This window comes from Cupressus sempervirens, chromosome 8 (assembly GCF_028749045.1).
Source record: "Cupressus sempervirens isolate cs-2001-9-10 chromosome 8, ASM2874904v1, whole genome shotgun sequence".
Taxonomy (NCBI): Eukaryota; Viridiplantae; Streptophyta; class Pinopsida; order Cupressales; family Cupressaceae; genus Cupressus; species Cupressus sempervirens.
The window spans coordinates 842646604-842718692 of record NC_143125.1 but is presented as its reverse complement, the minus strand read 5'-3'; the positions used below and the strand labels follow the sequence as shown (position 1 = coordinate 842718692).

At 33.2% G+C, this 72089-nt stretch overlaps 1 protein-coding gene across 1 annotated transcript; it reads left to right on the top strand.

Moving 5' to 3' along the window:
* The first annotated feature begins 55656 nt into the window (after positions 1-55656).
* LOC149545045 (uncharacterized) lies at positions 55657-57715 on the top strand. The gene is made up of 2 exons (XM_089795545.1): positions 55657-55979; positions 57293-57715. Exons 1-2 carry the CDS (start codon positions 55745-55747, stop codon positions 57535-57537), a joined length of 480 nt encoding a protein of 159 aa, XP_089651671.1. The 5' UTR covers positions 55657-55744; the 3' UTR covers positions 57538-57715.
* The last annotated feature ends 14374 nt before the right edge of the window (positions 57716-72089 follow it).

Sequence of the window (72089 nt, the reverse complement as noted above, 5' to 3'; positions counted from 1 at the left end):
CTAGATCTAATAATGGATTGTGATTCACCAATTTGAATTGGCTATTTCCATTTGATTCTATTCTTTCTTCATCAAATTAAGCTTGTGTAATATATTTCCTCCTTGGTCTTTTCTACACTCCTCCTTCTTGATCTATAGGTTTGGTCTTCTCTTTTTCCTTTTGTGCAGTGATGCATGCACTAGCCCTTGCAGTAGGTGTTGTAGGTTTTGGCTAGCTTGTTTTGACAATTTTCTTGGACCTTGTTACTAGTTGAGCCTTAGCCTTTCTCTTCTTTTGATCAGTGGAAGTAGGTGCTTCCTTAGCTTCTTTCTTGGCACCTTCAACAACTTTTGTCTCTTCCTCTGGCTAATCTTCTCCCATTCCTTGTGTTAATGCAAGTGGTGTGTGGGTTTGGGTGTCTTCTTCCTCTTCCTACTTGACACCTTCACCCAATTTAGCTTTTAACTTCTTTACCAACTTCTACTTCTTCTTTATGACAAAGGAAATCTTTAGTTCCGTGGTAATCTTGGATTTAGCCATCTCATAATTTCCAAATGCTTTGGCATTTTTATCAATATCTTCTACCAATAAAGCTGTAATAGCTGCAAAGGCCTCATCCACATTTATTTCATATCCTAATGGTCTCATCCATCTTACCCTTGGAGTTGTTCCTTGAAAAAAAGTATAGTCAGCATCAACTAGGAAAAAAATCATCATAGTGCTTTTCCACTAGTGATACTACAATTCTCAATCTTTTCTTCCTAAACTACTTAAAGTCCTCAAAGTAGCTAGTCATAATTAACTCAAAGTTCTCACCCAATTGTACAATGAACTCACCTATTTGTACTGCTACTAACCTATTTGTCTTCCATCCCATAGTACCAAATGTAGGGAATGTGTTTTCAACATAAAATAAAATGCATATCAAAATAGAACCAAATTTGCACTGAGCACTTTTTATCTTCCTTATTGCTCCTAGGTTTTCAATCAATTGTTGTAATTGTAGCTCTACAAGATCATATGTGTAATCCTTCTTCACGATCTTGTAACCAACATCTACTACAATATATGGCACACTATTTAATCTACTTGATTGGTAAAACTTGTGTGAAATCACCCTTACTGCCAAATCTATCAATGGATTTGAGATGGTGTCAATTTCCATTCCTCTCTTATTCCACACAGCTCCTGTATTCTTTTCAATAACCTCTTTTGAATCACTCCTCAAAGTCTTAGACTGATCTAGGGTTGGATACCCTATTACCTTATGGATTATCCTTTTGGTTATTTTGATAGGCCCGTTGTCTAACCAAAGTGAACTATCATGAATCCTACTCAATACAATTTGTATCCATTTAGTTTTGAATACATTTGGGAAATCTAGGGCACGATTTAACCCTTTCTTCTCTACAATTTTAAATTCTTCCCTTAACACACCATTCTCACAAAGTCTATCATATGCTTGCCTAATTGCCATATCTCCAATACTTCCAATCTTACAGTTGTGACATTTCCTAACATCCTAAACCATTAAAACTTTTGGTGGTATCATGGATAACGCATTGGAGGGGTCTTGTTTATATGCAATATCAAGTATGGCTTTGAAAATTGGTTGTTTGACCTCATTACTAACCAGTTGAATGTTCTGAAACCTCCTTACCCTCTACACCCTTTGAACTAGATTCTATTCTGTGAAACTTGGGTTTATGAAAATATAAACAACATAACTCAGCACTTGGTAAATACCTTGCATGATCTGATGAAATGGTGTTGAATCGCTGCTCAAATCTTCTACAATTTCTTTAGATGAATTTCTAGATTGCCTCTTGTTCTTCTTGCTCTTTCTCAATTTTGAAATGATGTGAAATGAGTTGAATATTGATCAAATACCCTATGGAGTACTATAATTAATGTTGAGTGCTTAGATAGTTATAAGCTTAGCATCAACCAATTTCAGGCTCACTCAACATCCATTAGCATTTCATTCATTCGGCAACCATTATGAGCTCGACATCAACTAGTTAATCTATTAGCTTAGCATCCTATAGCATTTCACTCGACAATTAGAGGAAACTTTTCATGCTCGATAGTGACATGAAAAACTTAAAGATTTTTCTTGGATTCCTAATAACATCTTGCATCTTTGTTCATGCTTACGTAATCTTTTCAGTACTAAATCCTTTGGAACTGATGTATGATATAAGTTTTAAATATCAATCCCACGTACCTCATGATTGCTTAGTTTGATGAGGTGTGATCACCTGACCCATTGGGTGAAGTGATCCCTTCTCCATTTGATGTATTGCAATCATCCTTTTTCTTCCATGTCGTGTTCACTTAATTTTTGATGTTTTTAACATTTGCCTTGCCTTTTCCTTAATCAAACTCACAACTTGGTACCTTTTGACCTTTTTGGGCAATATCCACTGATGTGACCAGTCTTCAAACAACTAAAACATGTGGTTTGACTCAACCACCTTTGGTAGTCACTTGTGAAGTGTGCTCTAATACAATTCTTAGTAACATGTCCATACTCTTGACAATAATGACAACTATATCTTGTATTATAATCCCAGTTATAAGAGTTGTCATTGTTCCTTACCTTTTTTTGTCTATTTGATGATCACATGGATTTGGATCTATGCTCAAAAGCTCTATGTCCATACTTCTAATAGTTATAACAATGTCCTTCAAATCTTTGTGTATGCATGGTCATAGTTTTGCATTCATGTGCCCTATGACCTTGTTTGTTGCACTTATGGCAGTGAGCCATGCTCTTATGCTTGATATTTTTTTCTATAGTTTTTCTCCTACACACATTAGTAGTATGTCCTTTCTTACCACAATTATGACAAGTAGGTTTGAAATTCTTACCTTTGTTGCTCCTTTCTTTAGCACTTTTGGACAACTTTCCCTCTCTAGTTCTTTTGTATCCCAGTTCATATGTATCATTGTTAGGTCTAGAGGATCTCAATAATTGCTCAAAGTATTTGATGGCTTCACTTGGTTTATTGAAACTTTCAGAAAATTCTTTTTCCCTTTTTAGGTCAGTATTCAATTATCCATTCTGCAATTTCAATGTTGTTATCTCAATGTCCTTGACATTCAGCTCTTGGCATTCATCATTTGACTCAAAGTATCCAATTGCATGTTGGAAATCTCGGTTAGCTCTAATGATTTTTCTTCTAGTTCGTTGCTCAAAATTCTTTTATCTTCTACACTCATGGATTTGTCTTCCATAGCTTTCTTTTTCTGTTCAGTCACTTCACATAGTAGTATAGCTTGTGATTCTTACTCTAACTTGAGATTTCTGATTTCCTCAACTTGGGTTCTATTCTTTTCCATTAGATCTTCAACTACTGCATCGAATTGATTGGAGTCTCCATTAGCAAATAGCTTAGTAGTGTCCATCTCTCTATAATGTGTGTCATTCTCCTCAATAGAAATTTCCTTCCTTCTATTCAAAGATTTCTTTAGTTCTTCTCTTGCTTCATTTAGTTGATGTAGAATGAGATGTATTTCAATTCCCTGATTCTCAATGATCTTTCCCAACTTGTAGACTTCCATTTTCAAGATCTTTCCTCAAAGATGAAAATATTCTCTTTCAGAGAACAAGGCTCTGATACCAATTGTTGGAATTACAATAGGAAAGGTAAACTTCTTGGGGGGGGTGGTGAATCAGTAGTTTAAACTTTGACCCATAAAAATATTCACCACACATCCATTTCATACATTCAATAAGTAAACTGAAATACCATGTAAAGCATGTATATCTAAATCATGTAAACAAGTAAACAGTCACACATGTATGATGCCAGATATGATTACCCAGAAACCCTCCAATGAAAAGGTAAAATTGGGCTGGGGATAACACCCACAAATCTTCACTACTATAGTAATAGAGTGTATCCAGTAAAGGTTACAATGTTTGATCATGAGACATGATCTACCCTCTGAAAGGTATGCCCTATTAAAGGCTTACAAAGACTATTAGGTCTCACCCTGTTAGAAGTGTTCCTTGTTAAAGGACTTCAACTCACAATTAAGTAAGTGCCTTGTTAAAGGATTTCAATACAGCCCATTAGGACTCCTTTATTAAGAGATTTAACTGATTCACCTACTAGAATGATTCAACAATGATCTTGCAGTTAGCACTTGGCTACTTGATGATAGATCACCTCTAAACTGATATATTCTTGATTATTCTTGATCAAATGTCTCTCTTTTGCATGCTATCCCCTTTCCTTTGTTCTCCTTTAATTGATTTTGCAATGTAATTTTAGATCATAACTCCTTAGTCTCCATGAATGCTCTATTTTGTGCATGCAAACTTCTCTTTTCACTCCTTCATACACCTTAGAGAATTTAGGGTTTGACATCCTTAAGAAAACTTAGATGACTTAGGGTTAGGTATGAATCAACTGTTGTGATTCATCCATTTTTTTGCTTAAACCTTCCCTTTACCTAATTGTCTGCATGTAATGCATTTGGGAATCCAACTTAAGATTTTTCCTTATCTCCAAAATATGATAATTCAATCCTTAAGTCAGCACAAAAATGGTTCACATAGTTGTTTGTGCCATTACAAACAATTGTGTCAAACTTGTCTCACTCGGTATCTAAAGTCTTTGATGCTCAACATATACTATTTTCTTTGCTATGACTCTACATCTGTATTACTCGACATGCATTGCTTTCTCGACTTCTGTATCACTTGACATACATTAACTACTTGACACATGAGTGACTGGACACATGAATGCTTGATGCTCACTGTGGACTTGACATGCCCTATTATATACATGTTGTGCTCGACATGTACTACTTGTTCAACATGAACTAAGTAAATGACTTAAGTGTGTAGACACTCACTAGTCAAAACCAATCTGAGATCAATAGAAAGAAGGTCCTCAGTTTTCTAAGGATAAATTCTCTCTATTGCATGATAGGATGAGATTTGCATAAGAGAAATAATGCCACAGTAACGGAAACATGTTGAGCATCAATATACCAGACCTGATGGGACAATCAATGCAGATTAGTGTAAGGTAGAGATAGAAAACATATTAGCCTTGGATATTGTAAGTTCTCTATCTGATGCTAAGTTTCTCGATATTTTTTATCTTAGTACTGTACATCAAGTTTGTGAAAATCTTAAGTCTTTCTATAGTGGAGATGTTCATGTTCAAAGAGCTAGGGTTGAAAGTTCAAAAGGAAAATATGATGACACGAAAATGGTAGAATTTGAAAATATTTCTCAATATGGCTATAAGTTAAAATATGTGATTGCTATAATAAAAACTATTAGTGGAACCATAAGTGATGAAGAAGTGTTAAGTAAAATATTGATAACCTTGTTGCATATTTGTGCCATTAGATTTTTTTATAATTTATGAGTTGAGAACATTTGATTTTCCATTGATGAATTAATTGATATGCTTACTACATTTGAGATAAACAATTATGATTATAGTATTCCCAAGGTTGAGACATCTTTTGAAGCTGAAAAGGAAAATACATTAGAGAGATTGATACATTTCTTGATTAAGAAATAATACAAGATGAGTTGGAATCTCTACCTACAAGAAAGTTTCCTAGAGGTGACGATAAGTACAATGGTAAATTACCTTTGAAAAAAATTCATGCAAAAGGATTGGTCACATTGCCGCTAGATGTCCTAATATTGATGAAAATGATAAAGAAATAAAATTTCAGTGAAAAGGAAAGAAGAACTAATATATTCCAATTGATGAAGGAGTGATAGATGACAAATTAAAGGGTAATGAAGAAGAAGAAGAAGAAGTGAATTTTTTTTATTTTTTTAAGGAAGAGACCATAGAAGGTGAAGATGAGAAATGCTTAGTCTCACATATAGATCAAATTAGTGACAGGGTCATCAACAATGGATGTTCACATCACATGGTTAGTGATAGAAGAAATTTCATCAAGCTTGAAGAGTTTGATGGTGGAGTAGTCAAATTCAGTAACAATACTCCATGTTTGGTAAAAGGTAAAGGATCTATTTATTTCCATGAATGGTAAAAGTAATGTTGATGATATGTATCTTGTTAAAGATTTGAAGCATAATTTTCTTAGTGTTGGTTAGCTCAATGATAATGGTTATCATCTAGAGTTCAAGGGAGATAAGTGTTGGATTCTAGGAAACTCAGGAGCTTTGATTGCTAGTGGGAGACATGCCAAATGTAACTTATACTATTTTAGAACTATTATTAATTGTCGTTTGGTTGCTAAAGTTGAAGATAGTTGGTTATAACATAGAAGATGTTTCAATGTGAACTTTGATTACTTGTTTAAGATAAGGAAGACTAATGTAGTTAGAGGATTGTCTCCATTAGTAAAACCAAATATTGTTATGTTCAAAGAATGTTGACTAGGTAAGTTGATTAATACTACTTTTAGTAGGAAATCTTATTCATATGAGAATGTCTTGGATTTGGTACATACTAAATTTCATGGTCCTATGAGGACTAGGAGTTATCATGGTGTTAATTATTTTATCTTATTTGTTGATAATTTCTCTAGAATGATGTCTGCAACCTTCTTAAAAGACAAATCAAAATATTTTCATAAGTACTAACTCAATCAAAAAAACCTTATTAATTAATTTCACATAAGTACTAACATATATATAATAATTGTTTCTTGTTTCTAGTTCTAAATATTTTTAAGTAAAAATAAAGATTTAAATTTGATTAAAGCTATTAATCATTCTATTTTATTTTTTAATTATCTCACTTTGTTTTCATTTTATAAGATTTTAAAAAAAAAATTAATTTTTTTTTTTTAATCTTTTATATTATGATTATTTTTATTATTATTTGATAAATAAGAGGCAAATGCCCATCATATTAATTTCAAAAGTATGTACGATTTTACATGACCCCATTCAAGTGCAGGCAGCTGGTGGGGGGAAGAACGAGGTGAAGAAAACCCTTGGTATAACCTTGGACCAAAGTTTGGATTCCATATAGTTGCCCAACTTGGGACTTGAATAGTGTTAGAATTTTTAGAACAACTAAGGAGGAGCAGGGGAGGGGGGGGGGGGGGGGGGTTGAATCAGTTATCCAAGGTCTAGATGTACCAATTGAATAAACAGACACTTAAATAACTTTAGATCTTAACATTCAATAATTCAACCTCTATAGTAAACTTTCAATAACATAAACTAGCAGTCCATTGTCCTAAATATAATAGACTTATAGAATGTAAAAATTAACAAGAAATCATCACAAATAACATCCATACAATTTTGACACTAGGATTTAACGTGGAAATCAAATTTGGGAAAAACTAGCAGCAACATGTCACCAATCTTTTCACTCTTTTGAAGTGAGCTCTATTAGGAACCAAGCCTGAAAAAGGTTACAAAGCACAGAGCTAAATGTGACCTTGTTAAAGGATTTAATCATGTTGTTAGGAGTGGCCTTGTTAGAGGAATTTAGAACATTCCATTAGAATTCCACCTTGATTAAATGATTTACATATGACTCTTAGGTCAACCTTGATTAAAGGATTTTAATACTGATACAATGGTTAGTAAGTAACATCATGTTTGACCTAGAAAATAAAACTCACTTTGAAAATATAGATCTTAGTTTGGCTCAAAAGATAATCCATTGACTAGCTTTCATTATCATCCCAGTCTCTGATTCGCTTGGCAACCCTTCAAGCAATCACTCTTCTCCTCTTCTCAAGTCTTCTCAACCTTCTACTCATGTTCACCAATCAGTAGCATCAACAACTACTAAAACCTTGTTAGGTTAGTTTTTGTACCTCCTTAAATAGGTAATTATGATATTTTACCAATTAAACACCACTATAGATCTTATGGTTAGTTTAGATTCATCGAATCCTTCCAACATTTCATCTCCTCTTTTCTATTATAGAAACTTATCCAAACTTCTTCTTGAATCCTTGCATAGAAATACATAAACATGATTTCCCTTGATTTAAATGTTCCAAGTCACCCATCATTATCTTCAATATGCTTTCCATATCTCAAGAAATCAACTTTGTCGACTGGAATTTATGTTTTCTCATAAACTGTTTAAATGTTGTCCTAGCCAACATTTTGTTTTGACACTCATTCGTCACTAGATTACTCAGTTGCTATCAAATTTTCTATTTGACACATATGTTGTCACTCAATCAATGTTGATGCTTGGTCAACACTATTTATGCTTGGCTTGTACTAGCACTTGGTTGACACTAACATCACTCAGTATATACTTCAAGTTCCTTAATCTTCTACTCTGTTTGTTAGTCACGCATATATTTGGTCAATCTTTGATCATTTCTTCAAGGCTTCAACACAATGGTCTTCTTCACTTGTAACATGATTTAAACAATCACTTTATCTTGTCAAAGTCTAACTAATCAAGTGTTCATTATAGTTTCTCCTTATAACTTAACTTTTCCTCTAGGTACTTTTCTTATGACCAACTTCCCAAATCCTCTTTGTCAATCATCTAGATATGACACTCAAATTAGATAGCAAACTATTTGATGCAGGAGCATCAAGGCCAAGGTTGAAGGCATGAGAAGACATTAAGGTCACAAGATGGCAACATGACAATATTGGGTCATTAAATGTAATAAGACCTTGTAAAGGTCCTTTTTAATATGTTTTGTACTCATTTTGTTAAAGTTCAAAATTGTAAGTCATTAATGGCATGATGAAAGGACAAGGGATGTACCTAAGTGATCTGTTAACTAGGATTTAAAAGTTTTATAACTTAATCCAAAATACAGATTTAAATTCCCGATCCAGGCAGTAAATGTGTGGTTATGTATCTTAAACCATTGAAATTACAAGGAGATTTATGCATTAAACACTTAAAATTAACAATGTCTTTAATAACATAAAACAAAGAACATAACAAAAAATGAAATGAGAGAAATAAGAAAGAGATGGAAGAGACACAAACAATTTGATACAGAGTTCGTCCGGGTAGGACTACGTCTCTGGGTCCACTTCTCAATCGAGGGACCGCTCTATTAATTCTGCCAAGAATAATACTTTGTTACAGAATCCAAGCTTCAAACATTCACAGTCTATTCCATGCACTTGAAAGCACTATACAATGCTTTTGTGCTTACAATTTCTCTCACAAGGAAAACTATTCCTTTACAAAAAAAAATCTCCCTGCAAAAATTCTCCAAGACTATTATTTTTCTTGCCACAGACTAATTCCCCTCCCAAGAATTACAAAATTTCTCCCCAAGAATTTACACAAATTCTCTAATACTCATTGTCCTTGCAAGAGAGAAATAACCCCCTTTTATACAAGCTTATTTGCCTATTATGGTTAAAACCATAATATTTGACAAATCTTCCATTTTTACACAAAAATCCCTCCGTTACAACAAATTCTTACAAAATAATATTATTTCCAAGGAACAAATGATTTATAAGTAGATCATGAAATCCTTCTCGGATTTATCTACAACAATAATAAATCATTTTAATATTTGATTAGCTCCCTTAGAAATAGATTTAATATTTTAAGGATTTGTTTCCTTAATTATAGCAGAGAATAAAGCTTGCTATTTTATAGGGGTTCATAATCCAACCCTTTAAAATAGAGATGGTAAATGACATTTTTAAAAAAAAAAGTTTGTGGCTAATTTGTTAGAAAATATAAACCCACAAAAATAGGGGCACTTGAACATAGGGAACTCCTTTTTCTAAGGTAAGAGTAGTTCTGCAATATCTTCCACATTTTATCTCAGATTTTGATGAAATAAACACCGTTGGAAAGCTCTTAAAAAACTCTTCACAATGATACCAATATTGACCATTTTCCATGACTTTATTTTTTTTACCTTTTTTCGAGCCCTCTGATTTGTCAATTTCACCAAACCTTTGACTGACCATGACTTCTACATATGAGATCCTTTTGACTCATACCAAGTTATGTCAGGTATAATTTTTTGAGATCTTTGGAATGATGTCATTTTTGAGAGAGTTTGAGACTGCAGAATTTTCAAGTTCTCTAGATCAACCTGTATCACTAAGGGTCATTAATGTGATGTAATGAAGTGTCATGGGGATAGAGTCCTAGAATGTACTAGGTTGATAAATGGGATCAAAGAGTCATAAAGTGCATATCAAATGAAAATAATTACAATGTAATTGGAAAAATATGTCAAATTGTCAAAATGTTAGTAATAGGCCACATAGGGCACTATGATGGAGTCAAGGGTTAAGTAAGGGTTTATAAGTCTTTTGAGCATAGGAACATCCATTTACATTAGTTTCAAAAGTTTCATGGATGTTTGAGTCTTAGAAGTTTTAAATAAGCAGTAAAGAGTGGTTTTTAAAAATTAATTAAAGGTTATTCAAAATTGTCACAGACAGTTAGGGAGTTGTAGTCGGTTCTTGGGAGTTGAACAGTTTGGAAAGGGGAAAAGGAGTTTATAAAAAAATTGTAATCAATCATTTTAAAATAGAGGGGGAGTTGGTGGTAGTTTTGAGTTGAAAGGAAGACATGTAACAAAGTTTCATGCAATAAAATTTTAATTCTCTAAAAACTACCAAGTTGCTGCCCTGAGGGGAAAATCCTCTTTTCGGGTTGTTAAAACTCTTTTTTTCAATGAAAATGTGATCAATAATGCATTAAATTGATGGAGGATTAGATTAATTTTAATTCCATGCAATATTGTATTGTTTTGTGAGGTATAAAAGCAAGAATCTGAGTCATTTGTTGACTGTCCTTGTACAATACTGTGTGCAATCAGCAAATTGGTTTGGAGTTTTCATGATGCCCTAGGCTCTCCCACTTTCTGTGGTGATTTTGTCTTGTGGGAGAGACCTAATTCATATTTTATATGTTCCATTAAATGTTTTCATGTAGGGATGTCAAGATAATGGTGAAAAAGATCTCTGAATGAAGAGGATATGCTGATTGAGGGCATTTGATAGTTTGTTGACAAGATTGCTTAAATGAATCCATTTGAAGGATTGAGGGACATTGGGGATGTTTTCTAAGATGTAGAGCCTATGATGGCACAAGAGAATGGTATGTGCACTCTGATAAGTTTGAAGTTGATTGGATCAAGGATAATGATCCTATGAAGAAGCTTGTTTGTGTTGTGAGAACACTAAAGAAAGTCCCTCTGATTATAAATAACTGAAAAGTCCACCTAGGTCTCTACATCACTATCTCACCAATAAGGTTTGACATTAATGACAACATAACAATTATTCCAATTGTAGTTGCCAATAATCTCCCTCTTTGGCATTGATGACAACACCTCTAGTTACCATACAATCGAAAATATGTACTGAAATGAGAAAACTTCATTTGTGTATAGTATTAGATCTTTATTAATATCCTTAGTTTCATTCTGATTCTCATCTTTGTGTCCAACAATCTCTTTCTTTTAGTTTCATTATGATTCTCATCCATGCAAATCTAATATGCAACACACAAGCTCCCTCTATCATTTTAGATCATGAAATCAATTAGATTCTTTTGTATTGTTGATTCTCCCTCTTTGTTATTCAATCTCTCCCTCTTTTTGATCACAACATAGATAATTGCTTCAATATTCTCCTTCTTCATGGTAACTAAACTATAACTTCTCCCTCTTTGACAACAATGCAAAAGATGCTCTAACTCATGCATCTTGATCATGTAGATGTCTTAATGTCAGTACTGAATTCATCATCTGTCATCTGTGTATGAATGATACACCACTATGTCCTTCTTTTTCCACTACTACTTTAGGGAACTCCTAAAGTAGGATTGTCTCATCAACTTGTAAAATATTATGATCAACACATTTGATGTAGAGAACCATCTCAAGTAGCTTTGTCTAGGGGAATCATCCCTAATTTACCTCTTGGATATTCACGAGCATCCTTAGCTAATGCTTTAGTGAAAATATCATATTTTTTCTCCTCAGTATTCACATACTCCAATCCTACCTCTTTGTCTTGGATTAGCTCTCTCAAGTAATGATACTTGATAGATATATGCTTAGTGTTTGTGTGCATTACATGATTCATTGATATGTTAATAGCACTAGTGTTATTGCAATAGATAACAATTCGATCAATAATATTTTCCTTAATACCTTTCAATAATTGCTTGATCCATATGATAGTTGAACAATTCACTACTGTTGTCACATACTCAGCTTCAACTATTGATTGAGAAATGCAATTATGCTTCTTTCTTGTCCATGAAACTAGTCTCTTTCCTAGAAATAAATCTCCTCCACTTATACTTCTTATGTCATTGTTGGTGTAAATAAGTATTTACTATTTACACTTTACTTAAGTTTACTTAGGTTAATGCATTATTTTATTATTTATTTAGGTGAGACACTTAGGATTTTGTGTACTCTCATGAGTTGTCAAGTTGACAATACTGGAGTAAGAAACTCTTATTCAACACATGGTGTCTACAACACCAGAGTTTGTATCATTAACTGAGTTGTCATGTAGACAACACAATTATTCACACTCCCATTATAGCATAATGTGTCTACAACATTATTTTGCATGCTACACTATTGTAGGCTTATCCTCTCATCATTGCACTTACTCCTATGCTTCATGGAGGATAACTCATATCTGGAGGACATGTGCCTGGTTGTATGACTTATCATGTTGCTAATTTCTATGCATTCTAGAAGAATTCCAGAGGCCTTTATATATAGGCACTCCTAGTGTACTTTCAACCAATATTGAATGAATATATCATCATTTTGATTATACTCTCTTTGGTCTACTGTTGTGCTTGTGTTTGAGTTCTTTGGTCTTGGATGAATTTTTCCCTAAGGAAAATTCTTACATGGTATTAGAGCTTAGGGAAATTCTCTACACATAGTCATTCGAGACCATTGATTCTTTAGCACCTTGACCTAAATCTGGAGAATTTTTAGAAATTGAGAGCATCTAGAGCTAGAACAAACCTCTCCATTACATCCAGAATGTCGATTCGGTGAAAATTGGCTATAAATTCTCCTATGCTAGGCTAAAGTTGATCTTGAGGCAAATTTTTTTTGCAAACTGACACCCAAAGACACTAATTTGCAACTTGGGTATGGTCTTTTATTCGATCTATTAATCTATTGTTCAGATCTAAATTAATTTATTCTTTGTTATTTTTTGAATTTCTGGGTATTTTCGAATTCTTTTTCAGCCCTACAGGCCCTTGTAGAGAATTTTTTTTGCAGAATCGGGTAGTGACACCCCAGCTCCCGCAAAGAATATTCCCTATCAATTTGGAATATTCCTTATTTATTCCATCCATGGGCTTCATCTATAAATTTTGGTAGCTAATCTAAATTTGACATAGTTACCACCAAATTGCACAATTCTAGCATTGACAATTAAACCTGGCAGCACATCAACTGTGGGGACAGAACACCCAACTAGTGGCAAGGTCTAACCTTCCAGTGACTTTTCTTCATAAATTGTGGCTTATTGTTTTATACAGGGTTGCAAGTACACCCACCCACAATGTGGGATTAAACTTTAATCCTGTCAGTGGTCACTAAATTTCTTTGGCACCCACTAAATCCAAAATTCTAGCAGTCGCATAAACTTTTTTGATGCTCATTTCACAAAGGTTCTAAACATCGACAACAACAAATTATTTCCTGACACGACACCCACAAAACATTTTCTAGCCCCGCTACTCCAATCCTCCTACCGAATCTATGATAACACTTAGACATGTGGAGGCCATGCAACCCCGCCATGGTGGATAGCATAGTCTGACATAATCTAGTCAGCCCACAACACGTGTACAATGCTCATGATCTACATCAGTAGACCTAGTCAACAACTCGTACAATATAGTCAGCTACCACATCATCAAACACCTCAAATTTTTAATATAATTTGTATAATTATCTACAAGCTAATTCCATCCTAACGTCAAATTGATGTCATCATAGGGCCTGAGTACGTTAATGTCATTAGTTCATGAGCCTAAATTTGATGGTCGTTTGACCGTCATCCAGGGAAAAATCAAACTACAACAACAACTGTATGACCATCAAATTTAACCCCATCTTTTGCTAATACAACCCCTCTTCAAATTGAATTTTGATTTTGTAGTCCAACTTTGGGAGGCCATATCTCAATCATCTGGACTACATATCAGGTGCAATTTTTTTTTAATTTTGGGTAGAATTTCGTAAAAATTTTAGTGGTGTGGCTCTTTTTTGGTTTTGGTACATGGATTTGTTAGAAATTGCATCTTTTGGTGGTTGTACCTATCCAATCCTATATTTTGCAACTTAAAATGCTTCATACAGGCTCATCTAGACACGAAAACAAGTTCTTTTTTTTGAAAGTGAATTTATTTTTTGTCTACTTTCTAGATCTACAATCAGATTATAGGGTTGTGTGGACAAAAGTGTCACTTTCAGAATTAGGTCCTTTTCTACATTGTAATACTTTGATATATCTTCAGAATTGTTGTATATCTAAGATACATTGTAATATTCTAGTTTTAAACTCCATAAGGAGGTTGTAAAAAGAAAAATCAGAAGCCCGCTAAGGCCAAAATTGGCAACTGGCCATTGTAATCACACTACATATAAAGTGCCAAAAGCATCTTTTTTTTGGGGGGCGGTTTCTTGATTGAGTGAAAAGGCAGGGTGTTATTGGTGTTGTGTTCCTCTTTTTTTTGCAGTTTTCTTTCATTTTCTACATCATGGCAAATTTTAAGTTTCCAAAATTAACTCCACATAACTATGCTACATGGTCAATTAAAATGTGGTGTCATTTAACGCATAAAGGAGTTTCTCAATATGTAGATGGTACCCTTCCTAAACCAATAAGTGATCAAGTATTTGCTAGTAAAATCATTGATTGACAAACAATGGATAGGAAAGCCTTAGGTGATAGTTTTTTGGGGGTTGAAGACAAGATCATATATCAGATTTAGAAGTCTCGTACATCCAAGGAAGCTTGGGATACCCTCCAAAACCTAAATGGTAAAGTGTCTGAGGAAGATGTTTTCAAAATTGAAGATGACCTTGTCTCCTTAGATCCAAAGGCATTTGATTCCATACATGATTTTATCATAAAGATGAATGAATTAAGAATGAAACTAGATGATTGTGGGAGTCCTATTAAAGATGACAAGTTAATCTATCGCATTCATAATAAGCTATCATTTGAGTACTCCACATTTGTTTCTACTTATTACACCTCAAAGACTACATTAGGGTCTACCTATTAGAAAGTCTCTTTTGATCACTATGCTAAATTGTTGGATAAAGAAGAAAAGAAGTTGAAATCAATGGGGATTCTCAATTCAGCTAAGTCTAAGGCATTGGTGGCCAATAATGAGGGTTTTCAAAATTTAGCTAGTCAATCTTCAAATAAAGGAAAGGGGAAGAATAAGAAGTGGAAAAATAACAAAACAAAGGATGCAGAAAAGGAAACACCACAATCAAATCAACAAGGCAAGTCTTCCTCCAATTCAAATAAGAAGGGAGATAATAATAAAGATAAGAAAAAGTGTGCTTATTCCAAGAAATTGGGTCATGAAGAACATGAGTGTTATCATAAAAATATTGATGAGTTGACAACCATCGTGAAGAAACATAATGTTCCACTGCCTAATGCTTATAAGGAGAAAGGATCTTCTTCAGATTCAAAGGGCAAAGGGCAAGCACTCATGGAAAATTTAAGTTCTTCAATGGAATAGATTCTTGACTTAGGTGACTCATATCATATGGGTTCTTTAAAAGGATATTTTTCTTCATTTAAGTAGTCAAAGGTACCACACATCTTTGTGGGAGATGATACAAAAACGGAAGTTGAAGGAAAAGGAAATGTGGAGATGGAAAATGTAGATTTCAAAGATGTTCTCTATGTTCCAAACCTAAGTTCAACTCTCCTCTCAATTTACCAAACCACTCACCTTGAAGATGGTCATAAAGTTGAGTTCCTTCCTGGCTTAGTAAAGGTATGCAGTCTAAAAGATGACTCATTGCTTGCAGTGGGGAAAGTTAATCATGAGAAAAGGTTGTATTCTTTCTCCCACTTTGTGCTCAAGTCTCCTTCACAAGACTTGTTGACTCAATCCAATTCTCAAACCAAATTATGGCATGAGTGGTATGGACATCTTGCCTTCCACTATCTTCGACAACTTTTCTCAAACAATATGGTCAAAGGTCTACCTACAATCGACTTTTCCCATGGTGAATGTTCAAAAAGTTTAGTGGATATGCATCTAGAGGAGAGTTACATAAAGGGAAGTCTTCAAGAGCACCAGTTGTTCTTCAGTTGGTTCACATGGTACTAGCAGGTCCTTTTATAGTGACATCAATCAGCTAGGGTCACTACATACTCACTTTCATTGATGACTTTTCATGGTACACTTGGGTATAATTTCTTCATCGCAAGAATGAAGTGTTGGATAAATTTCTAGCCTTCAAGACTCATGTTAAACATAAATCAAGGAAAACCATCAAAGTTCTAAGGATGGACAATGAAAGTAGATATGTGAACAAAAGACTCAAAGATTTTTTCAAACTTGAGGGTATTAATCTTCAGAATCCACCAGCATTTAGTTCACATAAGGTGGATGTTGCAACATTGAGGATACAAACTCTTAAGTCCATAGCAAGTTACATGATACAAGCCAAGTCTCTAGATCCATCACTTGAAGTCAAAGAAATCAATAGTTCCAATCACATATTTAATAGGTCTCCTCATCTTACCTTAGATGGAAAGACACCTTTTAATGCATGGTGTGATAGAAAACCAGTAGTGACACAATTCAGAGTCTTTGGTTGTCTAGCATGGGCAAACATATCTTCCAGGGAATGCAAGGCACCACCACTTAGTCCTTGTATTTTTATTGGATATGAAGACAATGTGAAGGCATATAGACTTATGGATCCTGAGACACATGAGATCTTTGTGGAGAAGGATGTACACTTTGAGGAAAGTTCACCTAGCTTATCCTCTACTCCTCTCTACATATCATACATTGTGGAAACTGATAGAGACACTAGTGATAGTGCTTCAATAGATTTAGATACAAGGGATTCTATTGATAGTTGCAGTGAGAGGTCGTAACATCAACATACTCCACATGCATATATTTCCATAGTAATAGGTCCAAAAAAGTAGGGTACACCTTGTCTTCCAGCTCCAACAATAGAGGATGACTACATAGTAGATATTTTAGTTTTTTCTATGGAGATGCATAGCAAATTTGGGGGACATCATTAATGATATACATCCTCTCTTTGATGGAGAAGATCCTTCTTTAGTTGTTGTGAGGGCTCACTCTAACCCTCATGTCTTCACAAGTTGACGTGATTGTGGATACTTATGTACAATAGTTGAAGGAGGTCTCTTTATTAGTTGACGAGATAGTAGGTTCTTTGAGACAGGTTCTACATTCATCCTTGACTGGGATAGTTGAACAGGTTTCAGAAGCATCAATGATCATCGAGATTCTTTCCACACATAGCAAAAGCATCTCACTTGTACCTAGGGTATTGTTTCTTCCAAAAGGGAGGAACACTATTCAACATTCCTGGATTAGCTTCTACATTAGATCAGCTATCATTGATCGACACTCTTCATTTTGGGGGAGGGGGGGAAGACTGCCTTGTCTTTCTTCTTCTTCTCTCTTGTGGGGGGACCTTTTCCTCTTTTGGGATAGTGTTCTTCTTACATTTCTCTATTGTATATACTTGATGTATGTCGTAATAGGGGGGTCTTGATTACTCCATCCATCCATGCATCTAGTTTTTTTTATCTCTCTTTTTGGGGGAGGGTTTTCCCCATCATTTTTTCTCTCTTTCTCCACTTTATGAGAGATCACATTTCATTATATACATGGGTACCTAACATGGCCTAGTAGCCAAAATCCATCATGCATTTCATTCTAACTTTTGTAAGCTTAAGTGCATTCCCCTAAGTTGCACTTAAGGGGGGTGTTGGTGTAAATAAGTATTTAATATTTACACTTTGCTTAAGTTTACTTAGGTTAATGCATTATTTTATTATATTACATTATTTTATTATTTATTTAGGTGAGACACTTAGGAGTTTGCATACTCTCATGAGTTGTCACATTGACAACACTGGACTAAGAAACTCTAATTCAGCACATGGTGTCTACAACACTGGAGTTTGCATCATTAACTAAGTTGTCATGTAGACAACCTAGTTATTCACACTCCCATTTTAGCACATGGTGTCTACAACATTATTTTGTGTGCTACACCATTGTAGGCTTATCCTCTCATCATCACACTTACTCTCATGCTTAATGGAGGATAACCCATATCTGGTGGACATGTGCCTAGTTGTATGACTTATCATGTTGCTAACTTCTATGCATTCTAGAAGCATTCTAGAGGTCTTTATATACAAGCACTCCTAGTGTACGTTCAACCAATATTTAATGAATATATCATCATTTTGATCATACTCTCTTTGGTCTACTATTGTGCTTGTGTTTGAATTTATGTGATTCTCCTTAAGACTTACAAAAAATCTTGCAACTATCCCAACTACTAATGCAATATCACATCTGCTGTGAACAACATATTGTAGTTTTCCAATCATTAATCTATACAATGTCTAGTTGACATTGGTAGAATCATCATTCTTAGATAACTTATGTCTAGTGGTCATAGGTGTTTTAACTAGTCTTAAATCTTCAATTCCAAATGTTTTCAATATCTCCTTGATGTGTTTGGATTTATTAATAAAGATACCTTGCTTCAATTGATATATGTGTAATCTAATAAAGATATTGATCTCACCAAACATAGAAATTTCAAATTCCTTCTTCATCTCATTTGTAAATGACTTGCATAATGCTTCCTTGCCTCCAAATATGATATCATTAACAAATATTTCATATAACAATACCTCATTTTTCTTACTAGTCTTCAAGTGTAGATCATTATTATCATTAGTTCTTGCAAAACCAATCTCCACCAAATAATTGTGTAGTCTTTCATACCATACTCTAGGGATTTATTTCAAACTATGTAGTGCCTTGTATAGATTGCATGGATATGCTAGGGTCAAAAATTCCTTATGGCTACTCAATGTAGACTTCTTCTTCAAGTATTCCATTCACAAATGTAGATTTGGCATCCATCTAGTATACCTTAAATCCTTTATAAGAAGAATATGCAATTAGTATTCTAACCCCTTCCAATCTTGCAACAACGGAAAATATTTTTCCATATTCAATTCCTTCTTCTTGTGCATGTCCTCTGCATACCAATCTAGACTTATTCTTTGTCACGTCACCTTTTTCATTCAACTTGTTCCTAAATACCCACTTTGTTCCAATAACATTTTTGTCATTAGATTTAGGTACTAGTTGTTAGTATCTCTAACTATTGTTGTCTATTAGTCTCAAACACTTAGTCATTTACAAGGAAGAGTCAAATGATCATCACTACAACTAAGCTACTCTGTATAGGTTGAGTCATGTACATAAGAAAGTGTGTACTAAGCTCTATAGGAGCCGAGTAAGTGTATGGTCACCGAGTATTTTCTATACAAGATGAGCTCAACATTGACATAGAAATTTCAAGCATAAAAATGTTGAGTTACATAGTACATGCTAAGCACAATAAATACCTAGAAACAAAAAATTTGAGTATCAAGAAGCAATAAAGGTCGAGCAATGTGGAGTTTAGTTGAAATTTAAGATAGATACAGATTTTGAGGTAAATCATTTTCAAGACGACATGGAAGGAACATTTAATATATGTAGAGGTTGTTATAGAGAGTTTTATGTGTTAATGACATGGATCATAGATCCCTATGTTTTGTGATGAACAATTTAGATGAAGACGCTAATTATAGAAGCATCTAGAAAACTTTTTACAAAACTCTTTCAATATGGTTGAACACATGAACAAGATAATAATGGAGCATGCAAGGAGCATGAGGTTGCATGTTGGGTTGCCCTTAAACATGTGGGCATAGGTTGTCAATAATGTTGTATATTTGATTAATAGAGGTTCCTCTACTCCTTTGGGTTGTGGTATTCTAGAGGAAGCGTGGACTAGTAAGAAGGTGAGTTATTCTTTTCTCAAAACCTTTGTTTGTGAAGCATTTACACATATAGATTCTGAAAGTAGAACCAAGCTGGAAACTATGTCAAAGAATTGTGTATTTTTTGGATATGGTATTAATGAATTTGGTTATAGGCTTTGAGATTTTGAAAATTGTGAAATTACAAGAAGGGGGGATGTCATATTCAATGAGAAAGTGTTGTACAAAGATCTGTTGTAGCAATATAAGAATAAAGATAATGATTATGTAGTGTTGGATGATACTCCAAAATATGACATTTTAGTAGTTCCTCATGATTTGCAACAACCGCAACAACAAATACCACACACCCCATTAAATGTTAGATAGTAAAAAAAGCTAAGTAGATGCCCAAAAAGATTTTCTCCTTCTTTGTATTCTATTTCACTTACGGATGCCCATGAACCTAAATGTTATGATGAAACTATGCAAGTGGATACAAAGATTCAATGGAAGTCTGTAATGAAAGAAGAAATGGACTCTTTGCTGAAAAATAAGACATGGGATTTATGCAAGTTTCCTATAGGTAAAAGGGCTTTATAGAATAAATGGGTTTGCAAGTTGAAAGAAGAGGATGGAGGTAAGAAAAGATTTAAATCCAAGTTAGTTGTAAAAGGATTTACACAAAAAAAGGGCATTGATTTTGATGAGATATTTTCTCCTATTGTTAAAATGACTTCTTTTCATATTGTTTCAAGTATTCTAGCTATTTAAGATTTGCATTTGGAGCAGCTTGGTGTTAAAATAGCCTTTCTTCATGGTGATTTGGATGAAGAGATATATATAGCACAACCATAGGGATTTGAGGTCCAAGGTAAAGAGAATCTAGTGCACAGATTGAAGAAAAGTTTATATGGCTTGTTCAAGCAAGCACCTCCACAATGGTATCTGAAATTTGATAGTTTTATGCATGAGCATGGATATAGTAGGTGCCATTCAAATCATTGTGTTTACTTTAAGAGGTTAGATGATGAAAACTACATAATTTTATGTTCATATGCTTATGATATGCTTGTAGTTGGGTCTAACATGGATCACATTAAGGGGTTAGAAGAACAATTAGAACATTCTTTTTCTATGAAGGATTCAGGGGCAGCAAAGCAAATCCTTGGTATGAAAATTTGAAGATATAGGAAAAAAAATATTGACATCATCTTAGGCTAATTATATTGCGAAGGTGTTGAAATGTTTCTCTATGGGTAATGCTAAAGCTATTAGCACACATTTACCTGGTCATTTGAAATTGACTAAGGAGATTTCTCCAAAGACACAAGAAGAGGAGACTAAGATGTCAAAGGTACCTTATGCTTTAGCTATAGGAAGCTTGATGTATGCTATGGTATGTATAAGGCCAAATATTACACATGCAATGCGAGTCATTAGCAAGTATATGAGTTATCCAAGAATTGAGCATTGGAATGCAATTAAATACATTCTTAGATATTTGAAAGCAACATCCAGTAAGTGTTTGCATTTTGGGGGCTCTACCATTGATTTATAGGGCTATGTTGACTCAAATTTGGTAGGGGATATTGATACCAAGTAGAGTACTACAAGTTATGTATTTACTATTGGTGGGGCAATAGTGAGTTGGGTTTCTCAGTTACCAAAGGTTAATGCTTTTATCCACTATAGAGGTAGAGTATGTTGCTTCTATAGAGGCAGCCAAGGAGATGATATGGATTTAGTTCTTTCTGAAAGAATTGGGACACCCACAAAGGGATAATTATTTGTTCATAGATAGCTAGAGTTTCATTCATCTTGCGAAGAATTTTTCTTTGCATTCAAAGTCAAAACACATACAATTGTGGTACCATTTCATTCAGTTGGTTTTGGATGATGGAAAGTTAAAGTTGGAGAAGATACATACAGATGATAATCCAATAGATATGTCTACCAAGATAGTAACAAGGGAGAAGTTGAACTCCTATTCAAATTCAGTTGTTCTTCTAGAATGAATAGAATAAAAGAATAATAGAGTCCAGGGTGGTTTGATATTCCAATGGGAGCTATAAGTTTGGTAGTGTTATGACCAGTCTCCAAGTGTGAGGTTATTGTTGTGGAGTCTAATCAGTCTCCAAGTGGGAGATTATTGTGATGTAGAGCCTAATCAGACTTAGATGTTTATTCGATGTGATTTCTCCCTAGATTATGTCTATTGGGGTAAGATAAGGTCCTAGGGCAGTGCCCTAGGTGTGCTCCCTATCACAGTACAAGGTGGGGTTGAGGGGCAATGCCACATGGGGGTTTTTGGGGGTAGTGCCCTGCAAGCCAAAAATAACCTTATATTGTAAAAGGCATCGATTAATATTTTTATATTGGATGACTTATTCTAGAACTAATTTTGTAAGCAACAAAAGCTTGTATAAAAGGCTTAGGGTTAGGGATTTCATAATGTATGGTGCTAGTGTAGCTTCTTGTGGTGGTATTGAGATGTAAGGGATTGCAGATTGTAATAACTAGATAATAATAATATTGGACTTGCTATTGGTGAACACAACCTAGGGATTGGGTGAACCATGTTAAATCCTTGTGTCTTTTGTTCTCTTCTATGTGATCTATTATTTTATGATATTCATTATATTTGCATGTAACTGCTATTTCTATTGGTGGTTAATCCTAACTATTGACACAAAAGCTTGTACCCTAGCCTAGCCTAAGAAAATGCACCTCAGGTAGCCTTGTGTAACATGGAAATGACCTCCAAGTGTGGGACTTGAGCTTTGAGGTTGAATCTTTGGAGAAGACCAATTTCCTTACTATCAGGGTGCACCTAAACTACCACTTGAGAGGAAAAGGGAGAAGGAGAACATAAATTAAAATATTGAAAGGGAAAAGGGGGTTGATGCACTGAGATAGAATGGTGGTTACAACTCTACCCTTATATGCACAATACATCAATGAAAAGCCTAGATACACAAATCTTAACTCTATTCTATTCCCACCAATCACATGCAAGCCAAAAACTAATAAAAACATTGATAGGAAGAAATATTCACAATACAATCCTTATTAGTAGATTAAACACAACATGCATATTCAGGGGAAATGGAAAAGAAATATTCAAGGCAAGGCAAGAGACATGCACATACCATTGAATGGAAAGAGAGGTAAGAATCTAGCTATTTCATTAATGTAAGGCAAGGAATACAATTGCAGAGCACAAGGCTGCTGCCAATAAATATAACCAAATAGAGAAGAACCTAGAAATAATATTTACAACTTTCTTTCAAAGAGTTCAGGCATAACTTAGGTAAAACTTGAAGTTCAAACCCCAACCAAAGGTGGAGTCAAGTTGCAAAGAGAAGCAATGAATGAAAATCAGAACTAAATCTTATCATGAAATACAATCTATTGTAGAAGTGATAGGAAGGGCAAAGATAAATCTATCTAGTCATGAGAAATCAAATCCCATGAGATTTGATCATTGCAATCATTATGAGGCATGGAGATGCAAAGATGTCATGCAAACAAGGCCAAAGGATATTGTTTAGCATTAAAGATCAACCCTTGTAACGTGTCATGGCCACAACAAATAAATTTGCACCACTGTCAAAGAAAACATGAGATGGGATAACACACAAGTTAACCTATTGCAAACATACAGAGTTGACCTGTGTGGAATAGATCTGATTTGGCCTGCAAAGATGTGAACTGTTGATATAGATCTTCATTGAAATATGGACTGCCAAGATGCTATAAAACCCTCCTCAACAAGTGAATAAAAATCAATTGTAGATGCATATCTTCCTTTATAACCACGAACGGTTGAGATGCACTCAAAATACCCGCAAGATGCTTCACAATCTAACAACCATTGTATCTTCACAAGATACCCAAGTAATGATGCAAAAATATGACCACTATCAAATTAGAAGTAACCCAACACAATAAGGATCTACCACATGGCATAAAACTATTGGTCAACACATTTCTCAAATGCATGGTTGAAGAGGCATCAATGATTATGGTTAACGCAAAATGTTAACCCCAGCAAAAAATGTGTGTTAACCAGCAACTCAACACATGAAGGAAAAATGAGCCAACTCAACACATGAACAACGTGAACTAGCCCAACACATGAAGAAACCAAACCAACTTGGCACATGAAGAAACTATGTTAACACGAGATATTAACCCGACCAAAAAGTATGTTAACCCACATCAAAGAATCCAGCCCATTGAAGATCTCTCAAATTAGTTATCAATGATGGGTTGAATGGGGGCCAAAAATGGCCAACATTCTTGGCAACTCAAAGCGGATGCTTGCCTACTAAGTATATACCAATAGCCTTAAGAAATCCATTAGGCATAGAGTCACTATTGAGAATTGATGCATTATCCCCCCTGTGACCAACAAAAAATCTACAACTAGCAAAAAACAAAAAACTTTGAGGTGCTCTAGAAAGCTTAGGACAACTCTAGAAAAGGAGAAAATGTGCATGTGCACTTCTTGGAAAGTAGAAAACTCTACTATGTACAAGTATTCACAATGCAGAAAATTAAATAAAGCCAATGACTGGCTTGTTGAAGTAGTTGCCCTTCCTCACAAGTTGGTTTCTTGTTCCATGCATAAGGGCAATCAAGTGAATCATTAGGTATAACAAGCATGCTGCTGCATGAGACACCTTCCTCCCAATGCTAAAAATAATGAAGCTCTCCAGCACTGGGGCATTACCTTGTGGAGCTAAACATACTTGCTCCCTTTGTGATCTTCCTCCTCATGCTCTAGAATAAGCATGACCAGGGGCAACTTGTTAATTTGTTGCAAAGCTAGGTGCCTTATGGGGTATCCTCTTGATGGCTTAGGGTCTCAGAAATTAGCCTTGACCATGTTGTGCTCTGCAATGGTAGCTTCCAACTGATTTGGAAGCGGCTCCTCTTCTTGTGAAGAAAAAATCTCCACATCTTCTTCATTGTGTTAATGAGCCATCTCCTTGGGAGCTACTGGTATGGTGTGACTCTCCTCCTATCACTATTGAAGAACATGCTCCTCATGTATCAGAGATGATGATTCAACATCTATGGAAGAGAAGATAGCATTGAACTCATCCAAGAGATCATCCTCATCATCGATCTCCTTTATTATAACTACAATAACATGCATAGGTTGAGGGGCAACCTCATGCATGTTAGCCAACCTCATGCATGTTAGCATGTTCCTCCTCAAGGATGAAGTTATCCTTGGGATCCTCTTCTCCATCCACCATATCATGGAGGACTATCTACTACAAAAAATGGTTCTCTTCTTGCTCATCTTACAACATATCCTCATCTTTTGGTAAAGGCTCAAAAGCAATGAATTGTTCCTCAAAGGTAGGAACAATCTTTTCTTCTTCTTCTTCCTCAACAAAGGAGGGAAGCTATTCAGATAAGAGGATTGAATCCTTTTCCTTCTTCTCAACCATTGCCTCCTCAACATGCTGCAATTGCTTCCATTGCATCCTTGTGGGCTTGTTCTCACTCTCCCAAAATTCTTTATTTGGGCCATCAAGAGTCCATACAATTGGTCCACCCTTAAAGAGTAAAATAGTGATAGGAATGAAAGGCTCATGACCCAACCAGTTTTCTTGCACAAGGAGTGGAGAAGTTGTAGTAGTAGGCTATTATACTAGAGGGGGCTTCTCAAAGCTTGGGATGAGAAATATCAAAGAAGGGGCTGCCTCTACTTCCTTGGTCTAAAAATGAACCAACTATAGGCTCATTTCCTCCTCTCTTGCTGCAACAACTTACCTTGCAAGATTCTCCTCAAAATGTCTTTGTGTCTCCCTCTCTTCTTGTCACTGGAGATAGGCTTGGTATGCCATCTCCTCCTGTTATCTCTCTATCTCTTGTTGCCTTGCAACCTCATCAAGTAGCCTATCACAGGCCACAAATTGCTCATCTTTTTCATGTAATCTCTATTCTATTCTCATACTCCCCTCTTGGAGCTTGCAGTCAATTTTCCTTTCAAACTCCAACATCATATCTTTAAGTTTTTTATATGGAGATGTTGGGATTGGAGGAGTAGGTTTAGGAGGGTAGTAAAATTTTTGAGCATACTGGCTATAACGAGCTTGGGGTTGAGATTGGAATTGGCAATATGAGGGTTGAGGACTAAAACTTTCATGATACGGGGGGAATAGTAGTCATTTCTATGAAATGGGTCCATGGTTAGAGCTTCATAAAAGCTGAAATTTCATAGAGATATTTGAAAATCACAAAAGATCAATAATGATCTTTACATACTAGCATTGTTTCATCTTGAAACTAGTAGATGTGCACTAGATTCACCATGGTGTTTGATTGAATGCCTCCAAAGGTTAATTTCACTGAGAATAACACCCAAATTCTTAATGCATGAAGATTGAATGGGCTTCCAATGGACTTTTGTAGCTGAAATTGTTTCTCCCATCGGGTGTGCCAAAAACTGTTGACACAAAAGCTTACACCCTAGCCTGAGGGAATGCATCTCAGGCAACCTTGTGTAACATGGAAATGACCTCCAAGTGTGGGACTTGTGCTCTAAGGTCAAATCTCCAAAGAAGGCTAATTTCCTCACCATCAGGGTGCACCTAAACTACCACTTAAGAGGAAAAGGGAGAAGGAGAACATAAATTAAAATACTGAAAGGGAAAAGGGGGGTGATGCACCAAGATAGAATGTTGGTTAAAACTCTTCCCTTATGTGCACAATAAATCAATGGAAAGCCTACATACACAGATCTTAACTCTATTTTATTCCCAACAATCACATGCAGGCCAGAAACTAATAAAAACATTGAAAGGAAGAAATCTTCACAATATAATCCTTATCAATAGATTAAACACAACATTCCAAATTAGGGGAAATAGAAAAGAAACATTCAAGGCAAGGAAAGACACATGCACATACCATTGAATGGAAAGAGAGGTAAGAATCTAGCTATTTTGTTAATGTAAGGTAAGGAATACAGTTGCAGAGCACAAGGCTGCTGCCAGTAATTATAATCAAATAGAGAAGAACCTGGAAACAATATTTACAACTTCCTTTTAAAGAGTTCAGGCATAACTTAGGTCAAACTTGACGTTCAAACCCCAACCAAAGGTAGAGTCAAGTTGTAGAGAGTATCAATGAATGAAGATCAGAACTAAATCTGATCATGAAATACAATTTGCTGTAGAAGTGATAGGAAGGGCAAGGACAAATGCATCTGGCCATGAGAAATCAAATCCCATGAGATTTGATCATTACAATCATTAATGAGGCATGGAGATGTAGAGATGTTGTGCAAACAAGGCCAAAGGATGTCATTCAACATTAAAGATCAATCCTTGTAACGTGCCATGGCCACAACAAATAAATCCACACCACTGTCAAAGAAAATGCAGGATGGGATAACACACATGTTAATCCATCGCAAAAATACAAAGTTGACCCCGTGTGGAATATATATGATTTGCCCCACAAAGATGTGAACCATTGATGTAGATCTTCATTCAAATATGGATGACCAAGATGCTGTGAAAATCTCCTCAACAAGTGAATAAAACCCAACCATACATTCATATCTTCCTTCATAACCACGGATTGCTTAGATGCACTCAAAATACCCACAAGATGCTTCACAATCTAAGGACCATCGTATCTTCGCAAGAGACCCAAGCAATGATGCAAAAATACAACCACCACTAGATTAGAAGCAACCTAGCACAATAAGGATCTGCCACGTGGCATAGAATTGTTGGTCGGTACATTTCTCAAATGCATGGTTGAAGAGGCAACAACGATTATGGTTAACACAAAATTTTAACCCTGGATAAAAATGCGTGTCAACTCACAACTCGACATATGAAGGAAAAATGAGCCAACTCAACACATGAACGAGCTGAACTAGCTTGGCACATGAAGAAACTGTGTTAACACAAGATGTTAACTTGACCAGAAAAGTGTGTTAACCCACATCAAAGAATCCAGCCCATTGAAGATCTCTCAGATCGGTTATCAATGATGGGTTGAATGGGGGCCAAAAATGGCCAACACTAACATCTCTCTCTTGCATGGGAGATGGCTTTCAAGATACAAGACAACTTTAGAACAAGGGTTTTTTGGGAAACATTATGGTGTTTTCAGTTGCTATGCAAAACAAGGGAAGTCTCAGATAGTGTCGGGAAGGTGGAGCCAGAGCAAAAATAGATTGGAATATCTGCTTTAGCACTTCCAGTACCAACCAAGTTCTTTGATTTCATTTTAATATTAAAGAGGGTACTTCTTTTTCTACTTAGTAGGAATGATTAGAAATTGATGCCAAATTGTGAATAAAATAGATTGTGGGGAATTTACTATAATTAATCATTTCGGGTGATGAGGCTTATACTTGGTCAATATTCTTTCATTCTATTGGAAATGGGGAATGCCAACTTAGAAAGAGGCTTGAGCACTATTAACACCTTATCATCTGGGCTATGGTGTGTTCCTTACCACATTCTTATTGTATAATCGGTCTACTACTATCACATTACCCAACTAGGAAAAACATAATTGTTCATTTTTTATCCTCATTGTAGCCAAAGCCGATAATACATTATTACATCCTATATATTAAAAGATCTATGACTGAACCATTATCATTGATCAGTATATATGAGACCACTTCTAACATGGCCATTGGTTCGGGTATAAACTAGTAAATATAATAAAACAAACATCCCTCTAGACGTGTATGTTGCATATGAAACTATGACTTGCACTCAGGGATAATACATCGCATATAAAATAAGTTAGGCTCAATCCAAGTACCATTTTGGACTATACAAAATACAATGGAGGGTAAGTCTCATTTAGCTTCTTTGTACAAACTATGTGAATATAGTAAATATTCAAGTTGACTTGTTGAAAGGTACATTGAAACTGAGAAGAGCTTTATGTAAACAATCATTGTGCATATGGTTATCAATCATTTAATTAGTGAATCAATGTTTTAGAAGTGGTTTAGGAACTTTGAGCATTCTTTCCTTTATTTATGATTTTTTTACCATCTTAGGTTGACTCTTAGCATAAAACATTATAATTTATCCTACATTAATGTTCTCTTAACAAAATTCCTTATCTAATGATTAGCTCAAGTTTTACATTCACTCTATTAGATATTGATTTTGAGTTATCATTATAGATATAGAGAAAATTGCATTGTATTCAAATATTGTTATATTGATTGATTTATTGTATGGCTTAATGTGTCAAGCTATGGGTTTCTATGACCACTCTTATTTGCACTAAAATGATTATTATGATGTAGTAATACTAAATTAATTAATAATTGTATATTGAATGGATAGTTAGGATATTGCATAAGGATCAAAGTTGTGCATTATGATTCATCTTTAACTATTAAATTATTCAAATTTGGCTTAAAGAACATGTGTTCAATTGTTTCTTGTTAGCTTAAATGATGTAAGTTAATGAATGTTCGGATTTTACCTATGTATATTGATGGGGTATTGATGCGGGAGCATCTTGACCCTTCAAACATTATGATGAATTTCATAATATTTTAATATTTAAATCATTTAGATTTTCTTATAACCATGTTGAACAAATGGTTAAAATACTTAATTTTGCATTGTGATGTATTAAAAACTAGAAAAAAATACATTTGCATTGTAATGGGAGTGCTTAAAGAAGCATAAAAAATGTACAAGGGTTAAAAGAATTTGTTGGGTTGGTTAAAAAGGTGGTTGGGAAGTTGTAAACCACCACAACCACTTTAAAATCATTGTATTAGTCATTCCAAATAGAGAGGGGTGAATGAGAGGAAGAATAGATCATTTTGAAGCAATTGGTTTTCAAGAACTTGTCATTTTGATTGGTTTTAACTGAACATTTAGTGTTGGTTCCAGGTCTTGTACAGCTATGTACAGCATAGAACCCTTATTATTTTGTACATTTGAAGATTAGGATGAATAAACTTCTTTCTTTTTTTTGTTTGGAACAAATTTGTTAAGTTTTGAAGAAGTTATGCTAGTTTTGGTAAAAGTGGTCATTTGCAAATTTGGGGATGCCCAGCTACAGTCAGATTTATATGTTTGGTACGGGCATATTTGTATGAAATAGAAACTATAGTTATATTAATTGGAAAGATATATGAACTAGATTTGATTTACAATTGGTTTGAGTTCTTTTCATTCAGATATGTGTCAGTTATGTTCATTTTAATGAAGACTGGTTTTTAAGGATTTGTTTTGAAGTTACAGGCAGTGATTGGTGCTTGTAGAACAATTTATGAATTAGAAAATTTAATGGCTTATATATTTAAAAGCTATACTCATATAGGGTTTATGAAATTTTTTTTTGTTTTTATTTAGAGTCGTTTTGAGAAAGTTATTAGATGCCCAAGGAAGGGTTACCGGTTTTACTTCTGATTTATGACAGAGAAAATGGGTTTACATGCAGAGACTATAACATGTAATGGATTGATTATTTTTGGCACAGATTTGGATATGTTTTATTATTCCTAATTTGGAACAAATCCTAAAAATGGTTTTGAAAGAAAATGTAAGGATTGAAATTTTTGATTAATGTACTTGGGTATAGCAGTCAAACAATGTGAACGGTAAAGTATTGTAAACTAGTGTTGGAAAGAGTTTTGTTTTGCCTCATTGAGATGTATTTAAAATGGAATTTATTTCATGGATATGAAGGAATAATAATGTATCCCAACATTTGGTTTACTCCATTGATGCTATTTACATCAGGTATGCTCCATGTTGAATAAACATGTCATATTTGAAAGTTCTTGATAAGAGAATATGACAAAGAATGAGGTGTAAGGAAAAGATATTCATGTTATATCATCAAGCTAGATGATTTCTAACTAGAGAAAAAATTGTTTTAATCTCCATTGCCTCTATTAAAGATACAGAGGAATCACATTGTTTCGCCGTGTTAGAAATGGTAATCTTTCCTTGGTTGTATTTATTAAATGGGATAAACCAAGGTATCCCTTATGTTGTTTGTCCTCTAGTCCACGTGTGAGGACAAGTCTTTTTTGTAATTCCTTTATTAAGGAAAATAGTTTATTCCTCCTTAAGAGGATTATGACACTTGTTATGCACACACTTATGAATGTGGCAATCATTCACATGGGAGTTACAAATAACTCCTCTTCTCATCTCTTTATAAGAGATGCTTCTCTATCATTCTAAACAAACAATCATGATGTAGTTCATGTAATGAGCCCTATGGATCCACACTATCTCCTTCTCTCTCTTTCTTCATTCTTAGGCATTTGCCTCATTCATATAATTCACAAGGGGTTTTCTTTGCTTTCCCCTTTCAAAATCTATGCCTCCATTCTTTTGTTGATCTTGGAAAGCTCTTTAACGTATGGTAATTATATTCATCACAAACTCTCTTGGATTAATTTATAATTCTTTAATTTTAGTTCATTTCTATTTTATTATTTCTAACATGGTATCAGAGCTAACTAATCCTTGTTTTGAGTTTAGTGATGAAAGTTGTCATTTTTTGGAGCACAACATATTTCCACCTAGGTATCTCTATTAAAAAAGTTAAATATAAATTTATTTATTTTTGCTCTTGTTTTGGAAGGCATGCCACCAAAACAAGTAGCATTCATCAAAAAATTTTAATATTTTTTTTAATTATATAGTGTGCAATTTATTTTTTAAAAATATTTAATAAAAAATTACACTTTATTATTATTTTTTGATTAATTTTAAAATCATAAAATTAAATTAAATTAGTATTTCCCTAACACTTTATTGCAGGGATCACTTAAAAAAATCTTATTTATGATTAAATTCTTATTCAATATCAAAACCTATTCATATTATTGTTCAAAATTTAAATATTTCTTTTGTTTTTAAAATTTTAATCATTTTTAAAATTCTTTTTAGGCATTTGAGAAACTTCTATTCTTGACTTACCTTCTTGTTACTTTATAACTCTTTAGAAACTTTCCTCTTTTCTCTTGATTTATCTCTCTCTTTTTTCAGCTATTTAATTCCTTCCTCCATTCTTTCTTTGTATTTTTTTCACTCTTCTCATGTTCATGTTGTTATTTTGTTTGTTGTTCTTATTTTGTTTTTCTTTTGTTCTTTTTAACCGTTGTGTGAGCCTCCCTTATTCATCTTTTAGCTTGTGCTTGCATGAGTCCTTGTTCTATTATTCTGTAAGCTACTGTCCATGGATGCCCTGATGATAGGAGTTGAAGCTTGGACTACCTTGCTGGAGCACTCAACATACCTGTCATCCCACTCCTCCTCAGTGCTATTGGCCATTGATGCCTCTACGTGTGCTTGGATATTCTTCACATTCGTAATGCTATTGCTCCCTCCCTCTGTCTTATCTACCTATTATGTGACCTTTAACTGTGCCCTGCCGAGCTTTTTTCTAGCTGCTTGTGTGACCTTCCATGTCGTGCTACTCTCCCCTTGCATTTTTTCCTGCTTGCCATCTCTCACTCCTTACGGCTGCTACTCCTCTCCCTCTCACAGCCGACCCTCCTCCTCTTGCGAAGGCTTTCTACCTTATGGCTGCCCCTCCTCTACCTTATCAACGTCTATGGGTATTGGCTTGAGACTCTGACATTTTTCTTCTTTTAGTATTAGTCACCCAAATTATTTGATGCTTCTTTTAAGTTGCATTGTTTCATACCAACCCTCTATCGTCTTATGAAATTTGGGTTTCTTGTTGTGAAACATTTTTAATTTATTCTTATTCTCTGCAGATCCTTGTCTGTAACGTCTCATTTATCATTTGCTTCTTTTAGCACTTAATTCAAAGCAAAAAATATCTAATTTAGCAATGCAAGCACTGCATTTATTTTATTTAGTTTAGCTCTGCCATTTTTTTTAGCATTTCCAGTTTGGTTCAAGTTTTGGATTTCTTCTCTCTTATGCTCATTCACTATTAGCATTCTGCCAAGTTCATTATTTCTACTTTTTTTTGGAGTAGCATCCATTTATAATTTTACATGTGTCTTTTAGCATTATCATTCTCTTGTAACATTTGGAACATTAAATCATTATATCTCTGTCATCTTTTTTCAGAGGCATTTTGTTTGAGTTTCACTTTATTTTAAAACTTTTGTTCCTTTTTTTTCTGTCCAATTCATCTTATACATTCATGTTATGTATTTGTATCAGCAACATTTAAATTTACTAATATTGAATAAAATATAAGTGGAGTGGTCAACAAATTCAGCATTTTCTTTCCACCATTTCATTTCTTTTAAGATTTTTGCCTTCGTTGTTTTAGTACTTTACTCCTCTATGTGGATAGAGTTTTTATATAGCTCTCTAAATGTTTTTTTTTAATATTATTCAATGGAAAACATTTCAATGTATGCTCATAATGCACTAGTTTAATTTAAAAATATTAACCTTTCTTTTGAAAGATTTGAAAGGAAAGTTTTATGGTTCATTATTTTAAAACAAAAATGTTGCTTTTAAACTTTTTTGTTTTCTTAAAATGTAATTGTCGACCTCTTTTAAGTTTGAGTTAAGAATTTTTTTTATTCTAACTCCTTTTTTATTTTATATTTTTTTCTCTATGATTTTAATTAAATTTTTTTAAAGTAACAATAGTCTCTCTTAACAAAGAAAATGAACATAATTCTTTTGTCTATCTCATTTTCTATTAAGTACTTTTATGTTATTTGGAATCTAATGAAGGTAATTGGTTCATTATTAAAGCAATTTTCAATCTGATTTTTTTTGTCATCCCTCCCTATTTTCATAACACATTGCTTCACATATCATAGTGATTAATCCTTTTATAGACTTTTTCTTATCCATTTTTTAAAACATTGATCTGTATCGAATTGAGATATCCAATTTATAGCATTGGAATTTATTATTACATGTCTATGTAGTTAAATCATTATCTATTGCAATTTACTTGTAGCTTTGGATTTCAATTTTGAGATATGTTGATAAAATGAGGAAAGTTTTTTCTTGAATTTATAGGTTCAAATTTAATGTTGCATGTAATGAATATGATTGATCTAATGCACTTCATGTTATTGGTAGTGCAAAATTATAGTTTGTAATGAGTTATCTCTCAACTAGGATTTCATGAGTGTCATTTGATTGATTACAATGAATTTCTCTAAATGATACTTTGGCTTAACATTGATCTCTCTATATATATTTTCACATTGTTGCACCTTTTTATGGTTTTATACCATTTATTTATATGTACTTTTAGTTGCATCTTTTGATAAGTGTGTAGGGAGCCTTCTTTTCAAGGTTAACCATGGATGACACTTTAGTTGCACCTAGTAACCATTTGGGATATGTGGAGTATCCCTCCATCCAAGATGTTTTAATATGCACTTATCTTGGTTGATGATTATCAACCTATTATTCTTTTCCTCTTAATGATGTTGTTATATATCTCATAGATCTCTGGAGGCATTATAGGTTTAACACTAATAATTATTAGAATTGATTATACTATAACATATGTCTTTTCTAGTTCGTTAAAATATGCTTTCAATTTTTTGAGATCATATCACTTTTGATTCAAGGTAAACCTCAAGGTAAACATTTTTTGATTCAAGTCCTTCTTGCAATATGGTAATTGATCTAAAGAGCCATATATTATGATTGCTACACTTAGAATTATTGTTCTTTCAATCATTGTGTGTTATTTGTTTTTATCTTTTTAAGGGTATATTTATTAGAGTATATATGGATGCACACATATATGCTCAGATAAATATATAATTTCTTATGACTATAATGATTCAAAAATTGGTATATTCCCTCAAAAAATGGATTAAGTACTCATGTTTAGCCTCAATGGAGTTTTCTACCTGATATCTATATACTATTTATTTCTCATTGATCTTTCTTGGATCTCTACATTTACCTCAATTTTGTTTGGATTATGAGTTATCTTACCCATTTGCCTTCAACTTTATTGTGATATTTTGATGTGCATATAGTTGCACTTTTATGCTTTTATAGCATCATTCTATGCCCATGTTGGAACTTTATGGTTTTATACCATTGATTTACATGATTTATATGATATTTTTTCTTCAGTTGCATAGGGAGCCAATTTTTCAAGGTTAACTATGTAGGTCCCCTCAGTATAACTGATACATAGTTTCCTTATTTGGCCCATGGAGTATCCCTCCATCCTATATTGGTGTGCACTCATTTTATATGAGTTTCCCTCCATTTGGTTCTATTGGTTCCACTTTGAAAGATTGATATTTATATGGAGTTTTCCTCCATTTGATTCTATATGCTCTACTTTGAAAGGTTGATATTTATGGAGTTTCCCTCTATGTTGTTCCATTTTGTTCCTCAGTGAAAAGGATGTTATTATTGGATTCTTTCCCCCCAAATTCAGATGATTTGATCCAATTTGAAGGCAATATGTTGTTAAATCCTCATAATCCATTCCTTTGAGTATCCTAACAAAGATCATGATAATACTAATTTGATCAGCATTTCTCTCCTTTTACTTTATTTTCATATATTAATGTGATAATGATCTGCATACTTTATTGCTTAGATCATGAGTCATGCATGTTATGGATTGATCACCCATTAACTTGCAGTGGGATGATTCATTAAGTGGACTGTCTATATCCACATGATTGATGCAATGTTGATGCAAGTATCATTAGTTGGCCTTGTCTGTGGTCATTAGTACATTAGTATAATATACTTTTCATGAGAACACTGATCAAACTTTTTTTTGTACTTATTGATAATATTTTGAGCATATAATTTATCTTGATATTAGGTTAACTCCATTGCTTTGTGGTAAAATATTGTATCTTCCTCTCTATTTCTCTATGAAAAATTTCTTATCCTTATTCAAAAGGATTTATAATTTGGATATAAAATGAAATACTCTTTGTGGATAGTTGTCGTGTTTCTTGTGTCTATGTTTTTTTTCAAGTAATCGATCCAGGCACATACAAGACAATACTATTTGGTGTACATTCAAATGACCTATCCACTTATCTCTTGGCTCTACAAAGATCTACCTACACTCACAAGAGACCTTTTGCATAATTGAAGACATTCTCAAAGATCAAGTTGTTGCTATTTAGAATTTCACTATAAAAAATTATGTTTAATACCCTTTGATGTAATTTCTCCAAGTAAAGATTTAAGGGTGGTGTTAGAATTCGTAATCTTTCCTTGGTTGTATTTATTAAATGGGATAAACCAAGGTATCCCTTATGTTGTTTGTCCTCTAGTCCACATGTGAGGACAAGTCTTTTTTGTAATTCCTTTATTAAGGAAAATAGTTTATTCCTCCTTAAGAGGATTATGACACTTGTTATGCACACACTTATGAATGTGGCAATCATTCACATGGGAGTTACAAGTAACTACTCTTCTCATCTCTTTATAAGAGATGTTTCTCTATCATTCTAAACACACAATCATGATGTAGTTCATGTAATGATCCCTATGGCTCCACATTGTCTCCTTCTCTCTCTTTCTTCATTCTTAGGCATTTGCCTCATTCATATAATTCACAAGGGGTTTTCTTTGCTTTCCCCTTTCAAAATTTGTGCCTCGATTCTTTTGTTGATCTTGGAAAGCTCTTTAATGTATGGTAATTATATTCATCACAAACTCTCTTGGATTAATTTATAATTCTTTAATTTTAGTTCAACATTGATTCTACACAATAGAAACTAAAGTCTATAATAATGTGAACAATTTTGTTAGATTGTGAACTCATTGAGAGAAAGAAAATGTTTGCATAAAAATGCATCCTTTCATATTAAATTATACTTGCACACTGAACTCATTGCTAATTCTAAAATCTAAACTCTTAGTGGTGCCTTGTGGTGCCTTATGTTTTCCCTTGCATAGAAATTGTTACAATTAAAGTATTTTTATTAATATTAGGCATGGATAATGATTAGCTGAGAATGTTTGATTATATGCAATGATCATGTATATCCACCTCATCTGATTGGAACAAATTTGTGATTACAATATCTATGGGAAATTGTATACTGGGAAGAGTTTTCTTTTGCATTGTAAGTGTTACCTTGTGAATCTATTGATTTCTCAAAGATTAAGTGCTTCTTTGAAGGCTTTAACATGTACATTTAAATGCACCATATGTCTTATGAGTTGACTTCATGAAATGATTGGTTGAAATCATTTAGTAACATGAAATGATCTCATATGCTAGTATACTTTGCACACTTTCCATTATTCTTCTTAGTTTTGCTTGTTTGGTCTTCCTTGATGTTGGGTTGGGTATCTTTCATGTCAGGAAAGATTTTGGGGAAGCTTAAAAACTTCATGGTAGGGTGGTAAAGAAATCTTACAATATTCTCACCCTTATGTTCTTAGACAGGTTCTGGAGCTTCTATCAAAAAGGTCGACATAATCAATACATCTTGGTACTTTGGTAATTGAATTATGGTTTCTTTTAGATTTGAGCATATATGTATTTGTATGATTTTTGTTAAATTGAATGATAATTAATCAACTAATGTTGACTAAGTAATATTCAAATGACTTTGACTCTCCTTGACTTCCACATATTATGGGGATTGTTGACGTGACATTGGTTTTGTAGGGGTAGTCTTTACACTTACATGTCTTGTTTTATGTGGCGATGTCTATGCGGACATCAAAATGGTATTTCTAAATTAACTTTAAATTTAAAATACTGTTCTAAATTAAATTTTAATTTAATTATTAGAAACATCGAATTTCCATTTAAAGAAAAATAATTGCTAAAAGGAGAATTTAACACAAAATTTATGGAGAAAGGCATGTTAAAAATTTATATTTTTCATGTCTCAACATCTAAAAATATATTTTCCATAATTTTGATTTCCATGTTTGTAATTTTGATTTTATTGGATTTCAATATCACGCTTTCCATAGTTGAAACTATTATTATTGGATTTTTTTTGGTGATGTGATGATCTTCTTCTCAAATTGTTTTCTATGATCTATAATGAATTATGTAAATAATGTAATAATATTTTTTCTAAATGGTATTCACAAGCTTTTTAATGTACACTATATAATTTTTATTTTTATTTTTTTAAATCTATATTTGTATAGTGATTTAAAAAATATTGTCTATTATTGCATTGCAGTTGAGGTCAATGTAGAGGTCAATGCAGAGCATGCAATGAGGAATCCTTCAAGGGGAAAATGGCCAGAACTTGTGGGAATGAATGGAGAGAATGCCAAAAGGAAAATTTTATGAGAAGACCTTTTTTTGAATGTTGTGATACTATCTGAAATGTCCATAGTTACATGTAATTATGAGAAAAATTGTGTAAGAGTGTTTGTTGAGAAAAAAGTCTCTCAAGTTCCCATTTTAGGTTGAAAGATATTTGGAAGGAAATATCTTCAAATCTTAGGAAAATAAAGATTCCTTCATATGTCATATTCACCATGGTTTTTTTCCATTCGTTTTGAAATGCATAAGAACATGTGTTGATACATATATATGTATAGGAAAGAATGCATTTTCATATAGAAAGAGATCATTTATTGATACACAATGTTAGTTTTAATGATCTCTGATAGATAAAACTATTATAACAAATATGAACAATAATGAATATCCTTGCTTGATCGATTGCAGAAACAAAGATACAGATTTTGGTCTTTGAATGACAATCGATGTGTCTTGATCTTTAGTCTATAACACCAATGAAGAATCAACAAATCTGAATGTGTAAACATACAAAGAGAAGGAGGCAGATCATTGGGACTTGTATTGTCGTGGGATTGATAAATGTCCCAACAATTTGCTTTGCACATATATAACTATGGAGAGTCATGTCTTCATAGAGACATGACTCTATGTGGCCTTTGGCCATGTAGGCTCATGCCTCTATGGATAGATAACTAACCATTCGTTTGTTTGTTAAAACAAATTCACACATATCCTTTTTGTAATCGGCGGCAGATCATTAGCCTTCTTAGTATCAACCTGATAACTATACAGATTGTTATGTGAATAATTCAAATGTAATTACACACACACACACACACACACACACACACACACACACACACACACACACACACACACACACACACACACACACACACATATATATATGTATGTATGTATGTATGTATGTATGTATGTATGTATGCATGCATGCATGCATGCATGTATGTATGTATGTATACACACACACATATATACATACATACATATAGATATATATACATACACATATATACATACATATACATATTTATACATATACATATACATGTATATACATACATACATACATACATACATATGTATGTATATATATGTATGTATGTATGTATGTATGTATGTATGTATATGTATACGTATATATATATGTACATACATATATATATATATCTATATATATATATACATATACATACATATATTATATATATATATATATATATATATATATATATATATACATATATTATATATATACACATATACATACATATATATATATATATATATATATACATACATATATTATATATATATATACATACATATATTATATACATACATATATTATATATATATATATATACACACACACATATACACATATATATATACATATGTATATATATATACATATACATATATATATATATACATATGTATATACATATATATATATATACATATGTATATACATATATATATATATACATATGTGTATATATATGTATATGTATATATATGTATATGTATCTATATATATATATATATATATATATATATATATATATATATATATATATATATATATATATATAATCTAAAGAACAAGATTCACATAAAATGTAAACATTAATCATTACTTCAATTGATGCTATACATCAACACTCCCTCTTAGCAAGGGAGAAGTAATACACCTTTTAATAGATTTCAGAAATAGAAAATTTGAGCACATTATCTGACTTTAACACTCTGAAATAGTGACTTGTCAAATAATTAAAATCACCATGCTATGAGGACTGTCATAACATATATTATGATCTCTAATTGTCCAAAACAATATCTAGAGTGATCATAATGAATTTTTTATCAATGAGCTCTAATTGTTCGAAACAATATCTAGAGTTTTTCATGATAACAGGCCTATCATTTGCAAGATCATCACCTTACAAAAAATTACCTTCTTAATATTTATGTCTATGAAAGATCACCACCTTTCATTACATATTTGACACAACTAAACAACAATAGAAGCATAAACTCATATTAATTGAAAATTTAAATTCAATATACAATATTACAATTTGATCATACCAAGTTTTCCTCTGAAGTATTCCAATTTTACTTTAGCAAGAGACTTAGTAAAGATATTTGTTGTTTTCTCATTAGTACAAATGTACTCTAGTTGAATGACTCCTCGATCCGCCATATCTTTAATGTAGTGATAAGGAATTTCAATATGCTTGGAACAATTGTGGAAGACTAGATTAGCTAAAAGCTTGATATGACTTTGATTGTTGCAATGAATCATAGTGATCTTCAAAGGTCTTTTGAACAAATCAACTAGCAATTTTCGTAGCCATACAACTTCTCCTAGCTCCTAAAGAAAAGGCAATGTATTCTGCTTTGGTAGAACTTAATGCAACTAAAGACTATTTTCTGCTAAACCAAGAAACCATTCTAGATCTAAGATTGAAGTAACATCTAGAAGTACTCTTACATTCAGTAGAACTACCTGCCCAATCAAAATCAGGATAAGTAGGAGATAATTTCCACAGCTAGTTATCCATGAAGGTTGATGTTTACTTGATCATATTTGACTCTCATACCAATAGTGCCTTTTAGATATCTCAAAATGTATTTAGCTGCATGTAGATGTATCTTCTTTGGTGCACACATAAACTGACTCAAGGTGTTAGTAGCATAACATATGTCAAGATGAGTACTCACTAAGTACATTCAAGATCCAATAATCTGTCTATAGTAAGTAGGATCTATAGATTCAGATTTGATCATATCATCCTTCAGCTTGTGTAGATTGACTTCCATATGAGTAGAGGTTGGTTTTGTTAGAATCTGAAAAGATTAATAACCCAGAAAACTAGTGCAAAGAGTAAATATCTAAACTATGAATGCAAATGATACAAAATCAAAATAACATCATAGAGTTAGTCTCCAAGAGAGTAATGCAAATGCTAGAAGCAAAATAGCATTAAGAAGATGCAAAAACAAGAGATGCAAATACAAGCCAGGTAGCATGCTTATATAGGCTAGGAAGAGGGAGGAGGTGTCAACACCAACCAATGAGGAGCAACCATCTATCAGACTAAAGATAGCAAAGTATCTACCCAAGATAGCTAATGGATGCTCACATGTAGGAAGGTGACACCTCACAACCATTCACCTAATAAGACATGCTTTATTAACCTAAGCGAGATTATTAAAAAGTGTAGGAAAAACCTAGCAAAATAGGAAAAATAAAAAACTACACTAACACCCCCCCATAAGCGAAGCTTAGGTGGATGTAGAAATGGGTCCCGGCAAGTCAAGCCTGATGAGGTACCCATGTACATAAGATTTCTCAAAAGAGAGAGAAAAGAGACCCCCCCCCCCCCCAAAAAAAGTCAGGACTCCGAGTGAGAGGAAGAGCCCCCCCCAAAAGATGAAGCATCTCGCACCCCCAGCAAAGCTTGCAAATGAAGGAACTTGCTCTCAGTGAAGGGTTTGGTGAAGATATCAGCAACTTACTCGGAAGTTGGACAATAGTGAAGGTCAATGACATGACCATGGATGAGCTCCCGGATGTAGTGCATGTGGACCTCTATGTGTTTGGTCCGTTGATGATGAACTGGATTTCGTGAGATCTGAATGACACTCTGGTTGTCACAAAATATGACTGATGGCCGTCTGATCTGGATACCAAACTCAGTGAGAAGATGTTGAATCCAAATGGCCTCAGTGGCAACATTTATAGCCCCCCGATACTCAGCCTCAGTAGAAGACAAAGCAATAGCAAACTATTTTTTGCTCGACCAACAAACATGACCTAACCCAAGTGAGAAGCTATACCCTGAAGTAGACTTGCGATCCTCAGAATCACCTGCCCAATCTGAATCTGTGTAGCCCACCAAATCAAGCTCAATACCTGCTACGTAGTGAATCCCACAACTATGAGAACCCTGAATGTAGTGAAGGATCCGCTTGGCTACTTCCAGTGTAACTCATGGGGCTCCTGCATGAATCGAGAGACCATGCCTACAACATAGGAGATGTCAGGTCTCGTATGAGTCAGATAAATGAGACTCCCAACAAGTTGGTGGTACAAAGTGCCATCAACAAGTGGAGAAGAACAGTGAGCCTCAAGTTTGACTCCAGAAAGGAAGGGAGTCGGAGCAGGCTTACAGTCAGCCATATGAAACCTCGAGAGTAAATCTAGAGCATACTTGGATTGTGTGATGGTGATCCCAGAAGGAGACTGAAGGATCTCAATCCTGAGAAAGTAATGCAACAAGCCCAAGTCAGTCATCAAAAAGCTGTCCTGAAGGGCCACTTTGACAGCCTCAATGGTGGGTGAAGAACTTCCTGTGATCAGCAAGTCATCAACATACAAAACCAAAAATAGAAGTGAATCACCCTGTTGCAAAATGTACACATTAGGACCAGAATGGCACCGAGTGAACCCAACTGATAGAAGGAAGGAGTCCATCTTGGCATACCAGGGCTGAGGAACCTGTTTGAGGCCATAGAGAGACTTTCGAAGACAACACACAAGTGAAGAATCCTGAAGGAAGCCCTGTGGCTGCTCCATGTAGATCTCCTCATGAAGGTCACCATGAAGAAAATAACTCTTCACATCCATCTGATGTACTTCCCAACGATTAGCTGCAGCAATGGCAAGAACAATTTGAATGGAATTCATTCGGGCAACTGGCGCAAAAGTCTCAGAGTAGTCAATCCTAGGAACCTGGGAGAATCCTTTGGCGACCAAGCGAGCCTTGTGTTTCTTAACTGACCCATTTGCTACAAATTTTGTCCGATAGATCCACTTACATCGAACAAGTTTTCTTCCTTTAGGAAGAGGGACAAGATCCCAAGTGTGGTTCCTCATCAAGGAACTATACTCTTCTTGCATAGCTGTATCCCACTCAGAAATACCAGAAGCCTCATGAAAGGACTGTGGATCTGAGGCAGTAGCAATGAAGACATGTGGAGCATCCTGGAATTATGAATGAGTTCGCCTGGTGTCTGATGGATCCCCAACCCAATCACCTGCAGACTGCAAGGTTTGTCTAGCCCAAAGTGGGCAAGAAGATGGAGAATTTGGAGGGGAATCATTAACCTCTGAATGATGACTAGGAGAGGAAGGAGGTGAATTCTCTGAATCACTTTCTGCATTAGAAGTAGAGGTAGAAGACTGTTCAGGTGAATCTGACTCATCAGAAGATCTGTCATGTATTCCAAGTGACTCTAATGTCAAGGTAGAAGGAGTTGGAGAAGTGATAGAAAGTGAGCTTGAAGATCCCTCCTCAAACTGAACACTCCTCTCAATAAATAACTCATGTGTAGTAGGGTGGAGCAACTGATAACCCTTCACACCATCAGGATAACCTACAAATATGCAAGGTCTGCTTTGCGGATCCAAGGCCTTACGTTTCTCTGTAGGAATGTGGGCCCATGCAGGGGAGCCAAAAACTCAAAAGTGCTTAACTGATGGTTTTCGACCGCTCCAAGCTTCAAAAGGAGTAACTCCCTTCAAGGCTCGGTGAGGAACACGGTTCTGGATATAAGAAGCACAGTTAATGGCTTCTGCCCAATACTGTGGTGCAAGAGATCTAGAGTGAATCATACAGTTTGCCATTTCCTTCAAGGATCTATTCTTCCGTTCTGCAACACCATTTTGCTAAGGATTGTATGGAACTGAGTGTTGTAAATCAATCCCCTCTGAAGTGCAAAATCTTTCAAACTGATGGTTGACATACTCACCACCATTGTCTGTGCGCAAAACCTTGATGGCTTTCCCAAATTGCTTTTCTACAAAATTTTTGAAGTCTTGAAAATGATCAAATACCTCTGACTTCTGTTTGAGAAAGTACACCCATGTATATCGAGAAAGGTCATCAATGAATGTGAGGACATATCGGGCCCTGCTGAAAGAAGGATGTTGAAATGGACCAGCCAAATCATTGTGAACTAACTCTAGTATTTGTGAAGCTCTCCATGCCTTACTTTTGTCAAACTTTTCCTTAGGATGCTTACCAAGAATGCAACCTTGGCAAACACCTCCTGAGAATTGAACCGAAGGCAACCTTGTGACCATGCTCTGCTGGTTGAGCTGATGCAAATAGCGAAAGTTAAGATGGCCAAACTGCTCATGCCATAATTTACTCACATCATTAGAGTGAGTGAGCAAAACAGATGAAGGAGGAACAGGAACAAAGTGAGAAAATAGATAGAGCCGTGACTGATGATCTGCTCTCCCAACTGCAACTACAGAATCACTATGCAACTCACGTATCTCTACTGAATCAGGAGTGAACTCAACCCACTTGCCTAAACCTGTGTGAGTGATTTGGTATATTGATAGGAGATTAGTTGATAATGAGGGTACACAAAGAACATCATGGAATGTGCCATCCCCCACATCAACAGACCCTCTCCCACACACCTCAATAGGAGTGTCATCACCCATCAAAATAGAAGGCATAGTACATGGCTCCAAGGATGCAAGTTCTTCCTTAGATGAAGCCATGTGGTGCGAAGCACCCGAATCAAGAACCCAAGTGGATGGTGAGGAAGCAACTGCAACAAGAGCTTTGCCCTTTCCTTTCCCCTTGTTGTTTTCTTTTGCCTTGTTAGACTCTTCATTAGAACTTTGTTTGATAGACTCAGGAACACTAATATTATTCTTCTCAAGAACGTATGTCAAGTGATCAATTTGTTTCTTCAAACATTTATGTTCATCATGACCAGGTCTTTTACAATAGGCACATTTAACCTTTTCTTTCTTAGGCTTATCGCCCTTAGAGGATGAGGTATCAATAGTTTCTTTTGAAGCAATTGGTATCTGATCCTTCTTTTCCTCACTATTATTTTGTTTCTCATCCTTACTATTGTTGTTACTACTTTGTCCTTTTTGTTCTTTTGTGCCTTGGTTGGTTGCTAAGGCATGTGACTTAGAGGACTTAAGAGTGCCCATTTGGATTAGCTTGTCCTGTTCTCGAGTGAGATCGACAACAAAATCATCTAGAGATGGCATGGTGAATTGAGTACCAAGTGCACCCTTAGTAGCATAGAAGGTAGAGACAAACACAGAATATTCTGAACTTAGCTTAGAGAGAATACTGAGAATCAGTTGTTCATCTTTCTTTTCAATTCCACATTGTTTTAACTGTAGCCTTAGTGATTTCAATTTGGTGAAGAAATCTTGGATTGTGTTGAAATTGCCTGGACTCAAACTAATTAATTCATTTTCCAACATATGACCCCTCATTGAATCTTGTGTGCCAAATAATGTTTCTAGCTTTGTCCATACTTCATTTGGTGTATCCAAAGACTCAATGTGAAATAGCAAGTCAGGAGAAACAGACAAACACAATGTTCCATATGCCTCATCACATTTGTTTTAAACCACTTAGGCTTGTCTTCATCTTTAGCAGGTTCAGTTTCAAGTCCCATAGTTATCCTATTTAATCCAGCTTTCCTTAAGTGAATTATCATGCGTGATTTCCACTCAAAGTAATTGTATGGAGTTAGGATGGGCATATTTGTTTGATCCATGATGAAGAAATGCAAAGAAATGCTAAAAAGAAGAGAACCCAGCCACGACAATGCCCCCCCTTTTTACTCAATCAAGGAATCCCCCCAAAGAAATATGATTTGGCACTTTATTTTAGTGCATTTACAACTACCACTAGAAAGAGATACTTAGTGGTCTTGATTTCAATGCATTACAAACCCTCATGAAGAGCATATGCTAAAAGTGAAACTTGGGCACAATAATCAAGGAAACAAACAGCACCACTGCGATCTACTCAAAAAATCATGCACTTTCAAAAAAAGAATCGCCTCGATACGAGGTCGTATGAGAAAGTTATAATCCTCCGAAGTTTCCAAAACGAGAACTATGCACAGTCACGGTTGAGAATCTGCAATTTCTGAAGAATTCATGCATGAAAATCAAAAAATAACTCCACTAGTGGATAGAGCACAAAAAAATAGCCAAGTTCATAACAAGAATCATCAAAATCGGAGTCTGTATGAGCAAGAACGAGACATTTGAAAACTGCATTCAAATCTGCGGCTGCCAACGGAGAGGGGTATGGCTGTAGCTTTGCATGCTTGATTCTAAAAAATATACAGCTTGCATGCAAAATCTAAAAGATACCGAGATGGTTTTTTGGGGCTGTGAACAAAACCCAGAAAGCATTTTTCTTGTTGATGAACAAAAGATGTTGCTATAGTGTAAATCAGACGCCTTTAACAGTAAAAAATGGCTCCAAAAATTAGAAAATGACCCCAACAACCAAAATATGACATGCAAATGCTGGATTAGCTTCTTAAGTCCATCAATGGCATGCTGGAACCTGCAAAACTGATTGAAAACTCCAAATATGCAAGTTGGTTGTCAGATTTGAGATTGAAATCCCAGAGAAAAATTGTTTTTGTCAAAACTTTTCTGATTCTCAGGATCATCCAAAGATGCAAGAGAAGAGCATACTTCATTTTTCAAAAAACTACAATATAGTTTATTTGCCCCCCCCCCCCGAATCTCTCAAATAAGGAAACTAAAATCTACTCTTGCACATAGAAAAGCTCTAATACCATGTTAGAATCTGAAAAGATTAATAACCCAGAAAACTAGTGCAAAGAGTAAATATCTAAACTATGAATGCAAATGATACAAAATCAAAATAGCATCATAGAGTTAGTCTCCAAGAGAGTAATGCAAATGCTAGAAGCAAAATAGCATTAAGAAGATGCAAAAATAAGAGATGTAAATACAAGCCAGGTAGCATGCTTATATAGGCTAGGAAGAGGGAGGAGGTGTCAACACCAACCAATGAGGAGCAACCATCTATCGGACTAAAGATAACAAAGTATCTTCCCAAGATAGCTAATGGATGCTCACATGTAGGAAGGTGACACCTCACAACCATTCACCTAATAAGACATGCTTTATTAACCTAAGCGAGATTATTAAAAAGTGTAGGAAAAACCTAGCAAAATAGGAAAAATAAAAAAACTACACTAACAGGTTTACATTCCATCATTCCAAATTTTGTTAACATATCAATTGTATATTTTCCCCGATTCAAAAAAATGTAGTTACCCTTTTGCCAAACTTCTAATCCTAGAAAGTAGTGTAGAAGACCTAAATCTTTCATATCAAACTCTATTGTTAGCTCTCATTTTCATTTCTTTATGAGATGTTCTTCACTTGTTATCAAAGAATTATCAATATATAACACAGGAATAATTGTATCATCACTATCAATCTTGAAGTATAAGTTAGGATCAGTTTCATTTTTAGAATATTTTAACTTTGTTAGATAGTTGTCTATTCTTTCATACCACGCTCTGAGAGCCTGTTTGAGACCATATAGTGCTTTCTTCAACTTACATATGTGAGTTTACTATCATGAGTGTAGAACCCTTCTAGTTGCTTGATATAAACTTCTTCTTCAATTTTACCATTTAGGAATGTTGTTTTAACATCCATTTGATGAACTTTCCATCCTTTGAATGTTGCGATAGCCAAGATAGTTCTAACTGAAGTGTATCTAGCAACTAAAGCAAATGTTTCTTCATAATTGATACCTTCTTTCTATGAGTAACCTTGTGCTATAAATTTGGCTTTGTACTTTTCAATGTTGTTGTTAGGTGCATGCTTAATTTTAAACAACCACTTAGAAGAAATAATTGATTTATTTTTAGGTTTGGGTACAACATCTCATACATCATTTTTTATTACGAAATTATATTCTTCAATCATTACTTTTTTCCAAGGTTGGCTTGATAGTGCTTCTTTAACATTTGAAGGTTTTGTTTTTATAAGTTCAGTTAATAATGCAACATAGCATGACTGGTTTCTTGTTCTTTTACTTTCTCAAATCACTTCATTAGGTTCAACTTGATTATCTTCTATCATTTTCCTAACCCAAAGTGGCCTCTTTTTATTGTTAACATTTTTAAAATATTTAAAATTAGATGTAGTGGTAGAAATGGTTCAATATCATTCTCGCTCTCAATTTCTTCTTGATGACTTTCATCTATTTCAGGAATAGGTTTTGTAAGAGATTCATCACTATTTCTAGAAATATTAAAGGCAATATCTTCTTCAAATTTTACATCTCTACTAATCTCAATTGTTCTTTGACCTGGAACAAAAACCCTGTAGCCTTTGGTTGTTTCACTGTATCTAATGAGTGTCCCCTTCTTTCCGGATTGTTCTAGTTTTGTTCTTTTCTCTTTAGGAATGTGGATATAAACAACACACAAATATTCTTAGGTGAATTAGATCTAGTTTAATACCTGTAAATACTTCTTCAGGAGTGGTGTTCTCTAATACTGAGCATAGACATCTGCTTTGAATGTAGACTACAATGTTAGATGCTTTAGCTCATAAGGAAGTATGAAGGTTTTGATCATGCATCATTGCTCTAGCTGATTCAACAATTGATCTATTTTTACGTTTTGCAACTCCATTTTGTTGAGGATTATATGGTATAAAAAAATCCCAATAGTAATGCAATTTTTTTTGAAAATTTTGGAGATGTATTTACCTCCATTGTCTGACCTTAGTATTTTTATTTTCTATCCTGACTGGTTTTCAACTAGAGCTTTGAATTTGTTGAATTTTGATAATACTTCAGTTGATTCTTTCTATTTTAGAAATTAGATCCAAGTTATTCTAGAATAGTCATCAATAAAAATTACATAAAAGAGACACTCGTTTAGTGAAGGTATAGACATAGGACCATAAAGGTCAATGTAGATAAGTTCAAGAATGGATTTTGATTTGTGAACACTTTTAGGAAATGATTGCTTTGTATTTTTTCCTAGGGCACATCCTTTATAGATGCTTAAGTGATCAGTTTTGAGACTAGGTAAACCTTTTAAAATTTTTCCTATAGATTATAATGCACGATAGTGAAGAAGACCTAGCCTCCTATGTCAAATTTCAATAGAATTTGAGGTTTCATGACTTAGGGCTAAGTTTGGATTATTAGAAAGTTTATATTGACTTCTGTTTCTAAATCCAATAGAAATAACTTTCTTGATATTAGAATTCTTTGGCCAAGATAGAACTTTGTCCTCTTGAAAAGTGATTCTAAATCCTTGATCAATAAGACCATAAATAGAGACCAAATTCCTTTTTATACCAGGTACATATAATTTTTTTTTTAGTTGGAGAGTAATTCTTGGATTTAGGTGAATTGAGTAGGAACCAATACCTTTCATAGGATGAGTAGAATCATCTCTAATGGTGACTTCTCTTGAGGAGTATTTTGAGAACTTTTCAAATTTGTCTCTAAAACCTATTATATGTTGAGATACACCACTATCTATAATCCAAGTGTTCTTGTTTGAGTTTAATTCACTTGAAAGAGCTAAATAAAATGCATAGTTTTTTTTCCCTCTTTCTCTACTTCCTCTCATTTGATTTTTGCTAGGGCTACTTGAATTCTCTTCCATTCAGGGTAGAAGTTATGAGAGTGACCAATTTTATCACATTTGAAACACCTAACTTTGGACCAGTCACATTTCTTATATGATTAGTCAGTTTCCCTTTTATTATGTTTAAATTTTCTTTTCTTGTTTGAATTTGCATGAAGAGCTTGAATGTCTCCCTATTGATTTATACTTTGTCTTCTTGAGACTAATCTTGATTCTTCTTATGTGCATTCATTTTTTAGTAATTCAAATTTAGGAAGCTCGAGTTGGGAGCTTAGACCTTGTGTAAATGTTTCCCAAGATAATGAGAGTCCTATTAATGCTATCATGCTAAGTTCTTTGTCATCAACTCGATTCTCCATTGTTGCAAGTTGATCTTTTAATTCAAAAATTCTTAGAAAATAGGATGCAATAGATTCTCCATTTTTCATCTTTATGTATAATAGATCTTGTTTAAGGGTTAACCTGGTCTACTAGCATTGTTAATTTCAAATGTGTCTTTGATAGTAGAGAACATCTCAAATGCAATCTTAAGACTGGATATAAAGGGAAGAATACGATATTTCACAAAGTCTATTATAATTTTCATTGCTTTTTTATTGTGTCTTTTCCATCTCGTTTTATCTAGATCATTTTCAGGCATGGATTTGTTTGTCTCCTCTAATTTCATTTCTCTTAATATTATCATGACTCAAATTTTCCATGATGAAAAATTTGATGCTCCCTCAAGTTTATCATCTAACCTTACATGATTCACCATTTCGATTTAAGAATATAATTTAAATTTTATAAATCTGAGACTTTAGATTTAATTATGAATAATAGAGTTTCTTATCAGAATGGCTTTGATACCATGTTAGTTTTAATGATATCTGATAGATAAAACTATTATAACATATATGAACAATAATGAATATCCTTACTTGATCGGTTGCAAAAACAGAGATACTAATCTTGGTCTTCAAATGACAATCAATGTGTCTCGATCTTTAGTCTATAACACCAATGGAGAATCAACAAATTTGAATGTGTAAACCTGCAGAGAGAAGTAGGCAGATCGCTGGGACTTGTATTGCTATGAGATTGATATCTGTCCCAATGATTTGCTTTGCATATATATATATATATATATATATATATATATATATATATATATATATATATATATATATATATATATATATGGAGAGTCATGTCTTTGTAGAGTCATGACTCTATGTGGCCTTTGGCTACATAGGGTCATGCCTCTACAGATGCATAACTAACCATTCATTTGTTTGTTAAAAAAACTTCACAAATATCCTTTTTGTAATCGACGACAGACCATAAGGTCTCGCGATAGTGATAATAGCCTTCTTAATATCAACCTGATAACTATACAGATTGTTATGTGAATAATTCAAATGTAATTACACACACACCCACCCACACACACACACACATATCTATGTATGTATGTATGTATTTTATTTGAATAACAAGATTGACATAAAACATAAACATTAATCATTACTTCAACTGATGCTATACATCAACACACAATTATATCAAATTTATTGCATGTCCATGTAAAATTTAGTATTAAATATTTGTACATATGGAAGAATCAATAAGTTTTTTATAAAATATATTATTTGTTCATGTATAGTCATATCAAACTGTTTGTTAAATTTATAATTATATGTTCAAAACTAAATTAAAAATTGTAAGGCCATGTGAATTAAAGTATTATGATATGCATGCTTGTAATCTTATTTTGATGTTGTGAAAATCAAAGGAAATTTTGTTTAAAATATTTCTAATAATTTACATGCATGTTCTTTTCTTCTAGTATTACTTTTTGAACATTTTATTTGAAACGAAGATTGAAATTAGTTCTACTATTTTCTACTAAATTCAATATATATTAAAAAATAAAATTCATTAACATTATTCTTGTGAAATATTTATGACTAGCAGTTGCACGCTTTTGTGCTTACAACGGATGAGCTGATAGGTGTTTAAGTAAAATAATATTTTATTTTGTAATAAATTAAATAAATAATATTTATTTATTTAATTTATCCTATACTAATAAGTTATCATCTAAAAAATATTCCCATAAAAATCCATCATGAAAAATTAATAAGAAAATAATATGAAAAAATAACAACTATAAAGTGGATCAAAATATGTAAACTGAAATAATTAAAAATAATTTATGAAAAATTAATATGAGAAATATTAAAAATATCAACTCCCACAAATATCATATCATATTGGCTAAACTAAAAATCAATATTTAAATGAAAAATTATACTAATTTAAAAAATAAATTTAAACAATTTAAAAACTAAAAGTTCAATCATACAAATATCATAATCCCTAATCCTATTCGCTAAACTCAAAATCAATATTTAAAGTGAACAACTAAACTAATTTAAAAACTAAAACTTTAAAAAATAATTGTAAAATTTTAAAACTAAAATAATTTAAAGTCTATTGGCTTAAATATATGAATAAAATAATTATTTTTAAAAATCTCTAAAAATTAATATAAAAAATGAATATGAGAAATATTAAAAAATATAGTAAAAAAAAAAGAACTCATCCCACAAATATCCTATTGGCTAAACTAAAGATTAATATTTGAAGTAAATTTTTTTTTTATTGATAAATGACCAAAACCTAGATTAATTATTATTATTTACTGGAATTAATTATTATTATATGTTAAGCGAAGGTAGATTTGAACCCAAGACATCTCACATGAGAAGGCTCGCAAGTTACCGTTGCGTTGTAGGCTTTTACCTATTTGAAGTAAAAAAATTAAACTAGTTAAAATAATTTAAAAAACTAAAACTTCAATCAATTTTAAAAATTAAAATTAAATAAAAAGAAAGAAATACATGAGTTAAAAGTTGAGATAACAACTAATTAATTTTCTATAGAAATAGAAAAAAATAAGAGTTTAAAGTATAGATAAATATTAATAAATTAAATACAAAAGTTAAAAATGGAGATAAATAAATAAATAAGAAAAAAACAAGAGTTAATAGTGTAGATAATAGAAAATTAAATTAAATAAATAGGAAAAGAAAGAAGAGTTATTGAAAAATAATTAACAACAAGAGCTGACAGTTTTCCGGTCAAAGGCTGACAATTTTTCGATCAAAAAAGTAATTTTACGAGTCCCACATATAACTTATTGGCTAAAAAATCAATTTAAAATCCTAATTGATTTTTTTTTCTTCTCAAACACATTGATATAATTCCAAAAGTAATTCCGAAATAAAACATTTCAATATTTTTATTTATCAACAATAAAATATTATGATTTTTGTTTTATATATAATTTTTTTATATAACATATGTATTGTAATGTGAAAAAAATAGATTTTAAAAACTAAAAATTTAATTTTTATTTTAAATAAGTATATAAGAGGGCCGACTCCTGTTCTTTTTAATATAGGAAAAAGTATACATTAGATTTTTGCATAGTGTATGCTGCTATCCAATACAAATGAATAAAATTAATTATTTCAAAATACCCATTACTAGATAAATTATCAATGAAATTAGAGTCAAACTCTAGATCCCTATGGCAATATGCATTGCACATTAGAAAACCCACTTGACCACATCGATGCGCGTTCAACATCTCCACAAGAAAAATTCCAATAAAACTCATAGACCTAAGTAAATAGTCCTCCAGCTAAGTTTTTCACTCTTTAGCTTCACTATAGTATATATACAGTGTATATACATATATACACACACGCCTAAGTAAGGATATTTTGTGATTGAAGTTGTCCCACACGAGAATATATACTTTTATAAAATATATATGAACTAATTAATATCTAATAAAATTATTAAAATTATTTAAAATATACTAATAACTCATGATGAAACTTAGCAATTGTATGTCTATCCATTCATTTGGCACTAGATCAACTCTCAAACTATTTATATATAAATATAGAATCAAATTTATTTTAAATATTACTTTATCTCAACAATGAGAAAATATAATGTTTTTTGAAAAAAATCTATATTATCTTTAAAAGTAGTATCATTTTAAAGACTTGATTTTAAAAATAAAATTAATTTATAAAGAAGACATGTACTACTATTGTAAGCTTATCAATAACAAAAAAATAGAATTTAAAAAAATAAAAAAAATCTATATTATCTTTAATAGTTTACATGCATTTGTGCATGTAATATAATTTTAAACTCTTGATTTATTAAAAAAAAATAATCTATAAAGAGGACATGCAATACTATTGTAAGCTTTTGTGTTTTTTACTCAATTTAAAAAGAGGACTTATACTTCTAATTTCACAACTATTTTTCCCCACTTCATTCAGCATAGATGGGAGCTTCTTGCTATTTTGCAACCCTCTATTCCTCTAATTGTAAGTCATATTTCAAAAAATTTAGCGGGTCTTATATGTCTTGCTTTACACAGCTTCCTAAAAAAGAAAAAGAAAAAGAGTTGCTACAGAAAGGAGAGTTTAACACAAAATTTATTCAAAAAGGTATGTTAAGATTTTTTCTGGTTTTTCATGTCTCAACTTCTAAATATATGTATTCCATAACTATGCTTTCCATGTTTGTAATCTAATTTTATTGGCTTTAAATTTTATGCTTTCCATAATTGAAACCATTGTTATTGGATTTTTGTTTTGCTGATCTTATGATCTTCTTGTCAGATTGTTTTCTAAGATTTATAAGAGTAAGTAATAATCTTTTATTTTGAATGGTATTCCCAATCTCTTTTTATGTATAGTATATTTGAAATATTTTTCTAAAAATATTGTCTAATATTACAGTTGATATTATAGTTGAGGTCAATGAAGATCATGCAATGAGGATTCCTTCAAGGGCAAAATGGCCAGAACTTGTGGGAATGAATGAAGAGAATGCTAAAAGGAAAATTTTATTAGAAGACCCATTTTTGAATGTTGTGATACTATCTGAAATGTCCATAGTTACATGTGATTATGAGAAAAATCGTGTAAGAGTGTTTGTTGATACCAGAGGAAAAGTCTCTGAAGTTCCCATTCTAGGTTGAAAGAGATCTGAAATTTTTAATTGTTGATATAAGGAAACATCTTTATATGTTAGGAAAGCAAGAATTCCTTCATATGTCATGTTCATCATGGTTTTTCCGTTTCATTTTGAAATGCATAAAAATATGTGTTGATATATATATGCAATTTCATATAAAAAGAGATCATTTATTGATACAAAATTATATCAAACTTTGTAGACTTACATTGAATGAAAAATTGCATGGTCTTGTAAAATTTAGTATTAAACATTTGTGCACACTCAAGAATCAATACAAGTTTATTATAAAATATATTATCTATTCATGTATATTCATATCAAACTATTTGTTAACTTATAGTTTTATGTCCAAAACTAAATTAAAACATTGTAAATATTATGCTATGCATGCTTGTTTATTTTTGATATTGAGAAAATCAAGGAAATATCTATTTTTGACAATTTACATGCATGCTTTTTTCTTCCATGTATTATTATTTTGAACATTTTATTTGAAAAGAGAATTGAAGTTAGTTTTACTATTTTTACTAAATTTTAATTTATATCAAATAATAGAATTCATTAACATTTCCATTTTAGAAGATTTATGAAAATCAATTTTAATGTAATCTTAATTGATTTAATTATTTTTTCAAACACATTCTTTTAAGTTCAAAATAAAACATTCTAAATTTTTTATTTATTAATTATAAATATTGTGATTTTTATCTTTTATAAAATTTTAAAATAAAATTTGTAATAATTTGAAAAAATAGATTTTATAATTTTTATATATTTTTTCACTTTTTAATAACTCCCTTTCCATTAATTTTTAAAAAAAAATCATACATTAGTCAAATTTTATTATCCAATTATCCACTCCATTTATTGTCAAATTATGATCCAAAATATTGATTACGCAAACTAAATACAAATGAATAAAATTTATTTTAAAAGATCCCTTACCAGATAACTAATGAAATCAGAACCAAACTTTAGATCCTTATGGCAATATGCAGTGCACATTGGAAAACCCACTTGGCTGCCTGAAAACAATCAGGACACCGCAATCGATGCGAGTTCAACATCTGCACAAGAAAAATTCCTTTAAAATTCATACAAGCCCGATCTGGCATTGCAAAGAACCCAAAAAATTTGGTTATTGTTGTTATTTTGCTGCTACTGTGTTAGCCATGGCGGATGAGAAACATCGCCAATTGTTTACAGGACAAAGCAAACAGTCCTCCGGTAAGTTTATTTTTCTGATTTTTTCATTCTTTAGCCACAACCAGTTTCATAAATTTATCAATGCTTTGAGTTCAGCTTCTTTTTCATAAATTCATTTATACTTTGAATGCACCCACAAAGGGATTTTATCTGTGGTTCTGTTGCTGCAGGATAGAATATATACACTCTATATATACCTAAATCAGGATAGTTTGTGATTGAAGTTGTCCCACGCGAGAATATATATGTATAGAGCGAGTTTGAACCTTCGTTTGTGCATTTACACAAGCTAGTTTGTAAAATTCTGTTGTTGAAGCTCCCAAAATGTATCCACTAGTGGGTATATACACTGTATATATCCAAGCACATCTGGATGATTTGTAACTGGGGAAAATATCTATGTCCATAGCTATAACTATGCATTGTATGGTATACAATATATATTTCTGTAGTTGGAAATATACCCACAAATTATTTTTGCGTAGATGTATATATATCCACCTATGGAATATATGGACCGAGCCTAACTTGGTGCGTCAATATACAGTGTATATATATTTAGCTACAGACAGATATTTTGACCTGCAGCAAAATACACAGCTATAGAGATTATTTGTAGTTTGTGTTGTTACAGAAAGGTCTTGAATATACATGTCCATAGTGAGATACATAAATATAGAATATCCATGTCCCTGGCTCAAGCCCTAACATAGTATGTCAATATACAGTGTATATATTTTTAGCTACATGCATATAGATTTTGACCTGCAACAAAATAGACAGCCATAGGGATTATTTGTGGTTTTTGACATTTGTTGTTACAGAAAGGTCTTGAATATATATGTTCACAATGGGATATATACAATTTAAAGAATATGCATGTCCCTGTCTTGAGCCCTAACCTAGTGTGTCAATATACAGTGTATATATATCTAGCTACAGAGAGATATTTTGACCTACAGAAAAATATACAGCCACAGGGATCATTTGTAGTTTGTATTGTTACAGACACGTCTTGAATATATATGTTCATAATGGGATATATTTACATTAAAATTATTAGACTTCCACAATTATAAAATGCTGTGTAGTTTCTGAATTCGATTGAGTAAGATTTTATTACATCGATGTTTCGGATCACTTGCTGTGATCCATATGATGGATCACAGCAAGTGATCCGAAACATGGATATAAAAAAATCTTACCCAGTCGAATCCAGATACTACACAGCATATATATACATTGTTAGAATATGCATGCCTCTGGATAGATATATGCAGTGCATATGTTGTATATTCGCGTATAAAGATGCTTTGTGATTTATGTTGTTGCAGGTCAGATCAGTGAAGAGCAACAGAAAAAACTGTTTGAAGTGAATACTGCCCCACTCAGGGCATGGCCTGAGGTTGTGGGTATGATGGGGGAGGAAGCCAAGAATAAAATTGAGTTAGAAAATTTAGGCTTGACTGTTTTGATAACCCCCGATAGCTCCATTTTTACAGCAGATTATAATAATAAGCGTGTGAGGGTATTTGTTGATTCCACTGGTAAAGTGATCAAAACACCCATGATAGGTTGAAGATTTCTATGTTTGTGTGTGTGGACCACAAATCCGCTGTTATTCAGGCTTGAACTTGTTTTAATATGATCTTTGAAGCAGCGGACTTCATAATTGCTCTCAAGCTTGACATGTACAGGTAACTTTAAAAATGAATAAACAGCAGGGGTCTGAAATAATTGCAGTAGGATTAATCAAATGTATATGGCATTACTCTGTAGAATTACAAGTTTTTTGTGAAAGCACTGAATTGCTAATGAACATTGTTACTAATTAGTAATTTGTTAGAAGGGAGTTTATCAGATTAGTTGGATTCAGTTGTGAGTCCTTTGGTATAAATGTGCACTTCAATTCAATGAATTTCAGTGAGAATTTTGCCGTGCCCTCTGAATTATCTCTGAATTCAGCTCTGTATGCAATAAGGTATAATTCTTGGGTTATCAGGATCGGCTGGCCCTGAATGACCAGTGCATATCCCCTGGATCCTCACAAGATTTTAAAAAACTGAACACCAAATCTCACCAACTCATTATCAACTTCACCATATAATATCTAATATCAATCTGAATTGAGTTCGGACATTCTATTGATACCAGCGACGCAGGACTAAATGCTCAAATTAATCCTTTTAAGTTTTTAATTACGTTTTCAAGGTTTTTTATTCATAAAGTCATTTTAGTTATCTGATATAGATGCACAAGGATTAAATGGTCAAATTAATCTTTTTTAGTTTTTAATTGCATTTTTGAGGTTTTTTATCCAGTCATTTTTGTTATCTGATATAGAAGCACGAGCCTTAGGTTGAACCTCCAATCTCTTCTGTTGAACCAAAGACTTGATTCCTGATAAATTCTTTTACAATCTTCCATTTAAAAGACTGAAGATCCATTGACTAAATTCATTAGTTTTAATATTGTATTGAATTGCATTTGAAAATCTACTCTATGATTTACAATAGATTGAACTCTTCACATTTCTACTCTATGATTTTGAATTCTTCATATTTCTACTCTGTTATTTTAAAGCAAGCTCTGTAGCAAAATTGCAAACAAGTGCCTGTAAGAAAATTTGTGGTATCTATCTTTAGCAATCGAAGGAAATTAAGCTGGACACTATTTCTGATTGGACACGCTCTAAAATTATTTAGAAGTCTTCTTTTGGTTACACATTTATTCTTGGTTCTATGATCATTTTGTGAACATTCAAGAAGCAACCTACTGTATCTCTTTGTATTGCGTTTCTTCCTACTGCAAAAGCTGAACATAGGTGCCATCTCTACTACAGAGGCTGAATATTTTTTTATTGCATTTCTACTACAAATGCTGAACGTAGCTGCCATTTCTACTACAGAGGCTGAAAACAGCCGCCACTTCTGAAACTGAATGATGGTTTTAGGACTATATGGTTATTTATGAGATTAAACTATGTATAACAGATAAGAACATCTTCATTATCTAGAAGCAATCTGCACTATGAAATAGCTATTTAACCAACAGGTCAGATCTGCATGCCAAGGGCTGAACCTGAACTTTTGACTTTCCTCATACAAGATGCTAATTGAGAGGCATTTGCGACTATCGCACAAATCTAGTAAAGCATGTAATATGCCTTTTGAAATTTTTGTGCTAGGAAACTGTTAAGATCATATCAAGCAGTTTGTCTAGCTCATCCATGTCATGCTTAAATATAAGAACCTTACAAGCACAGACCATCTTCTTAACTGCCTGCTCGAATCAGCTATTGTGATCCCTCTTTGTGAGACTATTGGGATTTACAGTTTGCAAGGTTGGGGTTGATTAGATTAGTTGGATTCGATTGTGAAACTATCCCTAGGAATCTCTTATTAGTTGTTTCGACATATTCCTCGATTCTAGCCTCATATTTTATGAAGAATAAGCAACATGGTTGCCTCAAAATGCTGATTCTAAGGTTGGGTCCCATGGAGGGGGCTTCCCTCAAAATAGAGCGGGTGGCCGCTGAACTGGAGACTTGTATTACCCAAACACCAAAACACCAAAGGCCGGTGTTGGTGATGGACCTTATATGAATAGCCAGTATCTTGAATGTGCTTGACCACTAAGGCAATGGTACACACAGCTGCAGCAATGTACCCCCACACATGGGTCCTCGGAGCATGAACCCGTAGGCCCCTCAATCCGGTGACCACACAATGGGGGCTGGGGTTTGAACTTGAGACTTATCAGTGGTAAAGTATTACCCAAACACCAAAACACCAAAGGTCTGTGTTGGTGATGGACCTTATATGAATAGCCAGTATCTTGAATGTGCTTGACCACTGAGGCAATGGTACGCACAACTGCAGCAATGTACCCCTACACATGGGTCCTTGGAGCACAAACCCATAGACCCCTCAATCCGGTGACCACACAATGGGGGCCGGGGTTTGAACTTGAGACGTATCAGTGGTAAAGTATTACCCAAGCACCAAAACACCAGAGGCTGGTGTTGGTGATGGACCTTATATCAATAGCTAGTATCTTGAATGTGCTTGATCACTAAGTCAATGATATGCACAGCTGCAACAATGTACCCCCACACGAGTCCTCGGAGCACGAACCCGTAGGCCCCCCAATCCAGTGACCACACAATGGGGGCTGGGGTTTGAACTTTAGACTTATCAGTGGTAAAGTATTACCCAAACACCAAAACACCAGAGGTCGGTGTTGGTGATGGACCTTATATGAATAGCTAGTATCTTGAATGTGCTTGATCACTAAGGCAATGGTATGCACAGCTGCAACAATGTACCCCCACACATGGGTCCTCGGAGCACGAACCCGTAGGCCCCCCAATCCAGTGACCACACAATGGGGGCTGGGGTTTGAACTTTAGACTTATCAGTGGTAAAGTATTACCCAAACACCAAAACACCAGAGGTCGGTGTTGGTGATGGACCTTATATGAATAGCCAGTATCTTGAATGTGCTTGACCACTAAGGCAATGGTACGCACAGCTGCAGCAATGTACTCCCACACATGGGTCCTCGGAGCATGAACCCGTAGGTCCATGAGCGGTCCCACTAAGGCTTGACCACTAAGGCAATGGTACACAGTTGAAACTTTATAGGAAAATTTAATGTGAGCAATCCCATGAATTTCTGATTCTAAGGCAGGGTCCCATGGAGGGTGCTTCCCTCAAAATAGAGCGGGTGACCGCTGAGATTTTTTAGGAAAATTTAGTGTGAGTGGTCCCATGAATTTTTAGATTTGTTCCATCTTACGAAATTTAACTCCTAAATTTAAGTGGAGTCCATGAGTTTTAGAGTGAAAATAGCATGAGATTTTAAATTTATTAATTAGCGGAAAAATAAAGGAATTGTTGACACGTGGCAACAAATTTCCTAAGCTTGTGGGGCTATTTCCAGTCCCACCCCATTTCCACCTGCTCAAATTGAGCAGGCTAAAAAGTTGGAGCTCCTATTTTGTAGGAAAAGATTTTGTTTAAACTTTTAGCCCCAATTTTTTTTATTATCATGGGGTTCACCTGCTCCACAAAAATAGAGCCCATGCTCCCTCCATAGAACCCCTGCCTAAGTCCCTGTGCGTGTCTAAAAGACACGTTCTTTGAAACTACTCTATAGTAGTTGTTAGAATTTGAAGAGATGAATAACCAAAATTAAACAGTGACTACAAGATCAAATACCAACATAAAGTGAGTCTTGAAAATGCTATAAAAAAATAGTAGTAAAAGAATGCAGAGCAAACAGTTGGAAAATACAAATCTAAGTACTAGCAGAAAGAAAAATGAAAAAAGAGGAGAGGTGGCAAATGCAACCAATGATAAGAGTTATTTAGAATAGTCTAAATAGGCAACTGAAACTCTCATGAAATATGTAAATACCTTGTACCTTGTAATTACTGGTGGGCTTGGTGGGCTTACCTTAACTGAAGTTGCAAAACTTCAATTCAAAATCGATGGTCCATTTTAATGGATAGATGTGCAAGACGATCGCAACGTCTTTCACCATTCGATCTTTTAAAAGTTTTTTCTGACTTGATAAGTAGAGATATTTTCTACAACAGTCAAATTGTGAGATGGATTCGTGTGAATCACTACTCATGAAATATGAGTCAATGAGTTTAACACAAAAATTACACAATTAAATCCTGATAGCAATATCACAATTTGACTTGCAGTGGAAAATATCTCCTACTTATCAATTGACAAGCTTAAGGGGTTTTTTAATGAATGGTTCATAAGGCACAATACTTGTGAAAGTTTTGCAAATGGGTTGCAAGCAGACTGAGTTTTAACCTTAAAAGAAATTTCATAGTTAAGCACGCTTCCTGTGCTTTACCTCTATGAGCATCACCTAGATCCAATGAGTGCTAAATTTTCATTTATTCTATGAGAGATGGATTCGTGTAAATCACTACTCATGAAATATGGATCAATAAATTTGACTCAAAAACCATTCAAGTTAATCCTTACGTATGCAAGATAATTGTAACACATAAAACTACTACCATTAGATATTTTGGAAATGTCATTTTTATAGCATTGAATTTGTCATAAGAAACTACTACCATTAGATATTTTGGAAATGTCATTTTTATAGCATTGAATTTGTCATAAGTATTCCTTAGTGCATGATTCATTCGTTATGAATTTTTAAATTTATGGCACTGATTTAATTTTGTACTACAGAACTAATTTTGTACTACAGAACTTCACCAACTACCTTGTTGGATAGCAATTACGGGAAAAAACAAAGATGTCCAAGTTAATGATGATACACATTTATCCTTCATCAGATGTTTGCTATGAAACGGACATTCCCCCATTGCTCCGTATGTAGTATCCACTTTACCTTGTTAGATAGCAGTTACCAAAAGAAAATGTCCGGGTTAATGATGATACCCATTTATCTTTCATCTTGGTCAGAGAGAATCAAATCTGGCCATGTACTTTGTTAATCATTTGTTAACTATTTTCTAGTTTAAAGTTTTAATAATTATAATATTTTAATATGAAGTAACTTTAATATATACATAATAAATTATATGTTAACTTTTTTTAAATGTTTATTTTAATAATGATTAAATTATAATATTTAGTATTCAATTAACAATAATATATTATTTGATATTTAAAAATATATTAATAAATAATTATAAGTTTTTAATAATCAATTTATGCATTCATTTTATATCTTTATATACAATTATAAAATATAAAATAAATAAATAAGAATAAAATTGATTTGATTAGAGTTAGAATTATCTTTAAAAACAATTATAATTTTTTTTTTACAAATTAGGGTTAGAATACAATATTAGGGCTGGTTAATTAGTCCGCATTAAAGTAAGTAAGTGGAGGAAAATGGGTGATAAAAAGTCAATTTTCTTAAACGTATTTTTGCTCTCTTCTTTTATGAATATTTAAAAAAAAATTGATATTAATAATTATTTTTATTTATATAAATACTCACACTATTATTTATTTAAAATAATTCTCTTAAATTTTATTATCATATATTATTATATATAAATATAAATATAAATATAATATAAATATAAAGATAAAGATAAAGATAAATATATAAATAAATATATAAAAAGATTATATAGGAATATTATTTAACATATTAAAAATATAAATTTGTCAAAGTTTATATATAAATTTTAAGTAAAATGTAATAGGAGACCTCCCACTTAAGAAGTTCACAAATTACCATTGTGCTATAGGCTCTTGCCTTTTTACAATATAAATATTATATTTAACTTTAACAATATTAAATTATATCTATTTAAAATGTATTTGTTGTTTACATTCAATGTATATTAAAATAATTATATGTAAATATATGAAAACTCCAATGACAAATCTTATCTTATGTTAATTAGATATGGTGTTTATATTAATTAGAATTAGGTTTATAATTTGGTTTATGATCTTGTTTAGGATTGGAGTTTAATATTTGAATTTTAGGAACATTGATTAGTTTTATTATTAAATTCAGGGTTTTATTAGAGTTAGGGCTAGGATGATGATTTGAATTTATGTTATGGCCAAGGTTAGGGTTGTGCAAACATCATTTATTCAATATGTTGTCTATTGACCTTACTAGTCACATAATTATGTGTATGAAAATCATCTTTTCCCCTAAATGACCCTTGATATCTCTTTAGCGTACCTATTGCACCTTAAGATGCGATTCCTAGTTATCAAAGTAGGGAAAATATAAAAATAGAAAAATAAAATAACCAACTAGAAAATAAAATCCTACACTAAGAGTTATGTAAAATTATTTTCTTGCTTTGACTTCCTTTATGAAGATGTCACCTAAAACAATTAATGGATGCTCTCAATCTCCTTGTCGGTGCAAAGTGTCTCTTATATATACTCATTTGTTGAAATCACTTACTATCCATGGATTTTACAAATTACTCATCTTCCCTTTACCTCTTCAAACATCTGTAACCACTATCTCCATGCTTTTATGTCATGTGCTAGAGAGCTTGAAACATTTAAAGGACTTAGGAGGGTATGAAAAAGCTCTAGAAAATGACATGTCCCATTTTGTTAAAGCATCTTTATTTCATGTTGTTATCATGTCTCTCTCTCTTCAAGGTTCCATAACATAAATCATAGTTTATTCTCTTCAAATATGATGGATGTTTTGGTTGTGATTTCTAGAAGTTTTGGGATTAGCTATCAACTTCAAAGGTTATAATTTTAATATTATCTTAATAATGACTATATTAAAATTGACTTTGCATAATTGCATGGTTATATTCTAATTTCATTTGAGTCTTTTACCTTGTATTTGGTGAAAGATGGAATGGTGTTGTATAGTCCTAAAACGTGAGTACTTACTTTTGTATGGATTATGAGGCTAGTTTTAGACCTCTTTTGTGTGTGTGTGTGTGTGTGTGTGTGTGTGTGTGTGAGAGAGAGAGAGAGAGAGAGAGAGAGAGAGAGAGAGAGAGCCTCACATACAACTTATTGCATGTATAATTTAAAATAAGGTCATTCTATTCCTTCAAATTTTCTCAAAACTCTAAGCTGGCTCTAATTTCTATACATAATTTCCCATCTATCCATCCATTCACATAATTCATTCCCCTTTTAGGCCCCATTTAACTTTGAAATTCAAATTAATCATCATGATTATAATTATATGTTAGACCATTAGATCTCACATGACCTATTTTTCATGATCATAAAGAAATCATTTTGGGTATAGGTGTACCCCAAAAAGATAATTTGGAGTAGGGTCTGGACTTGATGTAAAAGTATTTTATTTTTTTGCCTGTGCAATTGGCCTTTGCAAATTTGGACTTTGAAATCATAATAAAAGGAGACTTCTTCTCTTCATTTTTACATCTTGATCACAAGGCACCAATTGCAAGACATCTTGTTCCAGACAATCATCACTTTCAAACAATCCTTCCACGAGCAAGCTATTGTGTATTCAAGGAGTTCAAAACAGCAAGCATCTATTGAATGCATTCATCCATCATCAAGAATTCATGCATTTTCTTCCATATATCTAGCTCCTTCCTCCATAGGAAGCAAATGAGGTTTCCATCGAGGGAGGAGATCTACATTCATCCCTTCAAGTCTTCGCCTTTTTCTTGAATTCAACATTGAAGCAAATTGCAATATCTACTAGATGAGGTTTTATTTTACATGATTTTATTTTACTTTTTGTGTTGAGTCAAAGCTATTGCATCAACATACTTGATATTATACTAAGCATAAATATATCTACATGGTATAGTATATTCCATTGTTAGATTTAATCTCTACTATATGATAGCATTTCCTTTATGTCAAATCAAGGCTAATTCCTAAAGATAGGGGCTTGACCAAGGCAAGCCTTTCTCGGCAACAATTTTTTCCTTCATTCTTGTGCACAAGTGCATGTATTAGAGCCATAGATTCGATTATGTGAAATTATGAAAAATGACATATAGTTCTAACACTCTAGGGTATAGGTCAAGAAATTGACATCTACCTAATATAGGTCAAAATTGAGTTGAACTATACATCAAATTGACCTATTCCTAGAGCCTTCAAAATTTCACAGTTGGTGGATGTTGTCTTCAAGACCTTGGATCTAGAAAATTCTATAGTTTCGATAGATTTTGACAAGGTTTCTACAGATATAATTTTTCCTCCTCTACTAGACCTCAAAGTGACTACTTTATCATCTTTATTTCTTCACAACACTCACTTTGATACATTAGATCTAATATCTCGTTGTTTATCATTGTATACATGTTTTCTTTACTTTACTTTGTATACACAATACTTTTTTGTGTCTATAGGGAAAGACCCTAAAATGACATCCTTTAGTTAGATCTTGCATTTGTATGACTTCATCCTTTTGGGTTGTGCAAATTAGGTTGGGCCAAAGGATCACATTTTAGGACCCTTCCAATGTGTGTGTAAGGTGGAGGTCTGTCATTGACCATAATTTTAAATTATACATGTGTTGTATGCAAACAAATTCTTTTAATAATATATTTGTTAAATATATGATATAGACCATTCTCTTTTAGAATAATAGTTAGAATCTTTAATTAAATACATAGAAAGGGAATTTGCAGTGCATTAATGGTTCACATTTCAAAATGGAACAAGGAGCCTTTCCATAGAGATGTTGAATTTGGTTAGTTGTGAAAGACAAACACGAAATATTTGTGTACCCATGACCAAGAATCAAGTCTTGGTAAAAGCACAAACCTGTGTCACCTTTTATAAAGAAACACGATATTAGAATGTGACAGTTCAACATTAATGACAAAAAAAATGGTATTTGTGTTTAAAATATGAAGATGATGTAAACTGATGAAATGTGTAGAATTGGATGAATTTTATGACTATCATTTTTATAAATTTTTTGAGTAAGAATTTATTCATTTTATTTTATTTTGAAGTTCCTTTTTTAACTGTAAAAAATATAGGGTGTAGTTCCTGTCAAACAAGTATATGAAAATCATCTTTTTTTGTTTTGATTTGAAAATATCTTATAGATGACATGTATAGCTAGTGAAAAAAAAAGAAATAATTATTTTTTATATATATTTTCTTTGTTATAAGTACTCAAGTTTGACCTTATCAGAATCCAACAATTTTTTCCTCCCGTCAAAACTTCCCTATCAAATCTATACCTTCTTGAAAAAAATTACATATTCATGAAGAGGATTCTCTCCTCTAGAGATAAATATAATTTTAAATTTTTTTTGATATGATTTACTATTTTTTTTCCTTTTTTAAGGGAGCATCTTTTGAAATGTTGAAATATTGACTTATAATATTTTAAGATTATAACATATTATAACTAATCAAAACACTCAAAATTTTATATAATGGTGATATTGAATCTAAGATGTATAAAAGGGTATTTTTAGTTTTTGGAAAAAATTGAGTTTTGATAGAGACATGATATTTGACCAAAACAAGTTTTGGTATCATAAACGGTGACACAGATCTGTGCTTTTAAGAAAGGGCAATAAGGAAAAGATGAAGACATTTCATTAATTTATGCAATCATTTAGACTCCCTTAGAAGAAGGGAAAAATAAATTCAAGATAGTGGTTTAAATGTAAGAACAACAAAAATTTCTTAATGGGGGCTAGAATCATATAGATAACATTTTAAATAAATAATTGTTCATGTGTTGATAAAATTGCATGCATGATTTATTTTCATTTTCTCTAGAATAAAAAAATACACAATTCATTTTCCATTAATTTTAATGCATTTATCTAGCTTATGTTCTCACTTGAACTGAAAATCGATTAGGGTAGTTCAACTATAGTTCTTTATGTCAATGTATTTATTGTTGGAATTGTAATTCGAACAATTGTTATGTTGTCATTGATGTCAAACCTTATTGGTAAGACAATTGCTAAATGAGTAGAGTGCCATATCAAGATGATTGATGAAGAGGATTTGAGAAGAAGAGATAACAAAAGGACCTAGAGGAAAGGTTGAGTTATGTGAAACTATAATGGGCACTTGATTAGTTAGACCTTGATAAGATAATGTGATTGTTTGATCATAACCCAAGTGGAGAAGATAGTAATATTGAAGCCTAGAAGGAATGATCAAAGGAAGACCAAATGCATAGGCTTGACCAAGAAAAAGAACAGAAGATTAAGGAACTAGAAGTATATGTCGAGTGATGTTAGTGTTGACCGAGTGACAGTATAAGCCAAGCTAAATATAGTGTCGATCGAGTATCAGAAAGTATGCTAAACATAATACAATTGGTATGGACTAAGTAATTTAGTAATGTCCAAGTGTGAACATTTGATAGTTTGTGAGGAAATCTTGATTTCCAACTGACACAGTTGAATTCTTGGAATATGTAAAATATGTTGAAGATAAGGATGGATGGCATGGAGCATTTAATGCAAGAGAAACCATGTTTTGAGCATTGCTAGGCATGGATTCAAAGAGAAGTTTGGAGAAGTATCTAGAAGGGGAGAAGGAGAATGAAATGGTGGAAGGATTTGATGAATTTGACCAAATCGTAAGATTTATGATGGTGTTTAAGTGGCAAAAGATCACTGCCTATTTAAGGAGGCATAAGGGTCACCTAATTAAGGTAGATAAGTAGATGTTTCTTGATGTTATTGATTGACAAACTTAAGTAGGAGGATGAGAAGAATTGTGAAGAGGTGAAGTATGATTGTTTGAAGGATTGCCAAGCAGATCAAAGACATAGATGATAATGGAGGTCAGTCAATGAATCAACATATGAGCTACATTATGATCTATATTTGCAAAGTGAGTTGTATTTATCAGATCAACCTGGTGTTACTTTCTAACCATTGTATCAGTTTAAAATTCTTTAATCAAGGTGGCATTCTAATGGAATGTTCTAAAACCCTCTAACCAAGCCACTCTCCTAAGATGGTGATTAAATCCCTTAAAAGGGTCACATTTAACAGTGTGTTTCATAATATTTAGCAGGGTTAGCTCCTCATAGAGCTCACTTCAGAAGAGTGAAAATTGGTAGCATGTTATTGGTGTTTTTTCCCAAATTGCATTTCCACATTAAATCCTGGTGTCATATTTGTGTGCATGTTATTTGAGATGTTTTACATTCTACAAGTTTGTTACTATTAGGATAGTGGATTGCAAGTTTTATGTTGCCGATTATTTTCTATAGAGACTAATCCACTTGATGATTTGATTTGAAGTATTTGAAGTGATTACAAGTTGAATTGGTACATCTAGACCTGATGATAACTCATTCACCCTTCCCCTCTAAGGTATTCTAAATCATTCTAACATTTATTTAGTGGTATCTATATCCTTGTTGCTAAACCATTATATATGTATAACCCAAAGTGAGTTAATAGTGGTGGCCAAAAAGAGCCTCATGAAGATAACATATGTCCTTTAGAGGATTTAAGTGAGGTAATGAAGTGACTCTGTCTACTATCTTTAATTGAATTATGGAATAAGGATGTGTTCTTGTCTCCCTCTTATCACCAATCAATGCAAAAATTTTGTTTCCAAAAATATTCCTCCCATAGTTCTCATTCATCAAGGTCTCGATAACTTCAACCTCCAACTGAAAATACTCCTCAGTTAACCCATGATCTTTGATCTTATGAGTGACATCATCAAGGAGGGATTAAGTCATTGCTTTATCACTTTTCAAACATTACCAAATAATTGCCTATTCCATCACTTCAACCTATACTTCACAAATTGGAGCCTCTCAGAAAAGGCGAACATTGTTGTCCTGATAAATGGCTTGCCCCTTGTCCACTAATCAACAATGTTCCCATGAAGAGAAAAGTTCTAGAGCCACATAAGTTAGAGTTTGGAAGAGGAGTTTTAAGTGGTTTTGAAATAAGAAGTTGAACGTTAAATGAGCTAATGACTAGATCTCTCTAGTCTATAATTTTGGAAGAGATGTTCCGGCTATCCCCCACCCAAAAACAAGATACAAGGAATCTATCAAGCCTTTCCAAAATAACATCATCTCCCTTCCTTTGATTATTCCAAGTAAACATGCCATTTGATGACTTGATATCAACCAATCTTAGAAGAATTATATTATTGTGAAGGAGGTTGGAAGACTACTCCAATCTACCAACACCACCTTGTTTCTCACTCAAACTAACCATAGCAATCAAGTCTCCTCCAAGAATCTAGAGAAGATAGGGGGTTAGAGTATGCTTCCAAAGTCTTTTCTTCTAGGAAGATTAATATAAACATAAACATTGGATAAAAGGTTGATTTCTCAAGAGTCCAAACTTATAGAAACCATAGACAAAGAATGTGTCCTAGACACCCATCACTTAGGAACAACTTTACATGGGTCCTAAAGACAATCTACACCACCAAAATTACCTTGGGCCTCTATGCACTCACAATGTCCCCTACCCCAAATTTTAGTAGCCAAATTCAACATACTTTCCATAGGTAACTTAGTCTCCTAGATAAAAAATATATATCAATAGAATGAAACTAAATCAACTCATGACTAGCTTTTTTCTTTTCTTTTCTAGTGAGTCTATTCAAACCCCGCACATTCCATAAGAGCATAATCATTTATGAGATGGTGAAAGTGAGAATCAACAGTCTTCACCTCCTTAGATTCAACTAAAGTTCCACCTATCAATTCCACATTTTCTTAATACTTATTCCTACCTACTTTAGGAGGATGATATGAAATACCCTTCTTTAGCATTTTCTATTGAACCCTTAATGCTAGGGAGTGTATATGAGAAATATGTTAGCAAGAAACACTAATCTATCAAGAGAACAAAAGCATTAACTAGCATAAAAATCATAACATATATGAGAGACTAAAGAGGAAACCCCAATTGGAAATGTGAGCCAAATGAATGGACTCTCCTAATAGGATTTAGCTCCTTACTTGATAGATGAGTCTAAGGATTGGGATGTATGCTCAAGGTTCTCAAAAACTAGCTTCAATGGAGATTTTTGGGATTTTTGGTGTGGATGCATGCAAAAGTATGGATTTGGCTTCAAAATGGCATTATAACTTTACTTGATGGATTGTGATGAAATGACTTGGGAGGGGATTCAATTTATAGGCTAAGGGCTTGAGGGATGGAGGGTTAAGATGCAAGGATGGGGAAAAGCTTAAGGAGGGTTGAGATTGCATGAGAGGAGAGCACATGGATTGTGCTTGTTTAGCACCAATCAGGGAGTGACACATGTCACAAAGTGAGTGGATGGAGGAAAGGGGAAGGATGAGTCAACAAAGGAGGCTCAAAGGATAATATCTTCATAAAGACCCTTCATTATGGCTTGTAAGAGCTTGTAAGAGTCTTTATGGCTTTTGTAAGAGCATTCATTGCTAAGTGGTTGGGATATTTTGAGGGGAGTTGAGATTGTTGACTTTCCTTGGCTTAGGAAAGTCTTAAGCTTGCTTAGGGAATGTGACAACATTAGGAGGTGGATTAGGCTTGGGTTTAGGATTAGATTAGGGATGTTAGAGATTTGCAAGTGGATGGCATTCATGAGGGTGGGTGAGTTAGTGACTAAGCTTGGTTAGTATGGGTGGATGAGGTGGATTGGGCTAAAAAGAGGGTTTAGGAATAAGTTAGGGGCTTTTAGATTTGAGGGTTTTATTTATCAAATAGATTTATTTAATAAATGGGGATTTTGGAATTAGATAGAAGAATAGGATTTAAGTGATAAATAATAGGTTATTTGATTTATCAATTAGGACTATAGATAATTAATTAAATTAATCAGCTAGGGGATGGCAAAGGATTAATTAAATAAGAATTTAATTAATGATGCCTTTAGAGATAACTAAATAGGATTACCAAATCGATGTAATCAAATTTAGGTGTCTACAGGGAGAACCTTTATTTTTACCTGCCTCTTGAGATTCTTTCCCTTCACCAACCAGTGAGCTACCTTGACTTGAGCCATCTTTTATCATATTGCTTTCAATTGGGTCTGAAGTTCCTAAATAAATCAATTTGATGTTTATATCCATATGTGAATTTGTTCCCCCAACTTGAGGTATAAAAGGTGGAATACACTCATGTTCCCCACCAACCTATTTTGTAGTCATAGGTTTTTGACCTATAGGAAGTCATGTATGAGTTTTATCAATTTGATAAAACTCTTTTAAAGCCTCAAAGCTATTAAAAATCTCATTAGTCTATCTATCCACCAAAGTTTCTTTCTTCCCTCTTCCCTTACATTGGACCTTAACTGAAACAAACTCTTCATTGTCCTCTACCAAACAAGCTTTCCCTTTACCTTTCTCAGGTGCAGAGTAAATTAGGTCATTGTTAGATGGCTAAGAGGATTTAGACTTGGGATGTATCCCCTATAAGTACCCATATTCATGGAATACGTGACATCAAAATGATATAGTTTCATAGTCAATCTATTGTATCCAAGACAAGGAGCTTGAATGTATCTCCATAGAATCTAGTAAGGGTTGACTTAAATCCATCTCAATACAAACACAAGGATAAATTATTACATTTTTGTCCATTGTATGTCTTGAAGGGCCATAACATTTTCCAAGGAGAAAGGCCATAGTGAAAAATGTCATGCCTTCAAAATTTAAGAGGAACCATGG

Bases quoted from the DNA above. Each gene is read 5' to 3' on its own strand.
- LOC149545045 (XM_089795545.1), top strand. From the start codon at position 55,745: ATGCAGTGCACATTGGAAAACCCACTTGGCTGCCTGAAAACAATCAGG. The intron at 55,980-57,292 runs GTAAGTTTATTT...ATGTTGTTGCAG, and splicing joins ACAAAGCAAACAGTCCTCCG to GTCAGATCAGTGAAGAGCAA.